Source organism: Nicotiana sylvestris, chromosome 10 (assembly GCF_000393655.2).
Source record: "Nicotiana sylvestris chromosome 10, ASM39365v2, whole genome shotgun sequence".
In the NCBI taxonomy this organism is placed as follows: domain Eukaryota; kingdom Viridiplantae; phylum Streptophyta; class Magnoliopsida; order Solanales; family Solanaceae; genus Nicotiana; species Nicotiana sylvestris.
The window spans coordinates 161519700-161591788 of NC_091066.1; the positions used below are offsets into that span (position 1 = coordinate 161519700).

Here is a 72089-nt window from a genome sequence, read left to right on the forward strand (position 1 = left end):
GTGATATTATTAAAAGGAACATACTTTTATGAAAAACCCCTAGACCTTAAGACTTAAAAGTCTCAAATCTTACCTGATGTGATGATAACTGAATAGTCTTATTTTTTGTATACATCATCTTCTTTCTGCAAAAACATATAAACATGCAAAAACATACGGAAATAAAGAAAGAACAAACAAAATAGGAGGTTATGGACTTGAAAGGTCATAATGCTTTTGAAGAGGTGCAACGGATACTGACATTTCAAAATATGTTACATGGCAAAAAATAAAAAGGAAAAGCCAAAAAAAGAAGAAGAGGAAAAAGATAAATTAGATTCTTACGGAATATGCTATATCACCTGGCAAATATATATATATATAAATCATATATTTAACTGAAGAAAAATAAAAAATAGAAGATTGTCGTAAATTATTAAAATAAAGGTATAAACATTAATCCCTGCATTTAGTTTAAAATATTTTTTTCCACCAAAGAAATGGAATTTTACAGTATAGATACACAAAAAGTAGAATTAACTTGTTAATAAGCATAAACGATTTTTTTTTTTCAAAGTTGAAGTGTTTGACCAAGTTTTTAGAATAAAAAAAAATACTTTTGTGTAGATGCATAAGCAATTTTAGGGAAGCTAGAAAAAAATAGTTTCTCTCCAAAAGTACTTTTCTGGAAAGCACTTTAAAGAAAAATACTCTTAGAATCACTTTTTAAAAACTTGTTCAAACACTAATTACTGATCAGAAGTATTTTTAAAATTAATTAGCCAAGCACAAACTGTTTCTTACAAAAATGATATTTTTGAGAAAAAGCATTTTTCAAAATAAACTAATTTTAAAAACTTGGCCAAACAGACTATTAGACTTGCTAAAAAGCAAAAAAGAAATATGGAGAAAAATTGAAAAAAGAACATAACACATAGTATTTGCTAATCTCGAGTCCATCTCTGAGAGCATCTAGTTGACCAAAAAAACAAAGAAAATCAAAATTGAAAAGAATAACAACATAAAAGCACAAAATAAATAAATTTAAGAAAAATAATCAAAATTACCTGCCAATTAACAAAACAAAAGGAAAATACAAACCCACACTATAAAATCGTCATACTCTCAGTAATGACCAAAACAATAATTTTAAAGCCTGTCAAAAATTATTAGTCTTTTCCAATGAACATCTTTAATATCAACACATGGAAACAATTTATTTTTTTTTAAAATCACAAAAAGGTAATAAGCACAACGTAATAATGAATGAAAATTACCTTCTGATTAACAACAACAAAAAGAAAAATAGGCAGAGTGTAAGAATTATCCTACTCTTAAAGTGACTAAAGCCACAACCATTTTGAAAAAGTAAATAACCTACGATGGAGATTAAAGGCATGACTCTTGGAAGAGGAAAGAGAGGCTAATTAAAAGATTAAAAGACATGACAATTGATTTTTTTTTTCCAAAGCAGATAAATAGGAAAAATGAGGAAAAGGGAAAATTTTCATAAATTTATACAATGATAAAATCTTTCTGATTAGCCAACAAATCACAAGGAAAATCACCTCCTCTTGATCTTTGAAACAAAATTTAAAACAATTTAAATGTTGCTATTGGAGGATATACACCTTGTATCTGGAATGGGCAAAATTGATACTAAAAAAGTAATAAAAAATAAATTAGATATTAGTAAAACTTATGGTATAACCAAGAGAAGTTAGAGCGATAAAATTGAAGTTTACCTATGCAAGCAAATTTTTTATTGCTAGTTTAGCATTAGAGTGTAAGAAGGATAAAGAACTTTTTCTAGCCAATTTCACATACTATACATCTGCTACAAAACAAACCATTAGCATAGATGAAAAATAACATTCTTCTATACTCATTGCAATTTTTCTATTAACTGCTAGAGAAAGTAAGCAACATAAACTCAACATAAGAATGTTATGTCAGTGTAATTTATTGTCGCCAACAATATAGTTCCAGATTCGGTATAACTACCAAAAATAAACGCGATCCTGCTTTGCAAATTCTGCATATTATACATTTGCAACCAAACAAACAATTATCATAGATGAAAAATGACAATATGTTGTACTCGCTGCAATTTTTCTATTAACTGCAAAAAGAAAATAAACAACCTAAACTCAACATAAGAGTGTTATGTAAATGCAAAATTTTTTGTCGCCAAAACATAGTTCCAAAATTCGCTAGAATTACCACCTAAAAAACGTGATTCTGCTTCGCAATTTTTTTTAATCTCACCGTGCAGTCAAGAAACTTACCCTAAGAAAAAATAGGAAAAGCACAAACCCTCTCTTTCATATTACTGCCTTCTGCAGTAACATAGTGGTAGAGAGTTGGCGTTGCTTTACTCTCTCATTCCATACAAATTAAATAGGTGGAAAGAAGAGGAAAAGACGTTACTATTTTTCAATGGAAAAAACGTAACTCATGAAAGAAGAAGAAGAAGAACAACAACAACCCAGTATAATCTCACTTAGTGGGGTCTGGGGAGGGTAGTGTGTACGCAGACCTTACCCCTACCTTAGGGTAGAGAAACTGGGGAGGGTAGACTGATTCATGAAAGAACAAAAGAAGAGGAAATAAAAGAGTATTTATAAGACGTGACTTTTGGTTTTTTAAAATTAGCACATAAAAAAGAATATATGAGGAAAAAGGCAAAAAAAAAGAGAAAAAAGATAAATAGAATCCTTGGCCAAGGAAATGTGTAAACTCATCTTCTATTGCCCCAATTTTATATATATATATATATAGATTTATTACCGCCCAGGCCCATGATAAATATTGTCCCTCTTGGTCAACATACCTCATCTATTATTCTTTGGTATATGCTATCATCGAGCCCAAAAATGCATGTATTATGTGAACTTGTACTCTATCTTATGCAAAACTTTACTTTTCTCAACTTTTTCGTTGTGTGAAACTTAGGGGTGTACAAACCGAACCGGAAAACCGCACCAAACCGAAAAGTCAAACCAAACCGATTAAAAAATCCGACTAGATTTGATTTGATTTGATTTGGTTTGGTATTGAGTTAAAAAATCCGAACCAAACCAACATATAAATATATAATTTTTATATATACTTTTAAAATTTTATATAGAATTTTCTTTAAAAGATATCTAGAAATATTTGGGATTCTCTTCCGGGATATATTATTTAATAGTATATGAAATGCTCCATATTTATTAACCTTAAATAATGGTTGTATGATCACTTTCTCATCAAGTATTATTGAAATGCGTCAATCTCTTTGTTCTTCCATATTCATATCATATGTTAAGATCTATTAAATTGTTATATCTTTTCGGATGTGAAGTGATCATTATTATTTAAGTATCACATTGATTTTTATGTTTAATTACTAAATTCGGTTAACCTTAAAAGTGTGCATGAACGAAACATTATTGTCAGACGACTAAAAAAATAACTATATTACTAAGAAAATTCTCTTATAAAAATATTTTAATAGATAATATATTTGTTAATTTTATATATTTTTACTAAACATATATTTACTTATCAAAAATTTAACAAAGTAAGATTGAAATAATATTTAAGTAACAAAAAACCTGAAAAATCCGACAAAACCGAACCAATCCAAACCGATATAGTTGGTTTGGTTTTGATAAAACCCGAACTAGCCGGTCCATGTACACTCCTAGTGAAACTTATGTAAGGTGCCATGTGCATTTTTTTTTCGAAAGCTTGCCAACATAGAAGTGTGTTAGTTTTTTTTCTTTACCGGCCCGATGTTAGGGCGTCACATTATGACCAGGGGTGGATTTCGAGGGCGGAAAGGGGTTCACCCAAACCTCCTTCGCCGAAAAATACACTGTACATATAAGTCAAAATCCATTTTGTGCCTCTATATTTTATATTTTGAATCCTCTTTACTCAACCCAAACATATAGCTCAATGGTCAAAGGGGTTCAAAACCTTTTTAAGGTCGTCGGTTCAATTCTCACTGGCCATAGTGACATATTCTCAAAAAGATTTAATCTCAAAATTTGTGACATTATTTTTCAAAATAATGTACCCGTTCCTAGTTATTTCTTATTTCTTAACAACTATCAATTATTCCATCCGGTCCACCTTAATTGATTTTTTAGATACTTAGAAATCCATCGACAAAACATTAAGAAAAATGTTTAATATTTTAATTGATAAATCTCTTTATATCATATAAGATAACTTTTTCAACGTTAATTTGAATTTATTTTTTTTGGACAATTTCCAACCTTTGTTCTGCGGAAAAAATTAAACGGATTTTAATTCCGAAATAATATGAAGTACCAACTATTGCTTGCAGAGGTTGAAAAAAGATAAAATTGGTATATAGACAAAGGCAGTTTCTCTAATCTGCTTAATTCAGTAGAAACCCTAATTTCCTATCTTTTCATTGAAAAGTTGGAAAAAGCTTTAACTTTTTAACATTTTTTACCGTAAAATCTATGGACATCACATGATTCAGGGACACTGGTTGATGTTGACTAATGTGGCTAGTTGAACCTCTGCTATAATTAAATGGTAGCACTATTTTATATTTCTAGTAGCTAGTAGTAGTAGGTCCATTGTGTATACCTAAAGATTATTTTTAAAAAAAATAGAAAACAGAAACGGAAAAACCTTGAACTTGTTGGGATATTGTGGAATTATTATCTTTACTTAATCTGGAGTGGAACAACTAATATATGTCATAGTTATATTTGTAATTTCTTTCGGAAGACGTTAGACTTTGATCTAATATTTTTTTTATATAATTTTTAATTAACGCACAAAATATTAGACTCTTGTTCAACGTACACAATAACTTGCAAAATTTTAGGCCATGGTCTAATATTTTCTTATTATATTTTGCGTTTGCTAAAAAAAAAATCTTTAGACTATGGGCTAAAATGTTCATTAGTTGCAATAGAAATAGAACAATGGTCATTTACTAAACAACAGATAGAAAAAGGGAGAACCAACAAAAATTTCTATGGACGATGTTCCCAATTTAAATTCACCTCAAACCATATTTGTAGTATTAAGATTCATTGTGAATTGGCTAGTTTTATGCTGGCTACCAGCGAACGCAACTTTCTCCTTTATCCGGATTCGAGACCAATAATGCGAGTATTAAGATTCATTGTGAATTGACTAGTTTTATGCTGGCTACCAGCGAACGCAACTTTCTCCTTTATCCAGATTCGAGACCAATAATGCGAGCAATTTCACCCTAGCAGAACTATAATTTTTACTAGTCGATTTTTTAGAATATCCTTTTTTAAAATTTTACTGTTTCAAAGAGTGAATTTTTACAGCAGCTCTTGTCAAATCGACTGTACATACATAAAGTAAGGAAAGGTTGAAAATGGAAACAGGAAAATATTAAAGGTATTAATATTTTTCAATTAACGCCGTCTTTTGTTGTTTAACGTCACTAATCATAGTAAAAATAACACGGTCTAGCCAGTTTTCGAACTAGTCATTTAAAAATAGCCAGCGTTTACCAAGTCAATGAAAAATAGTCACTATTTTGCTGCAACAGATACCGGTCCAGCATAATATACTGAAGTTCGGTGCACCTGTGTATGAACTTCCGGCATAATATGCTGGACCGGTATACTTTGTTGGCTCCAGAATAATATACTGGAGACTGGAGCACCGGTGCTTCAAACTCCAGTATATTATGCTGGACCGGTATAATATACTGGAACTCCAGTATATTATACTGGAGTATTATGCGGATTTTAAACAGTGTTTTTGTTCAGATTAATCTTTATATAAAAAGTGGCTAAATTTCGATTTCTTTTAAAACTGACCAATTTTTGAACGACCGCTTGTAAATCTGGCTATTTTTGAATTTCTCCCCTAATCATAGACATAAACATAATCGTGGCGGTAGTAGTGATATATTTAACAATTGAACAAGTCTTTACAATTTTAACGAGGAGATATACTTTTCAACTTTTTAAAAGAATGATGCTATAACGAGGGGTGGATGTAATGTATTACCATCAGGTTCAATTGAATCCATAATTTTGGATGTAGAGTAAAAAAATATAAGTAAAAATTCATTAAAATTGCGAAAAAAGTATATATGAACCCATAACTTTAAAAATTTAATGGGTTCAATGCTAAAAACTTTAAAAGTCAAACACATAAAATTTAAATCCTGGATTCACCTCTAGCTATAATTCATCGCGCTTTTTTCCACAAGCCCTTTGGAAAATTTTTATTGTAAGAAATTCAACACAACCTCTTAATTTTTAGATTTATAGTATTACATGTTGTTTCTTTTGCTTCAACTGTCCTATTATCTTGTTGTTGTTACTGCTTTTTTTCCTCCATACTTTCTTCGAGCCGAGGGTCTATCGGAAATAACATCTCTACCTTCACAAATTAAGGTTAAGGTCTACGTACGCACTATTCTCCTCGGACCCAACTTATAAAATTATACTAGGTTTTGTTGTTGTTATAAATTCAACGCAACACCAAAATGTCACGACCCCAAACTGGACCCGGTCGTGATGACGACTCTCGTGAAGACAAGGTCAGCCGACACAATTCCCAAATCAACCATTTATAAACCAATAATCTCATAATTAACATTTAAAAGAAAAGTGCGGAATAATTACACAAACCCGACATCGGGGTGCCACTAGTCATGAGCATCTACCAAGGTCTTAATACAATAAAAACAGTCAAAAATGTACTAAGTACAGTAATGAAAATGAGAGGAAGGAAGCGGTGCTGCAAACGTTGTGCAGCCACCTTGCTAACTCTGATGACTCCGCGTCTGAGCAATCAACACCCGCTACCGGATTCCAAAATACCTGAATCTGCACACAAGGTGCAGGGAGTAATGTGAGTACTCTAACCCAGTAAGTAATAAGAGTAAATAAAGACTGAACAATAGGAAACAATGAATCCACAACAATAAGCACAACAAGCTTTCAAATCAGAATACGAGTCAATCGTCTCATTTAAAATCTAGCTTTTGGTAAAAATCATTTGAAAATGTTTTCCAATAGTTTCAGTAGGGGTTCAATACCATTTATAATAAAAGAGATGAAAACCATAATAGACCTCTCGGGCAAAACATAGTTCGTATACAGTCACTCGGAAAAAAAAACAGAAATTCACAACCCTTTTCGTAACTTGAAAACTTCACTTTAAATGAAGGATTACCTAAAACATTTGTTCAACATTTCAATAGAGGCTCGGTCTAAAGATGAGTGAAAGCAGTGATTAAATCAACATATTCACTAGAAACTCACTTTAAGGAGGAGTGAAAAACAGTAAGTTCATAAACAGGCCCATCAAGAAAAGCATCACTCATGTACATGTATGTCTATAGGCCCTCGGGCAAGCCTCTTAGTCACTCGAAACGCAACTCTCATCTATCAGCGCTCACACTCAGCACTCACACTCAATAAGTACCATATAGTAACAGCTATGGCCTGCAGTCCGATCCATATATCGCTACGGCGTGCAACCCAGTCCATATATATAGTCGACTGCGCTCACTGGGGGTGTGCAGACTCCGGAGGGGCTCCTACAGCCCAAGCGCTATATCGTTGCGGCGCGCAGCCCGATCCAATATATATATCGTTGCGGCGTGCATCCCGATCCATATAAGTACCGCTGCGGCGTGCATCCCAATCCATATACATATATAATCCTCACAACCAAGTTCTTGGCCTCTCTCAGTCATTAACCTCACAATCAGACCCTCGGTCTATCTCAGTCATCAACCTCACGATCACTCGGACCATTAGTAAAAACAGGGAACTCAGCCCAAATAGTTTTTCACATTTTAAGGAGTAAAGTAATAAAACCAGATTCAAACAATAAACAGGTAAAACATGACTAAGGATATGCTTTCAAACAAAGAGAGCGAGGAAAAATAGTAAAAATGCCCCTAAGAGTCTCAACAGGTCGGCACAAGGCCCCAAACATGACATACAACCCAAAATATAATATCAGTCTCTAAAACATAGAATATCATGAGATTTCAAATTAAATACGCGACTTAATAGTCGTACGGGACGGACCAAGTCTCAATCCCCAACTGTGCACGACTCCATGCTCGTCATCTAGCATGTGTGTCACCTCAAAGTAGCACAACGATGTAAAATCCATGGTTTCAAACCCTCAGGACAGCATTTACAATCATTATTTACCTCGATCCGGTCCAAACTCTAGCTTGCGATGCCTTTGCCCTCATGAATCGACCTCTGTATGCTCCAAATCTAGCCACATTCAGTATATAACTATTAAAATATGCTAAGGGAACAAAGCTCACTTGAAAGTATCCAATTTACATCAACAATTCCAAAATTGCTCAAACCCGACCCCCGGGCCCACATATCAGAATTCGACAAAATTTACAAAACTAGAATCCTTATACTCTCACGAGTCTAACCATATCAAAATTTTCCAATTCCGATACCATTTGGTTCTTCAAATAATCATTTTACATTTTTGAAAGATTTCACAAATTTTCTTCCTAAATTTCATCCCAAATCATGAATCAAATGATGAATTCAATAATAGATTCATGTACTCTAGACAAATCCGAATTAGAATCACTTATCCCGATGAATTTCTTAAAAAACCTTTGAAAAATCGCCTCAAACCGAGCTCTCTAGGTCAAAATATGAAATAAAACCCACAAACCTCGTATTTATAATGTACCTTCTGGATTCCCTCACTGCTGACCGCACAAAACCAGTGCTAACCGCGGTGGAGCACCGCGGACCGCACAAAAACCAATGCTGTTCGTGGTGGATTTAACTGCAGTGACAGGCTTTAGTATTTTGGTCGTAACTTTCAAAGATCTACAACTTTTGTGTTTGAATCATCTCCAAATTCCTTGTAGATCCAAATATATGAGCTTCCGAAGTCGGACCAGCGATCCGACGGAACATTTTGGTGTGCGGCCGTACACCATTTTGTGCGGTCCGCACTGAGGTCCGCACACCATTTAGTGCGGTCCGCACTCCCCTCTGCGGTATGCATATTTTTGGTGCGGTCTGCACTCCCAAAAGTGCCAAACCCATCTCAGAGTTCCGAAATGCCCGGACTTGCTCAAAATTCACCACGAAACACACACGAGGCCCCCAGGACCTCAACCAAATGTACCAACACACTATTAACATCATCAAAATTTAGTCGAGCCTTCGAATTACTCCAAACAAAACCAAAACACCAAATCCACCTCGTGTTCAAGCCTAAGGACTTATGAACTTTCAAATTCCACAAACAATGCCGAAATCTATCAAATCAAGTCCGATTGACTCCAAATTTTGCACACAAGTCGTAAATGACATAATGGAGCTATTCCAACTTCTTGAGTTGGATTTTGATCTCTATATCAAAAAGTCAACCCCTCGGTCAAACTTCCAAACTGCGACTTCCTGTTTTCGCCATTTCAAGCCTAATTAAACTACAAACTTCCAAATAATTTTTCCGGCATGCTCCTAAATCTAAAATCACCATACGGAGCTATTAGAATCATCAAAAATCCATTCCGGATTCGTTTACTTATATTTCACCTTCCGGTCAATTTAATTCAACTTAAGCTCTCTTCTTGGAGACTAAGTGTCTCAATTCCTTTCAAAAACCTTTCCGAACCCGAACCAATTTCCCCGGCAAGTTACATAAGAATCGTGAAGCATGAATTTAGCAGTATATGGGGAGATGAGGTTGTACTTATTCAAAACGACTGGTCGGGTCGTTACATAAAACGTGCAAGCCAATTGGCAGTTTGGTTCATTAAACTTTCTAATTTTTTCGGGGGAAAGTTGGGAAAATTAGTACATGTAATTTTGGAACTATAGAAACGTATCACTATCAACTGTGACTGGAAGTTATGAGGATTCATTGCACATACCCTAGTGCTAGTTTAGTCAATTGATTTGAATTCCACATTTCTAACTTGACCCTTTTAACTGGCAAAATGGACTATTTCATATTCTCATGAGATTTGGTATTGCCTCTTCCTTTAAAGTAATATGAGGAAGTGGTGTGGCTCTTGTTTTAATTATTTTTTTAAGGAGTGAAAAAATACACAATTTTCTCCATACTAGTCGAAATTGGACAATTTGTATCCGTTAAACTATTGATCCATTTGTATCCTTCCCGTTAGGAAAAGGCATAGTATTTGTCTTTGTCATTTACCCAACTTCAACGTGAAATGGACGGCCTTCACGTGTTCAAACTGTGATACCCAGACGAATCTCATATCGATAAAATACGAGAAAGATGTTGGATATATAAGTAAACAAGCCTTAAACCCTAGTTGGCATGTTTTAAATTTGTGGGGGCCTAGGCCCAAAGCAGACAATATCACTAATGGACTGAGTGGTTATATAAAGTATCAGAATCACTCCGCATCCAACCTTGAAGATGGTGGAGCAAACTTCACCTAGGACCTAGGACGTTGAGTTCCAAAGGAGGGGGATGAGGGGGGGATATAAGAGAGATGTTGAATATATAAGTAAACAAGTGTTAGCCTAGTGACTTAACGACGTGCGGGCCTAGGCCCAAATTGGACAGTATCACTAGTGGGCTGGGCTATTACACAAACCCAATGAGTAACATTTTAAATTTAGGGATTTTTACCTACTTATACCATATATCAAACCTTATTACCCTCAATGTTTAAGGTTTGTGTTTATTACATTTAAGCATACCAAATTACCATTTCTATACCATAATTCAAATTAGGGATATAATTAAGGGTTCATTTATATTAGGCATAATTATAGGACTGTATCTTCCCACTTTCTCTTTCCTTTCATCTCAACTGTTCACAACACACACAAAACTCACGATGCTCTTATGCTTAGGGATCTCAAATGCATATTCTTAGTAATGAATTAATATCCAGAGTTATATTTAGGATCTTATGCTTAAATTATATATAACTGTGACTTACAGAGATCAATTTTGCATATCGCGTCCAAAAATAGTTAAAACGGATGTCCTTTTCAAGCCTGAAGGAAAGCAAAAACTGGCTTTGTGTGAGAATATGGTTCAGTATGCAAGCATTAGAATTTGGTGCAATATGCAAGCATTAAGTATATTTAAGAATAAATTAAGTATATTAAGCATTAAGATTTTGTAGAAGCTTTAGTCGTTTTGGATTTGTGAAAACAGAAAATAATGCATCTACAATCAGAATACAAATAATCTACAATTTATCTACAAGATATCTACAAAATAGATACATTGAATTTTAATATCCAAATTCTCATTTCAATTGTAGCATAATTGGCATTTTCGACATAATTGTAGAAGATTTGTAGAAGTTTTAGTCTTCCCAATCTACAATTCATCTACAATTTATCTACAATTTATCTACAATATATCTACAATTCTACAATTTAACTACAATTTATCTACAATTTCTGGAAATACGTCTTCTTCTTCTTCTTCTTCTTCTTCTTCTTCGAGTTTCAATCTAAAATTCAGTCAAAACCAAGTCTAATCTTCACCAAAACCCCTCAAAATTGAGATATAAACTCCTAAACATATTCCGAATTATTTACAACAACACTCAATCCAAACAAATAATGATTTTTGAAAACCCAAATTTGAATTCAAAGCTTTCAAGCTTTTTAATGGCTATCAATGGTGGAAAATATATGGAAGAACAGATGAAGATGAAGATGAAGAACAGAAATCTCCTTTCCGTTTGATTATTGGAGCTTCAGTAGCTTGCGTTTTTTGAGAATTGTGTTGAGTGAGAGAAGAGAGATCTCTTTCCGTTGAGGAAGGAGAGAATTACGCAGCAATTCGAATTTAATGTTGACAGAATCACACGCATATCTGGTGCCTTCATTTTAGCGCGTTTTTTTATGGCAAAATCTATCTATTTTTAGATTGGTATATAATTTGTAGTAAAAGTGTGGACTACACGGGTAAATAACAAATTATGAACATTTTTGGTAATAAGGTTTGATATATGGTATAGATAGATAAAAATCCCTTAAATTTACCACGATTTAGCATAAAAATTAGAAATAGTCATATTTACAACTGATAATAAAAAAATAGCCATAGTGTCAAAAGTAATCGAAATTTAGTCATTTTTTATGTAAAGATAAAATCTGAACAAAAACACTCTTAAAACTCCGAAAATATTCCAGCATAATATGTCGGAGTTCGATTTTTTTACATATGAGCTTCCATCATAATATGCTGAAATATTATAATGTACTGGAGTTCCACCATAATATGTTGTAAGTTTATATGCATGAGTTACATAATTCCACATGTTATACTGGAACTTTTCGTGTGCTGGAGTTCCAACATAATATGCTGGAAGTTTATACGTAGGAGCTCCATAATCCAGCATATTATGCTGAAACTTTTCGTGTTTCAACAAAACAATAGTTATTTTTCAATGACTTTGCAAACATTGGCTATTTTCTAATTACCAGTCTAAAAGTTGTCTAACCCGTTTTTACCTTGATTTATGATTATGGATTAAAATTACCTATAGATTGCAATTCCGCAGGGGATCAAGAAAAAAACAAAACTTTTTCCTGAACGACGGGGATAAAATTACCATGTCTGAAAAGGACGAAGCTGATCAATTTCATATATATAGTATGGGGACAAATTTAATCATTTTTTTCGTTCTTAAATTTGTCCAGACAAGAAGGAACTAGAAGCTCAACATAATTTCCTTCTTATATTCGTTTTAAGGTTGATGCTACCAAAATTATTAAGTTAAGATGAATATAATTAACTCGCTGGATTATATCGAACTAAATAAGATGACCATATATTGTAAGATAGTTTGGGCATTTTATTGTGTATATTTGACTGGTAATATTACCTCTTTAGCCTATTTTGTCTAAAAAAGAACATAAGGGTCGGTTTTGCAAATACAACCTAAAACCTCGTGCTAGTTGTAGTTTGAAAAACTAGAGGGAGTGTAACTGCTGTTTTACTAAAGAAAAGAGGGGATAACTATAATTTAATAAAGAATGTACATCTCAATCTCTCTTTCTCCTTTTATCTTTGTTCGTTGTACCCTCTCTTATTTCAAGAAAATAACTTCTACATCTTAATAAAACTAGTATTAATAACCACGCGATACACAGACACATTTCATATCAAATTGTGTTGTATGTTGCTTGAATTATGTGCAGATAACCTTAAACTAAACCTCTCAGATAAAAATTATACAATCTAATATATTAATTAAAAAGCAGGATATGAAATTATTGTTCAAATATCGTAGTCGACAACATATTTTTCCTATATCTATAGCAACCTAACTCCTTGATTCAAGTATTTGTATTTCGTTTCGCTATCACTATATATTAAAGAATACAAACATGTCATGTTGTGATTTGTTTTGATTGACTACATTAGAACATATTATTTTATCCACTACTAGAAAAAAGCGGATCACCTGGGGATAAAATCCCCAGATTTACTTGCGGATTTTCTTGCCAAAATTTAAAATTCATAAATTATAAAATATTCTACATGCGAATTTAATTTCCCACGATAAATCCGCAGGTAATTTTGGCGCCATTAGGCGCAAACGTATTACCTGGGGAAATAATCGGAAAATCCTCTATCCGTAGGTGAATTCGTAAGTAATTTTTTTTTTTCATTTGTGAGTTGGCAGAAAATTCCCAAGGTAACGGTCATGCGGAGTTTGCTGCGGATTATTTCATGGGATGTACTGTGATGACCCGAAAGGTCACTTGTTTTAAAATGAAATTCCACGTTTTGAGGCCTTAAAAACCTCTTTTTAGCATTACCTCGATTAACGAGCGCAACCCGGACGCGTAGCTGGAAAGCCTAAATGTAAAAAGCTGTGAAAAATGATAAATTTTGACTATAAAATGAATTAATTTGACTTCGGTCAACATTTTTAAACGGATCCGGACCCGTAATTTGACGGTCCCGGAGGGTCAGTAGGAAAATATGGGACTTGAGCGTATGTCCGGAATCGAATTCCGAGGTCCCAAGCCCGAGAAATGAATTTTCAAAGAAAATTATTTTTTTGAAACGGTTTAAAGGTTTTGGAAATGAATTTTGATTAGAACGTGTTGGTATCGGGCCCTTATCTTGGTTCTGACGCTCGGTACAGGTTTTATATATGATTTAAGATAACTCTGTGAAGTTTGGTAAGAAACGAAATCCGTTTGACGTGATTCGGACCTTAAATGCAAATTTGATGTTTAAAGGAGTTTTGAGAAATTTCATTGATCTTGAGGTCTAATTCGATGTTCATGATGTTATTTTGGTGATTTGATTATACAATAAGTCCATAGGATGTTTTTGAGGTTGTGTGTATATTTGGTTTGGAGCCCCGAGGGCTCGGGTGAGTTTTGGATAGGCCACGGGGTGAATTTTTAGACTCAGAAAGTTGCAGAAACTTTGCTGGTATGATGAGGCCTGCAGGCTTCGCAAATGCGAAACCAGCCCAGGCATGTCTTGCTCGCAAATGCGATTAGTCCTGTTTCAGCCTTGAGTAGCAAATGCGACTGCCCTCTCGCAAATTCCAACTCGCAAATGCGAGGGTCCCTTTCGCAAATGCGAAAGTCTAGCTTTCCTAAAGGGTTCGTAAATGCGAATCTTGTTTCACATTTTCAAACTTAGCAGAGGTCGGGGTTCGCAATTGCGAACCCCTATTCACATTTCCCATACCTGCGACCTGCTACTTTATACTAATGCATCAATAGGCATGAGTATACTATCACTAATAGTAAAACTAGATGACACATTGTAATATTAAACATACATCAACACCCAAATAAATTTTTTATCTTGGCAGCATGGATAAAATTTTATCATAACTCTCTGACTAATGGCTTAGCCGTTTGAATTCAAAATCTGCCAAGAAGAAAAAATCCTTTTCTGTTATGAATTAAGAGTAAAATTTGTACAAACTAACTTAAGAAAACAATAGTTAATACCAAACTATAAAAGTAAAAACTCACAAAATCAGCAAATTTCATTGAATATGAAAAGAAATACAAATAAACTCGTCTGTAAATTAAAATCTTGAGTTATTTATGTATTCAATCACATATGAAGATTTCTTACATAACTCATAAAGAAAAATACATTGTCAATGATAAATTTATATTGCCTAACACCCGTTCAAATTGTAACTGAAATCATAATAAATCTCTATCTAGACCCTAACAAAACAGTAATTAATGTGGATTAAATATATGCATAAGTTGAAGAAAATACAAAACAACTTGAATATCCACATTACATGGTAATGGAAAAGTTTAATAGCACTTCAAAATGTATGCACCTTTTCATCCTGAATAAGTAATTCAAGGGGCTGTCTAATTTATCACGATATGGAACGTGCTATATCTAACAACTCCAACCCATTTTGATACTCGATATTTCACTAATATAGTTAATGGTTGCAACCATATTTTGTAATTTCTAATTGATTGTAGGTTTGTTTATTATGAACTGTACGTAAGGTATTTTGTAGTAGGTCATATGATTAATATATTAAAAACTATAAGCAGCAAAACCCTAATTAAAAGAGATTTGTAATTGTATTTCCTTATAAAGATCAGTGCCAACTCTAATATGCAATATATAAAAAACAATTATTAAGTAAATACATAATTTTGAAGATTTTGCATAAGGAAAAAAATATTTAATACTAATTTCTTAGATAAATGAGTGATATCTCTAATAAGCAATTCATTAAAAAAAATCAATTATTAAGTAGATACACAAATCTGGAGAATGTTCAAAAGGAAAAAGTATTAATTTTATTTCCTTATATAATCAGTCATAGTTCTAATATACCATTCATAAAAAAGTATTTAATTATTAATCAGGGGAAAAAATGGAGGACATCATTCAGTGACCCCTTGATCGCCTCTAGAGAATGTTTCTTCAAAAGGAAAAGATATTTAGTAATATTTTCTTATATTAATCGATGACAATACTCTATGCAGTTTATAATTATTAATTAAATTAGATAAACAATTTGGAGAATGTTCAAAAGGAAAAGGTATTTAATATTATTTCCTTATATAACTCGGTAACAGCTCCAACACTTCTTTAACAAAAAAATTAATTAGTAATTAGATACAAAATTCTAGAGAATGTTCCTTCAAAAGGAAAAGATATTTAGTACTATTTAGTTATATAATTCGGTGACACTTTATGCAATTCAAAAAATCCAATTATTAATTTGATACAAAGGAATATCAATTAATAACTTTTATTAATGTTATAAATAGAATCCAACAAATTAAAGAATTATTATTTCACATTAAAATTAATGTGTAAGATACAAAATTAAATTTAATTGATTCTTTCTCAAAAAAGGATACCTACCATAACTGAATTATACACAAAATTTAATTAAAGATACTTATAGTAATGAATATTGTACACAAATAATATCAGATTCAAAGCTTGTACTAAATAAAGAATTATTAATTCAACTTAAAATAAGATACAAAACAAAAATTGAATTGATTTTTTCTCAAAAAAGGATACCAATCATAATTGAATTTTACACAAAAATTTAATTAAACATACCTACAGTAATGTATATTGTACCCAAATAAGATCAGATACAAAGTTTATTTGGTTATACACAAAACATTCTCTAGATACAAAATTATAGAAAATGTTTCTTCAAAAGAAAAAGATATTTAGTTAATTAAACATACTTACAGTAATGTATATTGTACCCAAATAAGATCAGATACAAAGTTTATTTGGTTATACACAAAACATTCTCTAGATACAAAATTATAAAGAATCAAAAAACAAAAAAGGAAAAGATATTTAATACTATTTATTTATACAATTCGGTGACACTTTATGCAATTCAAAAAATCCAATTATTAATTAGATACAAAAGAATATCAATTAATAACTTTTATTAATGTTATACAAATAGAATCCAACAAATTAAAGCTCAGATTAGCGGTGGATTTCCATTAATTATAAAACTTGATCAAATTAGCGATGGATTTCCATTAGTTACAAATATATAGATATAAATATAGATATTAAATATAAATATAAATATAGATATATAGATTAGATTTGTCTAATATCTATTTAGATTATGTATAAATTTATTAAAATACTTCCATTAATTATGTTTCCATTTATAATTTTTAATTATTAATGTTGCCTAAAAAAATTTCCAAATGGCTTCTTTTTAGCTTGCCACTTGGCTTAACCACATGCTTCACTATTCTCCTTTTAATATAATACAAGCTCGTTGTGGCCGTTCGCCGCCTGGGGAATGGATGTTATCGAATCAATCGAACCCGCCACATCAAACGGGCACAGGTTTATCCTAGTAGCAATTGATTATTTCACCAAATGGGTTGAAGCAGCATCTTACAGGGCAGTGACTAAGAAAGTCATGGCGGATTTCGTCCGCGACCGTATCATGTGTTGGTTCGAAATTCCAGAGTCAATCATTACTGATAATGGCTCTAACCTCAACAGTGATTTGATGAAATCTACGTGCGAAACCTTCAAAATCAAACACAAGAATTCTACAACCTACACCTCAGATGAACGGAGCCATACAGGCCACTAATAAGAATATCAAGAAGATACTAAGGAAAATGATAGAGAAGTATAAGCAGTGGCATGAGATGTTATCATTTGCTTTATTGGGGTATCACACCACAGTCCGCACATCAACTGGGGCGACTCCCTATATGCTGGTTTATGGTACAGAGGCGGTCATTCCTGCCGAGGTAGAAATTCCTTCCTTGAAGATCATACATGAAGCAGAACTTGACAATGCAGAATGGGTGAAGAGTCGTTATGAGCAACTAGCTCTTATAGATGGAAAAAGAATGAACACAGTTTGCCATGGTCAGCTTTATCAGAACAGAATGTCCAGAGCCTTCAACAAAAGAGTCAAGCCGAGACAGTTCACAACGGGGCAGCTAGTGTTAAAAAAGATTTTCTCGCATCAGGACGAGGCCAAAGGGAAGTTCTCTCCCAACTGGCAGGGTCCGTACATGGTCCACCGGGTTCTAACAGGAGGATGCCTCATACTTGCAGAAATGGACGGAGAAGTTTGGCCGAAGCCGATCAATTCAGATGCAGTGAAGCGATACTATATGTAACCTTTACGCTTTCCTTTATGATGTAACTTGAACTACGCCTAACCTAATTCCCGTTTAAGAGGGGATACGTAGGCAACCCTATGGGTTCGGTCACAATGCAATAAAATTTCCATTTCCCCGCTATTGAAAACTGGGTAGAATTTTGAGGAGGACCCTCAAAATTCCAAAGCCGATTCCAGCCATTTATCATTAACAACCGTCAGAAGCAGCAGCCCAGTAAATTGGGGCAGAATTTTGAGGGTGGAGCAAGAGAAGTTGTGATGTCTTGAACCACGTCGTAGTCGTAGGTTTATCTAAGGAAAACTATTCTCGATTATGTATTTATGTTATATTTTTTTTACTAAATCATGCATGTCTATTACCAAAGTTGCTTTGTTTAGCAATTCTACCCCAATTATACGCACAGTATCACCAGAACAGAGCCGAGAAAGTCAAGGAGAGCCAGTGGGAATACGAACTAACCTCTCCCCCTTTACAAAATTCACGATTTTCTTTGGATGCAGACACTTGAGTTGCAAAATCATCAAATATACTATACACTTATAAGACTCACATTACTCGAAAATACTACTCTCAGAACCGTCGCACTTACTAACAGCTGCTATTCGCACGCAATATCCCCAGCAGACACAGTATCCTCAGCAGTCGCAATATCGCAATCTACTATCAGCTAAGAAAACTCTATTGTCATTTGCCATTTTACTTCCTGCATAAGGCTACCATTCTTCCTTCCGAGGTTAAGCTCTACCTCCATCTGCATTCTCTGTATTGCATAAGACTAGTATTCTACCTTCCAAGACTAAGCTCTGTCTCCATCTGCATTCTCTACATTGCATAAGGCTACCATTCTGCCTTCCGAGGTTAAGCTCTACCTCCATCTGCATTCTCTGCATTGCATAAGGCTACCATTTTGCCTTCCGTGACTAAGCTCTGTCTCCATCTGCATTCTTTGCATTGCATAAGGCTACCATTCTGCCTTCCGAGTCTAAGCCCTGTCTCCATCTGCATTCCCTGCATTGCATAAGGCTACCATTCTGCCTTCCGAGGTTAAGCTCTACCTCCATCTGCATGGCTGAAAGATCGCCACTTTATTTATATCTTGCATGGCTGAAAGATCACCACTTCATTTACATCTTACATGGCTAAAATATCGCCACTTTATTTACATCCTGCATCGGCTAAAAGATTGCCGCTTTATTTACATCTGAATGGCTGAAATATCGCTGCTTCATTTATACCTTGCATCGGCTAAAAGATCGCCACTTATTGCATTTCATTGGCTGAAAGATCGCCACCTATTGCATCTCATGGGCTAAAAGATCGCCAAATTGTCCAAAGACGTCATTATTCAGAGGCACCATTTTCATAGCCCAAGAACGCCATTTCATGGCCTGATGACCCCTTTTATCTTTTGCATATCATTATTCAAAGGCATCATAGTTCGGAGGCATCATTATCATAGCCCGAGAACATCATTTCATGGCCTGCAAATCCTTATCATACGCTTCATGGCCCAGGACGTCATGGTCTGAGGACGTCATCATAACCGTCCAAAGACAACATTCATGGTCCGACGGGAACTTGCATCATATTTAATTTTTCGCACAACATACACTTGTGTTGCTTATTTGCAGGTAACCCGGCTAGCAACAGTCGTCTCATTAGGAGCGATCTCGCTCCAGTTCCCGCAGCCCTGTTAGACTTTAACCATCCATCCCAACCTAAATATCGCGTCCGTCTTTGAAGAAATCTCCATCGGCATATTCCGCCGATGGATCCTGAACTACGTATGGCCTATTTCCTGTAAGACCAGGAATATGTAGGCAGCTCAGGAACCAGAGCCCGGTCAAGTTCTTCAAACCATTTCGTTCGGTCAAATTGGTCATCATATCTTTACCCGACAATCCTTTCATCCTTCCTGGGTAAAGAGGGGCAGCTGTTGATACCCAATTTTTTCCTATGTATTTTTACATACAAATACTATATATATATATATATATATATATATATATATATATATATATATATATATATATATATATATATATATGCATATATAAGTTTGTCCAAGTGTTTCAATAATTTTCCTAATTTTTAAAAGAATTTTAAATTGATTTATTGCCCATTTTAGCAGTACAAAAACCAATAATTATTCCCAAAATTATCATTTTTGGTGAATAATTTACTTTATTCTCATATTTATACTAACATATAGCTAGGATAATTTTTATACATTTTTTACAAATTTATTTGGTATTTTAAAAGCTAAATTGCATATAATTATAATGTTAGCCTATTTTAAGATTAATAGCATTTTATAATTATGAAATTGGTTCCAATATTTTTAAATTAATATTTATATATTATTAATTGACTTAGTACCTTTAATTTATTTTCAGAAGTTGTTTTACTATTTTCGTAAAATAAAAAGGAAAATATTGGTTATTTAAAATCTGGCCCCATTTTATTTAAATATGTATTTTTAAATGTGTATTTTTTTTATTTTTCATAAATAAGATTTCAATTTCGTGGTATTCTCCATAGTTTGAGTATTCTCAACATAGTTTTAAGAACTTTCTAATCTCAAATTCAAATAGTCTTTCCCTTTCTTTCTAATAGTAATTTTTTAATAATTTAATATAATTTTGCTTTTTTAAAATCTAATATATAATTTTATTACGTTTTATGTGGCTTTTCATTAATTTGTAACTTTATCTAACATCATTATCACTACTATTCTTTATATAATATAAATAAATATATATAATTTTTTGTAATCATAAAATAAATATTTATATTGTTTTAAAAATATTTCTAGAAAATTTTAATTTTTTTAAGGTTTAATAATATTTTTAAGTATTGTATATTTACATTTATTTTATTTTTTTAACTTATGATTTACAAATTTCCTCACATTATCTCTAATTTATTTTATTATTCAATATTTTAGTTTTTGAATTTATCTATTAGACTTGAGTTATGTGGACTTATCCATATTATGACTTTTCTCATCATAATATAAAATATTTTCTCATCTCTAATTTAAATAAATTTTACCCTTTTCTCTATGATAAAAAATCTGAATTTTTATTTTTTATCTATTTATTAATATATATATAATTTTTTGTAATCATAAAATAAATATTATTTTGTTTTTAAAATATTTCTCAAAAATTTAAATTTTTAAAGTATTGTATATTTACATTTATTTTATTTTCTAAACTTATGGTTTATAAATTTCCTCACATTATCTCTAATTTATTTTTATTATTCAATATTTTAGTTTTTGATTTTATTTATTAGACTTGTGTTATGACTTATCCATATTATGACTTTTCTTATCATAATATAAAAAAATTTCTTATCTCATATTTAAATAATTTTTACCCTTTTCTGTATGATAAAAAATCTGAATTTTAATTTTTTTCTCTATTTATTCTTTATTTTTAATATTATATTATTCAATAAGTAATTTTATTACATTGTCATGTGAATTTATATTACCTTGTTTGAATTTAATATCTATTTCTACCACACTCATTCTAATATAATATTGATAAAAATTTAAAAACTTTCTCATCTCAAATTCAAATAATTTTTATCATTCTATTTTCTAATTTGGACCGCATTTTAAAAAAGTATGTTATGCTTTCAAATTTAAACTAACTGCACTCAATTCAAATATTAATCATAGAAAAATATTTTCTTAATTATTTGAACACATTATATCTAAATGTTGCAGTAATATTTACGTATAAAATATTCGTTTGCATGATTTATCAATATTAATATGACTTTGTTATTCTTGTTATTAAACTATTTTTTCTTGATTATTTAATTTTTTTACCTTATAAATAATTTGTTTACTTTATGTAAGATCGTAATTTGCTGCTTGAATTTATTTAATTTTTAAACTCAATAAATTTTTAATATCGTAAGTAAAATTTTAGTTTTATTTATAGCTCCAAAGTACAAATAGTCATAGCTTATCTCAATTTATGTCTTTCTATATTTTTTTATTTTTTTTATTCTAGTTTTTTAATTATTTTTATACCTCCATATTTCTAGCTAATATAGAAGAAAATCTCTCTCTCTCTCTCTCTCTATATATATATATATATATATAAAGATTTGAATTTGTCTAAGATCTATTTGGATTATGTATAAGATTCATTAAACTACTTTCATTAATTATGTTTTTATTTATAATTTTTAATTATTAATGTTGTCCTAAAATTGTCAAGTGACTTCATTTTAGCTTGCCACTTGGCTTAACCACAATGCATACTACTCTCCTTTTAATATAATATAATATAATATAGATAGTTAATACTTTACAAATATATATAAGTTTTTTCTTATCTTTTAAATAACTTTATACTTTATCTAAGATCTTATTTTACTGCTTGAATTTTTTTAATTTTTGAAGTCAATAAATATTTAATATCTTAAGTAAGTTTTATTTTATATTTTAACTTACTTCAAAGTATAAATAGTCATAGGTTATCTCAATTTACGTCTTTCTATATTTTTTATTTTTTTCTATTTTAGTTTTTTAATTAATTTTTACCTTCATATTTCTAGCTAATTTAGAAGAAAATCTATGAGTGAATCAATATATATAAAGAGAGAGAGAGAGATTAGATTTGTCTACGATATATTTAGATTATGTATAAGATTCATTAACTACTTCCTTTAATTATGTTTCCATTTATAATTTCTAATAATCAATGTTGTCCTACAATTGCCAAGTGACTTCATTTTAGCTTGCCACTTGGCTTAACCACAATGCATACTACTCTCCTTTTAATATAATATAGATAGATTATTATCGGTATATATTTTGCGCGTGATCGATAGTGTAATTTTTTTATACTAATAGTACATATAACATAATCTAATACGAGACTGGTCCCAGGTGGAGTTCTTGGACTCAGGGGCGTATGTAGTATTAAAGTAACAAGTTTAAGTGGACCCATAACTTTCGATGCAGAACATAAATTTTATGTGTAAAAATCTACTAAAATTACATCAAATAGTAGATATGAGCCCAAAGCTTTAAAAAATTAATAAGCTCAAAACTAAAAATTTAAAAAATTAAACCCATAAAATTTGTATTCTTATCCGCCTTTGCTTAGCCTATTTTTAGTAGGGGTGCTTATTGGGCGGATCGGGCGGATAATTACATTTAACGGTTCGGCTTGTTGGTTATCGGATTATAAATATAATAATCCGCTAGCCATCCAATAAGACAATGGGCGGATTGGTATCGAGTTAATGATTATCATGCGATTATCGGGCGGTTTATCGGCTAAACCAAATAGAATTTTTTTGAACAATCATATCAAACGGGTGAAAATAAAAATAAAAAGTCTACCTTGACTCTACTCTCTGGTGATAAAGTCTACCCGTTTCGTGGAAAGATGCTGCCTTGAATCCATCGAGAGATTGCGATACGGTTTTTGTTCTTATATTATTCGATCCATCAAAGTCAGAGTCACAGTATGCAGACAATGGATTTGCATTTTGTGCTGGCATAAAGAGTCCTAGCCCAGGAGCCCATTTTATGTACCTCACAACCCTCAAGGCTGCTTCTATGTGAGACACCTTAGGACTATGCATATACTGACTCAAGACTTGAACCACAAAGGCTATGTCTGGTCTGGTCATAGTCAAGTAAAGTAGCCTCCCTACAAGCCTTTGATAGCTGCATGGATCCTTGAGTGTTGCATCTGTTGCTTCTGAGTTTCATATGCATGCTACAACCTTGTCATACTCATAAGAGGTTATTTTCTGATTCAGCTCAAGGGGTGTGCTTGCTGGCTTAGCTCCCCCTAGCCCTGACTCAGAGATGAGTTCCAGGGCATATTTTCTTTGAGACATAACTATACCTTCTTTTGATCTAGCAACTTCAATGCCCAGAAAGAACTTCAGAACCTAGATCTTTCATCTTAAAGTTTCTCTGCAAATCTGCTTTTGTCCGGTTCAATAGCACCACATTGTTGCCTGTGATTAGTAGATCATCCACATAAACCAACACCACAACTAAATCAGTGCTGAGGTGTATAAGTGTACTTTGATGAATAATACCCATGGATGACAATAAACTGTGAACTTCATGATTAAAGAATTCACTACCATTATCAGTTCTAAGAGTCTTAACTGATGTAGAGAACACATTCTTCACCTTTGTTAGAAAATCTTTCGGAATAACCAATGTATCAGACTTAGAGACAAGTAAGAAAATCCAGGTAAACCTAGAATAGTCATCGACAATAGTAACAAAGAACTTTTTACTGTCATATGTAGGTACCCTATAGGGCCCCATACATCACAATTAACCAGTTCAAAAACAACATTAGAGGTAGCAGTACTTAGTTTGTAAGGTAACTTTGTTTGCTTGGCTAAAGGACATACAAGTTCAGTGTGTATGACTGTCCTTCAGATTACTTAGAGTTGTGTACTTCTTGATTACATCTATAGGTGTATGACCCAACCTTCTATGCTAAAGTACACTAGATTTAGAATGTTCATTATCCATACAAGCAAATTTATTCCCAGATATAGCAGATTTATGTACAGATTTCACCTCAGACACTTGTTGAGGAGTTGTTTTATTCGTTAGTTGAGCTGGATCATGATTGAATATATCACCTAGTAAGCAGTAGATACAACCCCTTATCCTTCTTACCAATCTCTTTCACCTGACCACTGTAAAGATCCTAGAAGATACAGAAGTTAGGGGAAAATGCCACAAAACACTGTAACTCCTTGGCCAATTTAGACCTAGACAACAGACTGTATTTAAACTCTGGTATGTACATTACATTATTGATATCCTCTCGTTAAACACACTTGTTTTTCCTATATGTGAAATAGAGGCAACATTTCTTGCAGGAAAGTGAAGCTTACTTCCCTTTTGAGGTGAAACTAACTGATAGGAACTTAACATCTCTAATGTGGATGTCATATAATTTGAAGCTCCGGAGTCTTTTATCCAATTGTGGTTAACATGATTGGATAATAGAGCTATCAGTTTACTTGCAGTTGAAGCTCTGGTAGAAGGACCTTCATCTGCCCCTTGTAACTGAACTATCTGTTGATATTGCTCATGAGTAAAGTAAGGAGTTAGTGCTTATTGCCGAGTCTGAAATCAAGTTGGTAAGCCATGATCTGCATTTGTTGAGGCATATGCTGAAATCCAGGTGAAGAAGACACTTGCATTTGTTGCTGTCCACCTATTATTCCTTCTCCTCTGCCTTGTATATCTCCAAATTGTATTTGCATCTGAGTATTTTGCATAGTAGGACTGTAGTTGGGAGCAGTGCTAACATAATTAGCATATACTCCTAAGTTGCCCCCTTCTTCTTTGTCTTAAAATTGGACTTGAAGTCTTGAGGATATCTATTAGCTTGAAATAGTTCTCCTTGGTGTGGCCTTTGTAGTTGCAGTACTCGCAAATCACTATCTTCTTATGAGCTCTGAACTGTCCAGTACCAGGATTTGGATTTTTGTTGCCATACATAGCAGTACTGACACCAATTTCTGTCACTTGCACCATTTGAGTGAAGTTTGCCAGATTTCTTTGGCTTTCCACATCTATAAGTAGAGAATATGCCTTGTTAATACTAGGCACTGGTGTCATTATCATGATTTAGCTTTGAGCTTGAGTATAAGAGTCATTCAGTCCCATGAGAAACCGAAGTAACCTATGATACTCAAAATGCTTAGCATATTTTTTTTGATTCTGGGCAGGGACAACCAGGACAGGGCATGAGTGCATCAAACTCATCTCATAGATCCCTTAATTTAGAGAAATAGTCAGCCATATTCATTGTTCCTTGTGTTAATGTGTGAATCTCTCTATGCAGGTATAGAACCGTAGATCCTTTCACTTTATCAAACCTCTTCAGATCTTCCCACACATTATGAGCATTAGAAGCATATACTACCGTACTCAATAGTCTTGGGCGCACAACATTCATAATCCAAGAGAGTACTACAACATTTACCTTTTCCCATTGCTCATGAAATTCAAGCTCAAACTTAGATTTTGGGTATCGACCATCCATAAAACCTAGTTTACTTTTACCTAACAGACCTATTCTCATCGATCGACTCCACAAAGTATCATTATCTGAGCCTGTTAGCTGAAGAGAAATGAGTGAGCTACCTGGAGTATATTGGTCGGTTGAAGGAATAGAGGATGATTATGATCAATTGTAGGGAAAATAGCAAGTGCCACTGGTACATTCACATGTCTCAATGTACTCTTGCTGGTTTTGTCTCCTGTCTCCATTGATGAAGCTTTTCAGTTGATCAAATTGAAAACCCTAGCTCAGACGTATTGTTACATTCAGACACTTTAGTTGAATTATAGTAACACACATACACACAATTGAGCGAGGAAATAGACTGAGATCGTCACCACGAGATCTAATACCATGTTAGCTTCCATAGCTATGGAAGCTCTTAGCTGGAGGCTTGACTTGGAGAGGAAGCAAAGAGGAAAACTCAGAGAAACATAGTTATTGTTTTAAGAAGAGAAGAAATGAAATTGTGTTTACAAAGAAGTAACTATAGTGTATTAATACAACTAATTAGTTACTAACTTCTTAACTACCTTTCTAACTAATCATACTAATAAGTTTAGCTGACTATAGTTGTAAAGACCCGACCGGTCGTTTTGGGCTTTTGCACTTTGCTCTCCAGTTCTCGGGCATGACTTGCCCGATGTGGTGTATTAGGACTTATGTAAATTGTTGGCGTTGGGTTTCAGGTTAATCAGAATGAATCTGGAAGAACAGTCTCAATTGAAAGCATAGAATTTGAAAGGTTTGATCAAGATTTGACTTGTTTGTATTTGATCTCGGATTAAAATTATTTTTTTTATGATTTGGTTAGCTCCGTTAGGTGATTTGGGACTTAGAAGCATGATCAGAATGCATGTTGGAAGTCCGTGGCAGGCTTAGGCTTGAATTGGCGAAATTGAGATTTCGGCATTTTTTGGTTGATAGGTGAGATTTTGATATGAAGGTCGGAATGAAATTCCGAGAGTTGCAGTAGCTTTGTTGTGTCATTTGGGATGTGTGTGAAAAATTTCAGGCCATTCGGACGAGATTTGATAGACTTTTTGATCGAAAGCATAATTTAAGAGTTCTTGGAGTTCTTAGGCTTGAATCCTATGTTAAATTAGTGATTTGATGTTGTTGTGAGCGTTCCGAAGTTTTGAACGATGTCATGGGATGTGTTGGTACAATTGGTTTGAAGTTCCGGGTAGGTTCCGGGATGTTTTAGGCCGAAAATCATAGCTGTAGCAGGTTCAGAAGGGTTGCAGGCCTCAGAACTCACCCGTGAGGTCCGCACAAAATGAAGTGTGTCCACCGTGAGTGCTGTGCGGACCGCACAAAATGGTGTGCAGCCGTGGTAGGTGTTGTGCGGACCGCACAAAATGGTGTGCGGCCGCGGTGAAGAACATTTCATTGGTTCTACTTCGGAAGCTCATATCTTTTGACCCACAAGGAATTTTGAGATAATTCAAAAATGGAAGTTGTAGCACTTCGTGTCTAGTTTCCATAAAGGTAAAGATATCACAATTTGAACATCTGTAGAGAAAGTTATATCCACAATACTAAAGCCTGTCACTGCAGAGGAAAACCTGTGCAGCCGCGGTCGTGTTTGTGCGGACCGCAGTGGTTTTATGCAGACCACGGTTGTTTTTGTGTGGTACGCGGAGGTGGAAATCAGTGGAGTACTCTATAAATACGAGGTTTTTGGTTTTATTTGATATTTTGACCTAGAGAGCTCGGATTTTGGCGATTTTTCGAAGGTTTTTCAAGAAATTCATCGGGGTAAGTGATTCTAACTCAGATTTGGCTAGAGTACATGAATCTATCATTGAATTCATCATTTAATTCGTGATTTGGTATGGAATTTGAGAAGAAAATTGTGAAATCTTTCAAAAATGTAAAATGATGATTTGAAGGACCAAATGGTATCGGAATTGGATAATTTTCGTATGGTTAGACTCTTGAGAGTATAAGGATTATAGTTTTGTGATTTTTTGTCAAATTCCGAGATGTGGGCCCGGGGGTCGGGTTTGACCAATTTCGGAAATTTTGTGGTAATTTGATTAATTTCGAGTGGGCTTTGTTCCCTTAGCACATTTTGATGGTTTTGTACTGATTTCGGCTAGATTTGGAGCATCTGGAGGCCGATTCGAGAGGCAAAGGCATCGCGGGCTAGAGTTCGGACCGGATAGAGGTGAGTAATGATTGTAAATGATGTTCTGAGGGTTTGAAACCCCGAATTGCACATCGTAGTGCTATATTAAGGTGAGGCATACGCGCGATGACGAGCGTGTAGTCATGCACTATTGGGGATTGTGACTTGGTCCGTCCGGATTGATGATTTTACCGCATATCTGATTGAAAACTATCTGCTATCATTATTATTTGGGCTGATTGCCATATTTGGGCTTTGTGCCAACTATTTGTATCTTTCGGGGATTTTTATTACTATTTCCTCACTGCTTTGACTTATTAATCGAACTCAGTCATGCTATTTTCTACTATTTTACCACTCAACCATTTTTATTCCTTTTTGAGACTTAAATGATATTTTAAATGATGTTTTGGGCTGAGAAATACTGTTTTACTAATGCCAGAGGGGCTTGTGAGTATTTTTTACTGAGTAAGGCCGAGGGCCTAGTTGTGAGGAAACACTGATACTGATTGAGGCCGAGGGCCTGAGATATGTACGCTACAAAGTGGCTTGTTGATATTGTTTATGAGGCATAGGGCCTAAGATACATATATACACCACGAGGTGACTTGATTGATATGAGGCCGAGGGCCTAGATTTTATGCCACGAGATGACTTGATATTGCGCTTGGGCCGTAAGGATATAGCCCGAGGGGCTGATATTGTTCTATGTGATAGCCCGAGGAGCTGATACTATTCTATGTGATAGCCCGAGGGGTTGGTATTGTTCTATGTGATTGTCCGTGGGGCTGTTATTGTTCTGAGATATTGCCCGAGGGGAGGAGTTGTTGACATTGTGCCCGAGGGGCGAACCTTTATATGTTTATCTTTCATATTTACTGGTCATTTTACCTGTTAAACTATGGTATTTGTGCCCGAGAGGCGGATTTCTGTGCTTATCTGCACTAACTGTTTTTGGCATTCATTTGCGTAATTGTTGGAAAAGTCATTTTCAAAGAAGTTTAAACTGAGACAAAATATTCTAAAGAGATTTTATAGCTTCACTGCTTTCTTACTGGTTTTGGACTGCTTCTATATAACATCTTGATATGTTTTACGTGATTTCTTGCCTTCAGTCTCTATTTACATTTGTTACTCACTGAGTTGGAGTACTCACTTTACTCCCTGCACCTTGTATGCAGATTCAGGTATTTATGTAACCGGTAGCGGGTTTTGGCTGATCGGAGGCAAAGTCATCGGAGTTTAGCAAGGTAGTTGTCGGCGTTCGCAGCACTACTTCTCTCTCTCTCTCTCTCTCTCTCTCTCTCTCTCTCCATTTGATTAGTCTGTATTTCTATACTTCAGACTTTCAGTTGTATTTATACCCTAGTAGATGCTCGTGACTTGTGACACCCCGGTTAGGGATGTGTTGGGTTGTATATCCGCTACTTATTATCATTAAGTCATGTTTAGACTGCTCTTATATTGCTTAACTGTTTTAAAAAGTGAATTGGGTCTAATTGGTTGACCTTGTCTTCACGAGAGGCGCCGTCACGACCGGATTTGGGGTTAGGGTTGTGACAATAGTTTAGTAGTTCCACTTTTCTCATCAAGGTTTTACTGAGGCAAGATTGTTCTATTGTTTTTGCTTGCTATAAAGTATAGGTAAATGCAACTTCTTGAATCATGTGAATTCGTGATCTAACTCTTTTAATTTCTTTTGTTGCGTTTCTTTTTACGTGTATACAGTTGAAACTAAATTATCAAGTTGCAAAATGCCAGTACATTAACTCAATATAATCTTTTCAAGTAGAATCTTTGAAACTTTCAAAAAGAGTTGTTTCGGACTCATATCTTCAGAGTTAACGTTATATTATATCAACTCCGTCTTTTTCCTTTTTCTTATACTTTTTTTTGGATGATCTTAATTATATGATATGCTTCATACGGAGTTAATTATTGCAAATTGTTAATCAACAATAGCGTCCTTTTTGTACTTGGTCTATCAGATTAATATTTGGACACATGCAAACGTAAAAAATTGAAAGTCCTGGTAAATACTATACTTTACAACGAGTTAAAAAGAATTCGATCATTGGAATGGATGGAAAATATGAAAACCATAATTTTCATGCTCTCTGACAGAGACGGAGCTATCATGTATATTAGAATGGATTCACCTGAATTCAATTATTTATTTATTTATTTATTTATACCATGTATATGTATTAAGAAATTCATTAAATATCCATAAATACTTGATTGTGAATGTTATTGTATAATAATTTGGGTATCTATATGAACCCATAAACATCAAATCTTATTTATGCCTATGCTTTTTTGGGTGAACGAAATTATTACAAGCAGAATAATGGAACGTCGTAAATGCTAGCTGAATATTTTAAAATTTTATTTTATTTTCTGAGATTTTGTTATTAATTAAGCGACATTGGTGAAGAACTTATCCTATTAATTAGCTGAAAGAGACTCTCCCAAGATAACCGAATTTTCGTCATTTTTGAACTCTCGATACAGTTGTTAAATCATATTATTCCTGTAAATATTCTTATTACGCATTCTATCATACATAAATTTTCACGTAATTTAAAAAATAATATTCTATGAGAAATTAAAATAACAACTGAACAAGGTATAAAATAATGTTCTTTATATAATAATTAATTGTCCCAACTAGCCAATTTTATATTATGACTAATTCTTCCTTCAAGCCAACCAAACGGGCCCTAAGTGTGTTTGTGCATGGACATCCACCAACATATAGGAACGCCATTAAGTGTTGTGATGAAATGATAAATGTGTTTTTATTTTTAATCAGAGGTTTCGTCTTCAAATTTAAAAATATTGCAATCGTCTTGTGAATCAAATCCCATAGTGAAATTTTATGGCACGATATTGAATTAATCGAGTCAATAAATACTAACCATCGAATGGTTAAAAAAGAATATCGTACTGGAATTCTGTGACACCCATGATGACTGGCAGACAGATGATGGTGGGTTGATGATAGACTATAATTACGTATTTTAGTCGCTTATTACACTCTAATTTACTGCACTTTAATTGAGTTTGAGCTTTAATCGCTAGTGTCTTGCGCTAACTGTGTGTTTTATGCCTTATAGGAGTGATTCTGAGCTATATAGATATTATGGAATGAATTCAAGTGATTTGGAGCTTTGAAGTCTGAGTAAAAGTCCAAGGAATTAAGCCGGGATCATGTCAGGGGTCAACTTTGATAGTTAAGAACAAACGAAGTCTCGAGTAGGCATATTGTGTACTATCTAGTTAAATGCACATAACCTTTTGTTCAGAACTCCATTTGGGCTCCAAAATATATGGTTGGAAAGCTAACTTAAAGAGCTACAAATTTCGTGTTTTACGTTTCTCCAAATTACAAACGGAACAGAGTGAAAAGTGTGCGTCAATAGCGCGGCCGCGCTCAGGCCGTGCTTGTCAGGGAGAATACTAGGAAATATGCGCGGCCACTAGCGCGGCCACGAGCACGGCTGCACTAGTCAAACCCGGAAAAAAGTGTCATTTTTCACATTGGAGAAGGTATAATTGTTTGGGCCCAACCCTACTTGGTATATATATATGAAAAAACGGTATTTTGAAAGGTTGGACAGATTTGAGACACAGATTTGACCTAAAGAGGCACAGACACAATAAGAGCAAGGCGGGGAATTCTTCTATGAGTTTTTCCTTCCTCGTCCTATTTTTCATTGATGGTTATGACTTTTAGTATTGTAGATTTACATACTATTATGAATAGCTAATTTGTTATCTAGAGTTTTGATGGAACCTTTTGTAGGATAAATTCTTGTTATGTTTTTATATAATTGAGTCGTAGCTTTTCTCTATTTGCTCAACTACGTTTATATTGTGGTTGGTTGAAGAGCTCTCAATTAGCTGTGCCTATTTAGTATGTATTACTCGGGAGAGAGTGCATATTTAGGTAGTTGTTGAACAACATCACTCCCTACGTATGTGAGGAATCAATAACCAAGGGTTTAAAGGTGAGATTAGGGATAACGAAACCTTGGGTGCGATCTAAGTGAGCTGTAATTAAAGCCAGCTAGCGTAACTCGGGAGAGTATGTCTAATAAATTGTAGTAATTACTCGGGAGAGAATTACAACACGCAGAGCACTCATGATCGGTAGAGAATACTTAGACGAAATTATGGAAGCCATAGTGGGAAGGATTCTGACAATTGGGGAATTCATAACTCTAGACCTCCTTAATCTTGTCTCTAACCCTTATCTGTAGTTGTTAATTTACTATTTTAATTTGTTAGTTAGTTAGTTAAACACAAGAATCTTAATATCTATAAATTAGGAATTTTTCAAGCTTGAATTCTTGGTAATAATGAACAACTATAGCTAAGCCTTAGTTCTCTGTGGGATTCGACTCCAGACTTGTAAACCGGATTATATTTGCAACGACCGCTTAGTCCTTTTTATAAGGCATAGTTGGGCGTGATCAAATTTTGGCGCCATTGCCGGGGATCTAACGGTGTCGTTGTAGGTGTACATATTGCTAGGTTTCAAGTTTGAACTTTTATTTTATTATTTAATTTTTTTATTTTAGTTTTATTTGTTTATTTGAGAAACATGGCATCATGGAATTATGAGAATTTTGATGTTGGAAATTCTACTTTTAATCCTCTTTATGCATATTGTGAAGGAAACCACCCAGGGCAAAATTATCAAAATATTTCCGAGAGCGAGTTTTGTGCATCAACTCAATCTTATGTGTGGAATGTTTGTGATATGTGTGGTGGTCAAGATGGTCACTTTCATGGTTGTGCTTATAGTTCTTATCTTCCCCCAACCCCTTACTTTGATGGTTCTTCTTTTTCTTGTGAAGTTAATAGGAACAAAAAACCCAGGTATGAGGACCTGAAAGAGATCGAGGATATGCTAAAACGCCTTACGGAACAATATGATGAGATACAACTGCGGGTACAAAAGCAAGGGGCAACTATTCACAACTTGGAGGCTCAAGTGAATAAATTAATTGAACCTTGTAAAGCGCAACAGGTTGACATTGTGGATAGTAGCCAATATGAGCATGAATTGACTGTAGAAATTACCATTCTACTGGAGGATTTAAAAGAATACGAGGATGAGCTAGAGGAGGAGGCTAGAGTAGAACACCAACAATCAATCGCACTAGATTTTGAGGATGTCGATGTTGTAGAAGAGATACTAGAGTCAACCAAGGATATTGAGGATACATATTTAGTTGACTCTATTTTCATTAGTGTTGAGAATGTAGACAATCCCAATGTTTATGTAGTTGAGCGCATTGATCCTCACTCCAAGCATTTTTCCATATTGTGTTTAGATGATAGTATGGAAATAGAGTCGTCCGAGCCATTTGAGGAGTCAAGGAATGAGGAATAAAGTGCTTACATTCTGGAATTCTTCTTGCCAGAAAGTCGGGATTACACATCTCATCTAAAAGCCAAGAAGTGCAGAATACTATATTATTTTATTGGGCCAGTCAGATTCGTTCTACCACCCCAGGAGCATGATCATAGAGCAGAATCAAAACTTGGGCTCCGATTCATAAGTTCAAAGTGGAGGCAGAAAGTGATTCACGTCGTGCCGCGACGTTAAATCAAGCGCTTGTTGGGAGGAAACCTAGCTTTATTACTTTCTTTTATTTTTTATTTTTTTTCTTAATTGTATTATTTTTGTAGTTTCAATTTTTTATTTTCTAGGAGCATGGAAAGCAAAGGTATTGGAAGGATGCAATAGCAAACCAAATGGTTGGAACTAAGTGTGAGGTACCCACACGAAGGACCAAACTTGGGAGAAGTCTGAGTACCCCATGAGCTGCTAGTGCTTCGGCCTTTAGCCTACCAGGGAGTTTCTTTTACCCTCTTATTAGTATGGTGTGCATTGGGGACAATGCACAATTTTAAGTGTGGGGTGAGGAGATTATCTGAGTGACTTTCTATGCTATTTTAGTTGTGTTAGTTTAATTGAATTTTTATTTTTTATGTTTTTAGAAAAAACGAAGAAAAAAAATTGGACTTTTCCCGACGATGGATATCCTAGACAATTTTCTTGAGGGATTTAAGTTGAAAAAAAATAAAAAGATTTTCTTTTGTTAGGTAGTATAACAATTACCCCTTAGTTTTTCTTTAAACCACGGTTCTTTTCCAAGGGTTTTATTTGAATCGGGTGTAGTTAGTTTTTTTTTGGGAGTAGGAGCCATTGTGTTGTGCTTTGAATTGAAGCAATATCTCTTGACTTGGTTATACCTTGAGAATAGTGAGTGCTTTGGTTGTGACGCTTAGACCCAGTTTTTGACTCTTGTAGAAGTACCTTAGATTGTATTATATTAACTTTGCTTAACTGCTTTGACTAGAGTGTCTATGAATCCAATCCTGATTGAGTTATGTGCCATGTGTGTGTAAGGTTTTGCGTTATTCAGTGCATTGCATTTGATGCCTAGAACTTGCCCTGTGTGTTTGCAAAGCGAAATAGTAGTGTTGTTCAGTCTTGGAAGTGATATAGGCGTTTCCTTGTTGAGCCAGATATGTATATTTTACCCACCTAATTGTTATGTATCTTAGTTAACCCTTTTGAGCCTGTAATCTTGTTTCTTTGCCAACCACATTACAAGCCTTACCCATTTGTTTGAACTAACCATCTATTTGAACCTTCTAACCTCTCATGAGCACTTGAATTGTGATGATTTATGTAAAAGTTAAAGTGTGGGGTGGTTGGTTTGGCTTTTGAGTGGAACTAATGAAATCAGGAGAAAGATGCATTGTTTTGAACAAGTAAGAGCCACTTGAATTGAAAAAAAAAATATAGTTGTATTGCTGTGAAAAAAAAAGTATTTCTTTAATAAGTGGTGACTCTTACTGTAATTGTGCTTAAAGAAGTATGGGGTAATATACATTGATGTGAAGTGGAGTTTGGTTTGACATATATAAGTATGAGGTTTGAATGTTAAAGTATATGTATTAAAGTGCTTAGGGATGTGTCGTCACTCTTATATCTAAATGTATCCTACTCGCCCCATAACCTACATTACAACCAAATAAAGTCCTAATTGATCCTAGATTGAATGAGTTCGATTAGTGGAGTAGTACACTACATGCAAGCTTATGGTGCATCTTTTATGGCATATGAATGTTATTTCTGAGAGTGAGTGAATTCTTTCTATGTTGAGTTCCTAAGTGCTCTTAAGTTTTGTTGTGTGGAAATACTCTCTTTAGTTGTGTGAGGGCACTTGATTCATGAAGGAAAGGTAATGTCAGTGACCTCTATGTTAGAGTAAGTGAGTGAGTTGTGAATAATGCGTGGTACTTGTGATTCAAATCTTGAGGTGAAGATGTTACGCTTTTGTGCTTAGTTTATTTTAAATACTCTTGGTGTGATGAGTTAGGAGAATTGTTTAAAAAGGTCGTGTCTATAAAAAGTGTAGTTTGATTGCTCGAGGACGAGCAATGATTTAAGTGTGGGGCGTTGATGATCGACTATAATTACGTATTTTAGTCGCTTATTATACTCTAATTTAATGCACTTTAATTGAGTTTGAGCTTTAATCGCTAGTGTCTTGCACTAACTGTGTGTTTTATACCTTGTAGGAGTGATTTCGAGCTATATAGATGTTATGGAATAAATTAAAGTGATTTGGAGCTTTGAAGTATGAGTAAAAGTCTAAGAAATTAAGCCGGGTTCATGTCAGGGATCAACTTTGATAGTTAAGAATAAACGAAGACTCGAGTAGGCATATTGCGTACTGTCTAGTAAAATATATATAACATTTTACTCAAAACTCCATTTGGGATCCACAATATATGGTTGAAAATCTAACTCAAAGGGCTACAACTTTCATGTTTTACAGTTTTTCTAATTCCAAACAGAACATGGTGAAAAGTATGCATTAATAGCGTGGACGCGCTCAGGCCGTGCTTGTCAGGCAGAATACTAGGCAATATGCGCGGCCACTAGCGCGGTCATGAGCGCGGCTGCGCTAGTCAAACCCGGGAAAAGTGTCCTTTTTCACATTGGAGAATGTATAATTGTCTGGGCCTAACCCTACTTGGTATATATACATGAAAAAACGGTATTTTGAGGGAGGTTGAACAGATTTGAGACAAAGATTTGACCTAAGGAGGCAGAGACATAATAGGAGCTAGGCGGGGAATTCTTCTACGAGTTTTTCCTTCCTCTTCCTATTTTTCATTGTTGGTTATGACTTTTAGTATTGTATTTTTACATACTATTATGAATAGCTAATTTGTTATCTAGAGTTTTGATAGAACCTTTTGTAGGATAAATTCTTGTTATGTTTTTATATAATTGAGCCGTAGCTTTTCTCTATTTGTTCAACTACGTTTATATTGTGGTTGGTTGAAGAGCTCTCAATTAGCTGTGCCTATTTAGTATGTATTACTCTGGAGAGAGTGCATATTTAGGTAGTTGTTGAACAACATCACTCCCGACGTATGTGAGGAAATCAATAACCAAGAGTTTAAAGGTGAGATTAAGGATAAGGAAACCTTGGGTGCGATCTAAGTGAGTTGTAATTAACCAGCTAGCGTAGCTCGGGAGAGTATGTCTAGTAAATTGTAATAATTACTCGGGAGAGAATTACAACATACAGAGCGCTCATGATCGGTAGAGAATACTTAGGCGAAATTATAGAAGACATAGCGGGAAGGATTCCGACAATTGGGGAAATCATAACTCTAGACCTTCTTAATCTTATCTCTAACCCTTAGTATCTGTAGTTGTTAATTTACTATTTTAATTTGTTAGTTAGTTAGTTAAACACAAGAATCTTAATATCTATAAAGTAGGAATTTTTCAAGCTTGAATTCTTGGTGATAGTGAACTACTGTAGCTAAGCCTTAGTTCTCTGTGGGATTCGACTCTAGACTTATAAACCAGATTATATTTGCAACGACCGCTTAATCCTTTTTATAAGGCATAGTTGGACGTCATCATGAGTCAATTATAGGACTGACAGATTTCTAGGCTGACAAACTTCTAACGAAGAGGTGCACATGTCACTTAGATGAATCTCCATTAGAATAACAGAAAAAAAATAAATTTTTTTATAAAACACAATATAAATTACCTAATACGTATGCTTTTGGAGTTGGACGTGGCATAGCCTAAAAGACAAATTTGTACATGCCATTAGTTGGGTCGTGACAAATTCTGTCTCAGTCTTCCAATTGATCCATTTGAAACAGTTGAATATAGTGTCGTGGCACTCCGCACTCCATATATTCCTTTTTCCTTCGGGTAAAAGTCACTCCCATCCATAGCAGATAAAAAGATGCTATGGCCCACAGAAACAGCATTGGGTCTATGCTATGACCCATTCAAAAATAACAAATTCGCCAATCGGTCAAAAATAAATTATATTCATTAGTTAGTCGAATATATATATAAAAAATACATTAATTATGTATCAAAAATATATATTTTATATATATATTATATATTTTATTGGTTATTATTTTTAGGAGCTGCTATATTAAATAGTTTCCCCGCCCAAAATGCTATGGCCCGGAGATACAACATGCATGGAGTTTGACTTGTCTTCGTCAGACTACTATTCTGTCTCCAATTTCCTTCTCGTCTATTATTCCCTGCTTCCTTCTTATTTCTTTTTCCTTTTACATTAAAGTTTATATACACTAGTTTTATAAAACATTTTTAACGCTATACTAAGGTTTAAATCGATTACTTGCCACTTTTTCTAAGTTATCAATCAATAATTATTATATACAGTTACTTTTAATTGTGTTGAGTTGGTTGAATAAATATCTTTTTATACTAACAATTCATCGAATTTAAACTTGTTCGATTTCTATAGTTTTTTTCTCCTTTTTCTGAAATGGTTATACTGCCCATCTTGTAAATGAAGATCAAATCTACTTAAGGCTTTCATAAAATAAAAAATTACTATAATAGTCAAATTATTTTTTATTGTACTTTGCAGGCTAGATACTTCTTTCATCTCCATTTCCAAAAACTATAAAATAAGATATATAAGATTAATACGTTCCTTCTTTGTAACATTTTACTTTATGTATTTGGTCAGAAATTATAAACAAGAAAATTATGAAGCAAATATTTAATAAAAGCCAGTGTAGTACAAGGTTGAAACTATTTATTCTTGACAACAAAGACGGCGCAACACATGCATTTTCCTAAGTGTAAGTCAAAATCAGTTGCCCTATATTCAAACTTTGTGTACAACATGTATAATGCAAATAATTACATAATATTATTTTAATATCAGTTCAGTTATCTAGGAACTGCCTTTAGATAACTATATAAACCTAAGTGTGCATATTATTCCCCTACAGCAAAATCCCAAACCCCAACTTAATTATCTCTCAAGATTTCAACAATCACTTAAAACAAAAGAAAGGAAAATGAGTCCATCTTCATTAGCCATCTCCATCTTCTTTCTATGTATTATCTTTAGCTACATCTTTAAAAAAGCATTTCAAATGTTTCCTCAATCAAAATTACTAAAATATATAGATTTTATTGTTATAAATTTGAAATGGGCTTGGAATGTCGTCCTATTTCAATCTTTCTCTCATTCTTGTAATTACAACTTCACTGCCATTTCAGAAGATGCAGCTACAACACCTCATGATCACAATAATGAGCTTAGAATAAGGCGTTTCGAGCACGATTCAGGGTCTAATTTGGATTCAGTGGAATGTGCTATATGTTTGTGCAAGATTGAAGAAGGAGAAGAAGTTAGAGAGTTGAGATGTGATCATGTTTTTCATAGGGTTTGTTTGGATAGATGGATTAATTGTGGACGCAATATGACTTGCCCATTATGTAGAAATCATCTAAAGCCAAATGCAGTACTCTCCTTTGAGCTTAATCATCATCAAGAAGTTATCCATTTAGATTTCTTGTCAGGAAGATCAAGAGATCGCTGTCAATGGTGGATAAGATAAATTTACAGAAGCGCCGTATTGGGAAGGGTGTCACGCATCTCGTTTTCACGCATGATCCGGAGAAGGGTTGCACCCCAAGGGAGTAATGAAGACAACCTATCATAATGCAAATATTAATGACTATTTCCATGGCTTGAACTCACGAAAGAAAAAATGTAAATAATAAAAGTATTGTTGTGGACATGGAAGCTGGCCGGCCATGTTCATTTGTACGAGTCCATGGCCATAATTGACTGGGATTTTGGCTTAGTTTGATTTATTCAATTTATTTTGGTGATAACATCTTTTCAAATTAAGGAATCATGATTTGATCAATTTCATTTTTAACGAATAAATTCATATTGAAGGTTGGAATTGCTAGTACTCACTTGTTAGAAGCTTCTTTTAATTTCTCACCCCATGATAAAAATAAAGAGTACGGTATTTGTAAGCACAAACTTAATTTATATCGGGATCTTGAACATGGTAATTTTACACAAAATCGTTAGAGAAAACATACCTGAAGCGGAATCTATTATCTTGAAGCGGAAGCGTTAATCGGTAATCGGTTTCTCGCCCGTTGCCCTAACTGTACGTTACCACCGACTTTAGTGATGGAAGAGAGAATAAAAAAAATATGGTAACCCTAATGGGTGGGGAGATGACCAATTTATAGATGTTCTTATTTAATTCGGTACGTCCATCAAGTAACCGATCAGACGGATGAGATTTGCTCATTAATTAAATATTAATTATGGGCCTAATCTTATTGGGCCATATATACACATAAGAAATAACTTACATTCTCCCATTTGGCCCAGTAATCACATAATATTAATATTTAATATAGGGACATTAGTTGCGCATAAAAAAATCTCTTCTATAATGTCCATCATAAATACCATAATACGATAAACTACTAAATGTGAGTTATGGCGGTTATATATAATATGTCTACATACTCCCTTCCACATACTACAACATTAGCAATTCATCGTATCAGGTCCATAAGCTATAAAATATTATAGTCCACAATAATGTCTCATTGAGACTTATCCTGTAATATCTCAAAATAATAAAGTGTACACCATTATGAGAAACAGGAAATTACTAATGTATATCAGAAACACATAAATGAACTCAGAGTGTCAAAACATCATAAATACATCAATCATAAATGCAGCCAAGACCCATTCTATGTATATGTTCTTTAAATATCTTTGGTGGTAAACCTTTCGTTAACGGATCTTCAATCATGAGATCAGTTCTAATATGCTCAAGTGACACTCTTTGTTTCTGAACTTCCTCCTTGACGGTAAAGTACTTTAATTCCATATGTTTGGCACCTTTGGAGTACTTATCGTTCTTGGAGAAGAATACTGCTGCAGAATTATCACAGTAAATTTTCAGCGGCTTGGTAATGGTGTCGACAACCCCAAGTCTTGAAATAAAGTTTCGCAGCCATAATGCATGAATTGTGGCTTCAAAACATGCCACAAATTTTGCTTCCATCGTGGATGCAGCAATGACAGACTGTTTGGTACTCTTCCACGATATTGCTCCTTCAGCTAATTGGAACAAATAACCAAACGTGGATTTTCTAGTGTCAATACATCCAGCGAAATCTGAATCCGAGTATCCAACAACTTCCAAATGCTTGGATTTCTTATACATGAGCATGTAATCCTTCGTTCCTTTCAGGTACCTCAAAACTCTCTTTGCAGCTTTCCAGTAATCAATTCCTGGGTTACTCTGATATCTTCCTATCATTCCGATCGCTAAACTAATATCCAGTCTTGTGCAAATCTGAGCATACATCAGACTACCAACAAGTGAAGAGTAAGGAATTGATTCCATTTCTTTTCGTTCTACATCATTCTTAGGGCATTGCATGAGACTAAATTTGTCCCCTTTTTGAATTGGAACAATTCCTACTGAACAATTGTTCATATTAAATCTCTCTAGAACTCTTTCGATATAGCCTTTCTGAGACAATCCCAATAATCCTTGTGATCTATCACGGAATATTTCTATTCCTATCACATATGATGCCTCACCCATATCTTTCATTTCAAAATTCTTAGAGAGACAATCTTTAGTCTCACGCAATATGCCTAAATCATTAGCAGCAAGTAGGATATCATCAACATATAGGACTAAAAACATAAACTTGCTCCCACTAATATTTTGGTATATACACTAATCAACAATATTTTTCACAAATTCAAAAGACGTTATGGTATCATTAAACTTTATATACCATTGTGGTGAGGCTTGTTTAAGTCCATATATTGACTTCTTCAGTTTACACACCATTTGACCTTTTCCTTTAATTTCGAAACCTTTTGGTTGGTCCATATAAACTTCCTCCTCGAGGTCTCCATTAAGAAAGGCAGTTTTCACATCAATTTGGTGTAACTCTAAATCACAATGAGCCACCAAAGCCATAATAATTCTTAACGAGTCTTTCTTTGAGACCAGCGAAAAAGTCTCTTTATAATCAATGCCTCCTTTATGAGTATAACCCTTGGCAACAGGTATGGCTTTGTATCTCTCTATATTGCCATTTGAATGGCGTTTGGTCTTAAAGACCCATCTACACCTGATTCTTTTAGAACTTTCTGGCAATTCAACAAGATCCCACACTTTATTGTATTCCATGGATTTTAACTCTTCCTTCATGACATCAATCAATTTGTTAGATTCATTACTTTCTATGTCTTGTGAAAATAAAATCGGATCCTTATTAAAACCAATGTCAAAATCTGACTCTTGCAAATAAACCACGTAATCATCTGAAGTAGTCGTTTTCTAACTATTTGAGATTTTCTTAATGGCATTTCTTGTGGTTCATTTGTGTCAGATGTTTGTGAGTTAGTTTCTTCATGAAGTATTTCATCCAAATGTTGCTTGGTATTGTCAAAGTATTCTTCAACAACTGGAACAATATTTGGTATTTGTGTGGAAATAGGCATATTTCTGGGTAATAGAATATTGACCCTCACATCTTTAATTTCCACACTTTGCTTTTCAACACTCCCACTAACTTCACCATTCTCAATGAATCTTACATTACCGATTTCAACAATTCTCGAACTATGGTTTGGACAGTAAAACACATACCCTTTAGATTTCTCTGGGTAACCAATAAAGTAACCACTTACTGTTCGAGAATCTAATTTCTTTTCTTGTGGATTATAAACTCTAGCTTCCGCTGGGCAACCCCAAACATGCAGGTGCCTTAAACTAGGTTTCCTTCATGTCCATAGTTCAAAAGTGGTCTTTGGAACTGCCTTACTAGGAACCCTGTTTAATAAATATACATCGATTTTAAGAGCATACATCCACAATGATTTGGGTAATGAGGGATTACTTATCATGCTCATAACCATATCCATAAGTGTTCGATTACGCCTTTCTGCAACACCATTTTGTTGAGGTGTTCCTGGCATAGTATATTGTGCACATATGCCACGTTCCTCGATGAACTTTGCAAATGGACCTGGACATTGTCCTGATTCATTATACTTTTCATAATATTCACCACCTCTATCTGACCTAATGATTTTCACCTTTCTATCTAATTGCCTTTCAACCTCATTAACAAATACCTTAAGAGCATCTGTTGCTTGAGATTTTTCTTTCAGCAAATAGATGTATCCATAAAGTGAAAAATCATTGGAAAAAGTGATAAAATATTTCTCTCCGCCAAAATATGGAACATCAAAAGGTCCACAAATATCGGTGTGTATAATTTCAAGAAGCTGGGTGCTTTTTGTGGCACCTTTCTTACTATGCTTGGTTTGCTTTTCCTTAATGCAATCCAAACATATAGTAAGATCAGTAAAATTTAGATTCGGAAGAATCTCATTCTTTACTAATCTTTCTAACCTTTCTTTGGATATATGACCCAAACGTCTATGCCACAAGTAGGCAGACCGTTCAACTAGTGAACTACGTTTAATTCCAACATTATCTTGAATAGTAAGAAGGGATTCAGAAAAACCAATATCGATTTTCATTTTTTATAAACCATCACTAAGAAAACCAAAACCATAAAAAATAGCATTCTTATATAAATTGAAACATCTATTTCCAAACTTTAAATCAAATCCAGAAACATCAAGTCTTGAAAGAGAAATCAAATTCCTAGAAACTGAAGGTACTTAAAGAGTCAGTAATAGATCAAGGTGACGTTCAGTCTCCATGATCAAACGATAAGTCCCTATGCCTTCAATTGGAGCTTTCATACGATTTTCCATGAACAAGAAACCCTTACTTGGATTTGTAGTTTGCATCGTAAAGAATCCCTACAACGTAGTAGATACATGAGCAGTTACACCAGAATCAAGCCACCAAGTATTATTAGGAACTTCTACTAAATTTGATTCGAAACATACAAAAGCACTAATTGTACCTTTCTTTTCGAACCAAGCTTTACGTTTCAGGCAATCTTTCTGATAGTGTCCTTCCTTGTTACAGAAACGACACGTATCTGCCTTATGTTCCTTGTTAGCATCCTGTTGAGCTTTAGCAGGTGCTTTCTTCTTCTTGAACTTGTTGGCCTTCACTTTAAGTCCTTTACCAGCTCCTTGACCCATGCGGTTAATTGAGTGACACCCTTGTTTCTTCAGTCTTGATTTCTCTTGAGTAAGCATACTGTACAATTCACTAACATTTCACTTATCCTTAATAGTGTTATAGTTAATTTGAAAAGGTCCATACTCAGGAGGTACCAAGTTCAGACTAAACTGAACCAAGAAGGAGTCATCCACTTTCATCCCCAAGGTCTGAAGTCTTGTTGCAATGTTAGTCATCTAGACGATATGGTTTTGCATACTACGCGGCCCATCAAACTTCATGGTCGTGAGTTCAGCCATTAGTGTACCAGTGAGAGACTTATCTGTAGAACGAAAACATTCTTCCAGAAACTTCAGGTATTCCCTAGCACTTTCTGTTTGTGGAATAGTACTCTTAATGTTGTTGGCAATATTCATTCGCATAAATATAAGGCTTATCTTGTTAGAGAGTTCCCATGCTTTATAGAAAGACTTCTCATCTGCACTGCTCGAATCAGTAATGGCAGCGGGCTTATCATTGAGCAGAGCCAAGTCAAGATCCATCATACCTAAGTGGAACTGGACTTGTTCACGCCATTCAGAGAAGTTTAATCTATTGAACACAGTAACAGACGAAGCAAGCAAATGAAAAGGAATAGTTGAAAAATAGATAATACACGCTCACAAATCAATATAGATTCAACAAAACAGTTAAATGATATCGCAGTTCTCCTTTTGGTAAATAATACGATACACTATCATAATTTAAATTCCATTTAGTCTTAATAGATAATTAAATATTTTTAACCAAATATATATGCCATCTTTGGACAGACAATATATATTTGACTAAGAATATTAATTTACCTCATCATATTCACTATTCATAGAATAATTGATACACCTTTGGGTAAATCCTTAAGTTCTAGCAATAGTGAAAATTAATTTATCCACCATTTTAAAATTATAGGCATTATATTAATTTCATGGATAAACTATAATTTTATGTATGCATATTTCTAAAACATACTAGTTTGGTCACTTTGGCGACTAACAAACTATATAAACATAAATGCACACATAAAATAAATATCAGAATATTTTATGCATGTGAATATTTTAAACAATCTATTTTGATCATTTTGGTGTCTAACAAACTATATAAACATTAATCACATACATAAAATAAATAATAAATGGCTTTACCAACTTAATAGCCCAAAACAAATTATTCATGGCCCAAGAAAATTAATTATGTCATACTGGAAGGACCTAAAATCAGTCTCACCAATTATTAATTGGCTCCTTACTAGGATTGGCGAAACTAAATTTATTGGGCAAAAGTTAGTGGGTTTAAACAGAATCGCAACAATAGGGCATCATTAACAATATTCATGTTTCATCAAATTCTTGCACATTAACGCAACTTCTGACACCAAAGTTGTTCTATACTGGAAAAATATTTTCAAGCCACTTTTGAAGAATAATAATAAACATCAAGTTTTAACCAATTAAAACAGTGAACAGCAATGGATAATATTGGTTTAGACTTTTGTTATTCGGAAAGAGACAATTACAGTTAAGACTTAGAAGAACTTTCAGTTGTTTGCCTTTTGATTTATTTATTATTTTATCATCTATCAACCAAGATTTAGAATCCCAGCAATCATGATTGAAAGTTTAAAATAAAGAAGAAAAAATTTCTAATTGCCGAAGGTAGCACATGATTTCTGAAGCGGTTCACAAATATGTAAAATTTGTTTACGAATATTATTCATTCAAAATCTAGGTTACCGATACCACATGTAAGCACAAACTTAATTTACACCAGGATTTTGAACATGATAATCTTACACAAAATCGTTACAGAAAAAATACCTGAAGCGGAATTCATTATCTTGAAGCGGAAGCGTTAATTGATAATCGGTTTCTCGCCCCTTGCCCTAACTTTATGTTACCGCCGACTTTAGTGATGGAAGAGAGAATAAAAAAATACGGTAACCCTAATGGGTGTGGAGATGACCAATTTATAAAGGTTCTTATTTAACCCGGTACGTTCATCAAGTAACCGATCGGACAAATGAGATTTACTCATTAATTAAATATTAATTATGGACCTAATCTTATTGGGCCATATATACACGTAAGAAATAACTTACAGTATTAACTCGTGTAATTTCCACAACCATATGTTAATCATTTTTTAAGCGATTCAGCATTTTACATTTAATCCAAGATCACATTTTTTCGTAACGGCCGGAGTTTATCCTAATTTTAGTTTTCCTATCTCTCCCCCCTCCCCCCCCGCCCCCCACAATTTTTTCTATTTATCCATTCAGTATTGAAAGTCCACTTGCTCGACCAATTTGGACCGATACCAGGTAGGACCATTATGAGAGGTAAACTGCTTAGGACTCAAATTCGAGAGGATCTCATTTAGTAACTTTCCACTTTTAAACTTGCACATTTTGTTTATTGGTTAGTCCAATATTATGTTTTTTTTTTTGTGGAGCTAGTAGTTCTAGGAGATTTTTGGTTTTGTATCGCTCTCCATTGCAATATTTGTCTCATCAATATACAGGGTAGGGGTCAAGCAAAACACCCTATCACCACAGGAGGTTGTAATTGCAGGGCAGCTACAACACCTCATGATCATAATAATGAGCTTAGAATAATAAGGCGTTTCGAGCACGATTTGGGGACTAATTTGGATTCAGTGGAATGTGCTATATGTTTGTGCAAGATTGAAGAAGGAGAAGAAGTTAGAGAGTTGAGATGTGATCATGTTTTTCATAGGGTTTGCTTGGATAGGTGGATGAATTGTGGACGCAATATGACTTGCCCATTATGTAGAAATCATCTAATGCCAAATGCAGTACTCTTTTCTGAGCTTAATCATCATCAAGAAGTTATCCGTTTAGATTTCTTGTCGGGGAGATCAAGAGATCTCTGTCAATGGTGGCTAAGATAAATTTACAGAAGAAGCGCAGCAAGCACTAGAAAGGTAGCGTGATAGTACAAAGTATTTCGTGTTTACGCATGATCCGAAGAATTAGTGACTGCTTAAACGGCTTGAACCCGTAAAAGAAAAAATGTAAATAATAAAAGTATTCTTGTGGACATGGAAGCTGGCCGGCCATGGTCATTTGTATGAGTACATGGTTTTCTTCAGCATCGGCTCCGCCATAATTGACTTAGTTTGATTTATTCAATTTATTTGGTGATTCTTTTCAAATTAAGGAAACAATATGACATGATTAGATCTATTTCATTTTAATGAGAAAATTCATATCTGAATGTTGTATTTACTTGGAGAGGAGACTAGAAATCTCAATATAACTTCTAGTACTTCTCTTGTTAGAAGCTTTTTTTCTTTAAAAAAATTTATCACACCCATGAAAAATATGTGCAGTATTAACTCGCTTAATTCCCAAAACTATAAGTTAATCCTTTCTTGTGCGAACTCAACATTTTACATAAAATAGGGCATCATGTTGCTTTACAATTTTAAAATTAAAAAAAGATATGATCATAACACTAAAACTAAGTTTGTAAAAACTCACACCCAAGATCCCCCAAGTACGGTCATACCCAGTCGCCTTACCCCTAAACTTTTCTATTTATCAGTTCAGTATTCTGTAATACCCTATATTTCTACTAAGGGTGTATATGGTCATAATAATAATAATAATAATAATAATAATAATAATAATAATAATAATAATAACATAAGAAACAATCTACAAATAAAAAAAGGGGGGAGGGGGAATTCATGAAAAAAGGGCCGAAGCTCATTAGAAAGGAATGAACAGAGGTAAAACAATAAAGCTTTCAAAAACCCTTCTGAAGCAAAAAGCCACAGAAACAAATCGGCAGCAACGAACAAAATAAGAAACGAATAGAAGAAGAAGAAGAAGAAGAAGAAGAAGAAGAAGAAGAAAGCTTTGGGCAAAGGCCTTAAGAAGAATTGAGAGTTGAAATTGAAAGTATTAAAGCTCTCCTTCGACTCAAGAGGTTAACCTTCTTCCCCTCATCTGTTGAATTATTTCACCGCATCTATGCAATTTTATGTAGTACAAAAGAATATATATATATATATATATATATATATATATATATATATATATATATATATATATATATATATACATATACATACACACACACACAATTACTATGGATATAACAAGGCTGTAAGGGTTTGGTTTAAGCACTGATAGGTCTAATTTTAGAGGAGTAAATCATACTAATTAGTTTGAAATTGATAGAATTATGGACTAGTTCTATGATTAAATGTAAATTCACAAATTAGACTCAAACCGGAACCCCGATGATTGGCCATTCTAAGTTAGCCATGAATTAGCCTAAACAAGAGAATTAACATGAGATCGATATTATGTAATTATAGATTGATTGGAGGAATTTGTACGAATTGCTCGAGGCGAAGCATTTGGTATTTCGGCACGAGTACTGTGAATAACAATCTTACCGCAATTTGTGTTTTCATAAATTGCATGATTTATACATGATTTTTAATATGAATATATTACTGATTATTGTGAGTTGCATGTGGGACAAGTCTTTTACTCGATATGAGACCGAATAGTTATTTGACATAATTACCGTTGTTTTAAATATTCTTGATATCACTTGGTATGTTTTACCGTTACTTGAATTTACTGTTATCGAAAGGAAATTATATGATTTGATAAGAACCGAAATGCCCTATATTGTTTTAAAATAGTTTCTACGAGTATATACGAATTACATAGACAAGTATAAATGGGAGTAGACATTGAAGGATCCCGTAGCTAACGGCGAGTTCGTTGACCTGGTGCACCTTGTAATTACCGATTACCGTTATAGTCCTCGCTAGTGGGAAGGTAGAACTAGCATACCGCTACCGACTTCCCTAGAGTAGGGACTACCGTTATATTTGACTTCTTGCGAAGAAGTCCACAGTTATACCGATTACATGATTCGTTCATTGAAACCTCCCAAAATATGAATACTGATAGTATACAGTGGTTACCGAGCTTATTACTGAATTTGTTAATTATATTTTACTACAAGAAAAGCGTGATGAGACTGAATTTCTTTTATTGTTTCTAAAACGGCATTTTTATATATTTTCTCTTTGAGATACTAGCAAGTTTCTGACTTGTCCCCAAATAAAAACGATTGTGGTTAAGTGTTATTACTCATTGATCTAGAGACTCATTCCTCGCTAATTTTCTTTTACAGTGATATCAGTTGACACAGGCGAGGATTTCGTTAATTAGAGCGCACAAGTTGATATTTCTCGGTGAGCCTCGCACTTGTTCGCGTGGGTAGAGATTTTATTTATTGTTATGGTCTTTTCATTGAACTCTTAGAGTCGCTCCATAGTCATTATTTTAGTGTCATGAGTATTATTTTATTATTATAGTCTTATGTTGAGTATCGTTCTCATTTATCAAAATTGGAGATAAATTAGTATTTCTAGTGGTTAGTTGGTGGTTTAGTTATGGTGGAGACTTGTATTGGTTAATTGATAAGTTATCAATTGTTTGGTATGATATTAGGATGTTTGCTTGTTGATTAGAGACAGGAAAATTTTTGGGATGGTCCAAAAATAGGGGAAACTCTGTCCGATTTTCTGTAAAATTACCGATGAGGCTTACTTGGGAGCACTTGCTCCTAAGCGCCGGTCACAATCCTAAATTGGGTTGTGACAAAGTTGGTATCAGATCTTAGTCTTTAAGTCCTGAGGCATGGATCAATGTTTAGTAGAGTCTTGTTCATGGGTATGTAGGCACCTATACTTACGATCTTGAGGATACTGAACATCTAGGAATGTTTTCACTTCTTTCATTCTTTGATCGTGCGTTGAGATAACTTGAGATTGACTTTGGAATAATTCTTTTGCAGATGGATAGGACACACACACTCTCATCTGCTGGACGTGGTGCTACGGGGGGTGGCAGTCAAGTTGGGGTTCATCAAACAAGAAGACAGACTGCTCCTCAACCTCAAGTTGGGAACATGTGTCAAACCCAAGCTGTTATGCCAGATCAAGTGCAAGAGCAGGGAGTTCAGAACGCTCCACCACCTGTGTCAACTATTGTACCTACTGTTGTTTTACCTGCAGATGCATTGGCAAGGTTATTGAATGTGTTAGAGGCATTGGTGCCTACTGAGGGAGGAAGTTCAGCTTCTCAGGCTACTTTACAGACACAAAAACCTGTACAGACTCGGACTTTCAGGAATAAGGAAGTATCCCTACAAGAGTTTCTGAAATTGAAGTCACCAAAATTCACAAGTTCCGATAATTCAGCAGATCCTCAAAGTTTCTTGGATGGGACACTTAAGGTATTACATGCTCTTGGATGTTCTAGTGAGAGAGCCATGGAGCTTGCAACATACAAACTAGAGGATATGGCCAACACATGGTATGAAACGGTATTGCTAGGAAGGCCAGCAGGAGCGCCACCACTGACATGAGACGAGTTCACTAAGTTGTTCAAGAATCATTTTCTTCCAGACAATCTAATGCAACAATATGCTAGAGACTTTGAGAGAATGGTTCAGACTCCAGATATGGATGTGTCAACTTATAACAATAAGTTCTATAAGCTGGCTATATATGCTCCTCACTTAGTGCCTACCGAAGAAGCTCGAGTTCAGAGGTTTGTTGATGGATTGGTTGGCCGTCTATACACTGCAGTAGCCCTACAAATGAAGACTTTATCCTACTCTAATGTAGTCGACCTTGCTAAAAAGATTGAAAACAAGGGACGTGAGGAGCCAGCTAGTAATTTACGTAAGAAGGCCAAGACAGGAGGGGCTTTCAGTGGTGGTTTTAGTGAAAATAGAAGAGTAGGAAATCAGGGACAACAACAACAATAGGGTTCTCAGACAGGGACACACATGTCTTCACAGTCCACATGCAGACCACATTATAGACAAGGTAATAAGGGACCATCATCTGCTGGACATCGTAATTTTGGGCAGATATATGCCACTACTCTAGTCTGCTAGACGTGTGGTAGATCACATTTGGGCCAATGTCGTGTTCTAACTAGAGAGTGCTTTCGGTGTGGCCAGTTGGGACATCACTTGAGGGATTGCCCTCAGCCTCCGAGAAATTTCAACAAGGCTTCTATTCAGTCAGCTTCACTGACTCAAACTACTCGTAATACTTCAGGTGCTACAGGTACAAGAAATATAGGTCGAGGTGCTGGAGACCGTGCTACTGTGAATCAAGGACAATGAAATGCTGGTAAGGCGAGAGTTTTTGCATTTACTAGACAGGATTCTCAGGCCTCGAATGCAGTGGTTACAGGTATTCTTTCTATCTGTTCATTTGATGCATTTGCGTTGATTGATCCGTGATCTACTCACTCCTATGTGTCCTTGTACTTTGCTTTGAGATTTAGTAGACAACCCGATCTATTGAATGATCCTTTTCTAGTTGCTACTCCTGTTGGAGAGTCTCTATTAGCTGAATACGTGTATCGTGCTTGCCAGATTCGGGTTAAGGGTAGAGATACTCTAGCTGACCTTATTGTACTTGATATGATTGACTTTGACATGCTGATGGGAATGGATTGGTTATCTTCTTGCTATGTATAGTCGATTGTCATGCAAAGATAGTTAAGTTTGAGATACCAAATGAATCCAGTTTTGTTCTAAGAGGGAGTCAGGTTCCAGAGACTTGCAAAATTGTATCTTTTTTGAAGGCTCAACGACTTCTGAAGAAAGGTTGCTTGGGTCTCTTAGCTATTGTAAATGATACAAGCAAGGAAACAGTTAGTATAGAAAATGTACCAGTAATGAGAGAATTTTGTGGTGTATTTCCTGAGGATTTACTAGGATTGCTTCCAATACGAGAAATAAACTTTGGTATTGATTTGCTACCTGAGACACAGCCCATATCGATACCCCCATATCGAATGGCACCAACAGAGTTAAGGGAGTTAAAGTAACAGTTACAAGATTTGTTAGATAAGGGTTTTATTAGACCTGGCGTATTACCATGGGGTGCACCAGTACTGTTCGTAAAGAAGAAAGAAGGATCCCTGAGATTGTGCATTGACTACAAGCAGTTGAACAAGATAACAATATGCAATAAATATCCTTTGCCTCGTATAGATGACATGTTTGATCAGTTACAAGGAGCTGCCCACTTTTCAAAGATTGACCTCCGTTCTGGTTATCATCAACTTAGAATCAAAGATGAAGATATTTCTAAGACTACCTTCAGAACTCGATACGGGCACTATGGGTTCCTTGTGATGCCTTTCGAATAGACAAATGCTCCAGCTGCATTCATGGATTTAATGAATAGGGCGTTCAAGCTGTTTCTGGATAGATTTGTAATAGTATTTATTGATGATATCCTGATATATTCTCGTAGCCAAGGAGAACACGAGAATCATCTCAGGACTATGTCACAGACATTGCGAGAACATCGGCTTTGTGATAAGTTCTCGAAGTGTGAATTCTGGCTAGACTCGGTAGTACTTTTGGGGCATGTTGTATCCAAAGATGGAATTATGGTAGATCCTAAGAAGACTGAAGCTGTGCATTAATGGCCCAGACCTACTTCTCCTACAGAGATCCGCAGCTTTTTAGGCTTAGCAGGCTATTACAGGCGTTTTGTGCAGGATTTATCCAGAATAGCAGCGCCACTGACCAAGCTAACACAGAAAAATGCAAAGTTTCAATGGACAGAGGAATGTGAGCTGAGCTTTCAGAAACGCAAAACGTGTTTGACAACTGCACCGATATTAGCCTTACCATCAGGTTCCGGAGGATTTACAGTATTTTGTGATGCTTTGAGGGTGGGATTAGGATATGTTCTCATGCAAAATGGTCATGTTATTACTTATGCTTCGAGACAATTGAAAAGGTACGAGCAAAACTACCCTACACATGATTTGGAGATGGCTGCAGTGGTATTTGCTCTAAAATTTTAGAGACATTATCTATATGGCGAAACTTGTGAGATTTATACTAACCATAAAAGTCTTAAGTATATCTTTCAGCAGAGAGATCTAAATCTTTGGCAGCGTCATTGGATGGAACTACTCAAAAACTATGATTGTTCTATTTTGTATCATCCTGGAAAAGCCAATGTGGTGGCTGATGCATTGAGCAGAAAATCTATGGGGAGTTTGGCAGATATAGCTCCTGCAAAGAGATTTTTGGCCAAAGAAATTTAGAGACTATAAGATGTAGGTATCAGATTTATAGTCAGAAATTCAGAGGAATTGTTGGCTTGTGCTCAGGCTAAGTCTTCATTAGTTGAGCTCATTAAGTCCACCCAATATGAGGATGAACGATTATGTAAATACAGAGATGAGGCCTTAGTTGGTAAAAGCAAGGATATGATTGTTGAAAGTGATGGTGTTCTTCGAATGGGTGACAAGCTATGTGTAGCAGACGTAGATGGGTTGAGACATGCTATTCTTGAAGAAGCCCACAACTCTAAATACACTATACATCCTGGATCCACAAAAATGTACCATGACCTGAAACAATTTTATTGGTGGGAAGGTATGAAGAAAGATATTACTAACTTTGTTTCTAGTTGTTTGACTTGTCAGCAAGTCAAGGCTGAGCATCAGTGACCCAACAGGACTACTACAACAAATTGAGATTCTAGAGTGGAAATGGGAAAGAATTACTATGGATTTTGTCACTGGGCTACCACGAACTCTTAGAGGTTATGATTTGGTGTGGGTAATATTAGATCGACTAATAAAATCAGCACACTTTTTGTCGGCGAAGACTACATATGGTGGTGTCAGGTATGCATAGATATTTATGAACGAAATTGTCCGACTTCACAGAGTTCTAATATCCATCATCTCTGATAGAGGATCACAATTTACCTTATGCTTTTGGAAATCTTTTCAAGAAGCATTGAGTACATGAGTAGATCTTAGTACTGCATTTCACCCACAGATAGACGGGCAGTCTGAACGTACTATACAGATCTTGGAGGATATGTTGATAGCTTGCATTCTTGAGTTTGGAGGTAGTTGAGATGCTTATCTACCTTTTGCTGAATTTGCTTACAACAATAGCTTCCAGTCCAGTATTCAAATGGCACCGTACAAAGCATTGTATGGTAGAAGATGTCGTTCTCCTATCAGATGGTTTGAAGCTGGTGAGACTAATTTATTGGGACCCGACCTAGTACAAGAAGCTATGGACAAGGTCCAGTTGATCAGACAGAGATTGCTTATAGCTCAAAGTAGACAAAAGTCTTATGATAATAAGAGAAGAAGAGATTTAGTGTTCACAATTGGGGACAAAGTGTTCCTACGAGTCTCCCCTATGAAAGGTGTGATGCGGTTTGGGAAAAGAGGCAAGTTGGGCCCCAAGTTTATAGGACCGTATGAGATACTAGACCGAGTGGGAGTTGTGGCTTATCGTTTGGCACTTCCTCTTGAGTTGTCCTTTATTCATCCAGTGTTTCATGTCTCAATGCTAAGAAAATGTATATCAGACTCATCTCAGGTGATTGAAGCACTGATTATACCACTCAATGAGAAGTTGTCTTACGAGGAGGAGCCAATGGCTGTTGTTGATAGGCAAATAAGAAAACTACGGTCAAAAGAAATTGTGTTCGTTAAAGTTCTATGGAGAAATCATACCATTGAAGAAACTACTTGGGAAGTAGAAAAAGATATGCAAGCGAATTATCCCATTTGTTTCAGTCTATAGGTACATACTTGAGTTAAATTCGGGGACCGAATTTCATAAAGTGGGGAGAATATAATGCCCTATATTTCTAATAAGGGTGTATATGGTCATAATAATAATAATAATAATAATAATAATAATAATAATAATAATAATAATAATAATAATAATAATATAAGAAACAATCTACAAATATAGAAAAAGGGGGAATTCATGAAAAAAAGGGACGAAACCCATTTGAAAGGAATGAAAAGAGGTAAAACAACAAAGCTTTCAACAAAAGCTTTCAAAAACCCTTCTGAAGCAAAACGCCACAGAAACAAACCGGCAACAACAAACAAAATAAGAAACGAACAGAGAAAAGAAATAGGGGGGAAAAGAGAAGAAGAAGAAAGCTTTGGACAAAGGCCTTAAGAAGAATTGAGAGTTGAAATTGAATGTATTAAAGCTCTCGTTCGACCCAAGAGGTTAACCTTCTTCCCCAATCTGTTGAATTATTTCACAGTATTTATACAATTTTAGGTAGTACAAAAGAATTCAATATCTTTTTCTTATATATATATATATATATATATATATATATATACACACACACACACACACACACACACAATTACTATGGATATAACAAGGCTATAAGGGTTTGGTTTAAGCACTGATAGGTCTAATTTTAGAGGAGTAAATCATACTAATTAGTTTGAAATTGATAGAATTATGGATTAGTTTTATGATTAATTATAAAGTCACAAATTAGACTCAAACAGGAACCCCGATTGGGCATTCTAAGTTAACCATGAATTAACCTAAACAAGAGAATTAATATGAGATCGATATTATGTAATTATAGATTGATTGGAGGAATTTGTACGAATTGCTCGAGGTGAAGCATTTGGTATTTCAACACGAGTACTGTGAGTAGTATTCTTACCGCAATTTGTGTTTTCATAACTTGCATGATTTACACATGATTTTTATTATGAATATGTTACTTGTTATTTTGAGTTGTATGTGGGACAAGTCTTTTACTCGATATGAGACCGAATAGTTATTTGACATGATTACCATTGTTTTAAATATTTTTGATGTCACTAGATATGTTTTACCGTTACTTGAATTTACTATTATCGAAAGGAAATTATATGATGATAAGAACCGAAATGCCCTATATTGTTTTAAAATAGTTTTTACGAGTATATACGGATTACAGAGACAAGTATAAATGGGAGTAGACATTGAAGGATCCCGTAGCTAACGGCAGGTTCATTAGACCTGGTGCACCTTGTAGTTACCAATTACTGTTATAGTCCTCGCTAGTGGAAAGGTAGAACTAGCATACCGTTACCGACTTCCCTCGAGTTGGGACTACTGTTATATTTGACTTCTTGCGAAGAAGTCCACAGTTATACCGATTACATGATTCATTGAAACCTTTCAAAATGTGAATACTGATAGTATACAGTGGTTACTGAGCTTATTACTGAATTGTTAATTATATTTTACTACAAGAAAACCGTGATGAGTCTGAAAATTATTTATTGTTTCTGAAAGAGCATTTTTATATATTTTCTCTTTGAGATACTAGCATGTTTATGACTTGTCCCCAAATAAAAATGGTTGTGGTTAAGTGTTATTACTCACTGAGCTAGCAACTCATTCCCTGCTAATATTTTTTTTATAGAGACAGCAGTTGACGCAGGCGAGGATTTCGTTAATTAGAGTGCACAGGTTGATATTTCTCGGTGAGTGTCGCACTTATTCGCGTGGGTAGAGATTTTATTTATTGTTATGGTCTTTTCATTGGACTTTTAGAGTTGCTCCATAGTCATTATTTTAGTGTCATGAGTATTTTTTTGTTATTATAGTCTTATGTTGAGTATCGTTCTCATTTATCATAGTTGGAGATAAATTAGTATTTCTAGTGGTTAGTTGGTGGTTTAGTTATGGTGGAGACTTGTATTGGTTAATTGATAAATTGTCAATTGTTTGGTATGATATTAGGATGTTTGCTTGTTGATTAGAGACATGAAAATTTTTGGGATGGTCCAAAAATAGGGGAAACTCTGTCCGATTTTCTGTAAAATTACCGATAAAGCTTACTTGGGAGCACTTGCTCCTAAACGCCGGTCGCAATCCTAAATTGGGTCGTGACATATTCGAAATCCACTTGCTCGACCAAGTTGGATCGACACCAAGTAGGAGCACTAACTGTGTGAACATCTTCGTATATATATAAAAAAAATTAGTCTCAGGATTCAAATTCAAAACCTGTGACTAAAGATAGAAAGATCCTAATCATTCCACCGAGTCATTTGATGATGCATTATCTTGGATCGCATGACCTTAATGGATGCACAAGATAAGACTGTAGAGCGTGATCGTGCATCCTGAGTCCGCGACCACACCTCTCCGCAACAATAACATGAATTTAAGGACAATTCCTTCATCCAAATATCATTTCACTTGGGATATAAGTTGATGAGTCTAATATATTATTTTATGGATAATGGAGATTTACAAAGATATTACACATTGGAGATCATTAAGGACTTTTTCAAGCAATATACGTTGAGATTTAGCCATATATTTCATTGCGTGGGATTAGTTTTATCATGGTTTGTGTCGTAAGTGAATGGTGATGTATGAACTAGGGATGGTATTTGTTAAATTATAGTGGGGACTTGCGAATCAAATCAATGAGTATATTTGGATTATGGAATCTAATGGGGAGTGTGAACAAATTTTTGTATCTTGAGGCCCTAGTTTTATGAAGGGATTGCTACAGTTACTTGATCAGGATCAAGCTCAATCAAGGTTGAAACTAAGGGGTCGATTGGTATTGATGGATAAACAAAAATAATTCTGAAATAAAAATTTAGTACCGTATTATCCCTTGTTTGGTTACTAATATAATCCTGGGATAAGTTATCCAGAATTAAAAATAATACGAGATAACTTATGCATGTCAGAGAGTGGAATAATAATCTTAGGATAAGTTATCTTAGGATAAGTTATCTTAGGATAAAGTAGTGATATTGACAATCCCAATATTAATACAACATATCACACAATGAATAAAAAATAAATATCAGGATATTTAATCCTAGCATAACTTGTCTTCAAACCAAATAGCCCCGCAGGTAAGTGATTGATAACCCTATCCATATATAACTGATCTTTAAGAAATTTCATTATTTTGAAATATAAATGACTTAACACTCGTGTATATATAGATCATTAGATCTTGCTTTTTGCGATAATCTATTTAAAAAGCTAACCAATTTTCAGTAACCATTATGCATATGTATGGCCGACTATCCAATCGTAAATGAGTTCACTCACTCATTATTTATAGTCATTTAATGGTCGGAACGTATTGATCCGACTAATTATTGTCGCGCTGCATAGGGGTCATTTAAGGGAGAAGCATTCTAGTGGTTAGGTCGATCCCTAGTGGGTGTTTCTTTATTTTTAGAGCTCGAATTCGAGATCTTGATTAAGGGTAAGAGAAATTTTTTATGTGTCCCACTCCACCATTAGGTGGTACTCTCATTCTTGATCAAACTTGCTCCACTTATTTTTTTCTCTTTTTTGCACCCAAATGTTGGGACACTTTTGTTGACCTATTTCAGACAGTTGAATTGTGGCATTCAATGTACACCACATATCATACAACAAAATAGCACTCACAAATAATATACATAATATTTTATTAATTAAAAGAGAAATTTCTAAGCGCCCGCCTCATCACAAGTAGAAATAAAAGATGGTATGGAATAACAGAGATACAAATGGTGAAATATTCCACATGTTTAATTGCTAGAAATATATATATATATATATATATATATATATATATATATATAATTTCTCAACATCAACTCACTCCTCCCTTTAGTAAACTATATAAAGCTATAGCTAAGTGTGCATTCTCTTACAGCCGAAAATCCCAAACAAAGTAATATCTCAAGAAGTTCAATAATCACTTAAAAAAATGAGTCCAGCTTCATTAGCCATCTCCTTCTTCTTTCTCAGTATTATCTTCAGCTCCATCTTTAAAAGAACATTTCAAATGTTTCGTCAATCAAAATTACTAAACTACATAGACTTTATTGTTACTCATTTGAAATGGGCTTGGAATGTTGTCCTCTTTCAATCATTCTCTCATTCCTGTAATTATAACTTCACTACCATTTCTGAAGATTTAGCTACAACACCTCATGATCATAATAATGAGCTTAGGGTAAGGCGTTATGAGCACGATTCGGGGTCTAAATTGGATTCAGTAGAATGTGCTATATGTTTGTGCAAGATTGAAGAAGGAGAAGAAGTTAGAGAAATAAGATGTGATCATCTTTTTCATAGGGTTTGTTTGGATAGGTGGATGAATTGTGGATGCAATATGACTTGCCCATTATGTAGAAATCTTCTAAAGCCAAATGCAGTCTTATCAGAGTTTAATCATCATCAAGAAGTGATCCATTTAGAGTTCTTGTCAGGGAGATCAAGAGATTGCTGTCAATGGTGGCTAAGATAAATTTACAGAAACAGTGCGATGAGAGGGTAAAATTGTAAATAGTAAAAGAATATTGTTGTGGACAAGTAAGCTGGTCTGCCATAGTAAACTTCCATGGTTTTCTGTAGTCGGCTCCGCCATAATTGACTGGTCTTTAGACATATATAGTTTGATTTATTCAATTACCTCTTTGCAAATGAAGGAAACAATATTATGACTATTGATTTGACCATTTCATGATTTTGACGAGAAATTCATAGTTTTATGTCTTGGAGGGGAGAGCTAAATCTCAATTTAATTTGTAGCTAATGCTTCTATTATTACCAGTTTTTTTAGTTTAGTTATAATAAGTTAAACAGGGCTAAGGATGATCAGTCATATGATGTTCTCTTTTGATATATATATATATATATATATATATATATATATATATATAAATACCTAAATAAGGTCACATTTATGGAGCGGGTCAAATAACCAGGCCAACCTTGGGTGATATGGACATGTCATTTGGGCTTGGGCCAAACTTTACCTGGGAAGAGAAGTGGAGAATAAGAAGCCATAACTAAATCTATCTATATTATATTAAAAGGAGAGTAGTGAAGCATGAGGTTAAGCTAAGTGTCATGACCCGGATTTTCCACCCTCGGGAGTCGTGATGGCACCTACTCGTAGAAGCTAGGCAAGCCGCGAAACATAGAAATTACTAACTCTTTCATTTTTAACCCTTTTTAACAATCTGAATTAACATGTAATCAACATTTAAATATTAACAATAAATGAAATCAAGCGGAAGACTTAGTCTAATATAATAACCATGACCAGTGTTACAATGTCAACATACGTTTCTACCCGGAGTTCGGTGTCACAATATTACGGACTCTCTATGAATACTACATACAAGAGTCTGAAAAGGAAATACAATCTGTCTCGAATACAAGTGAAAACAGAACACATAATGAAATAGAAGAGAACATCGGGCCTGTGGACGCCTGTAGGACTACCTCGGGATCTCTAGCTGGGCTGAAGGCAACCACTCGTATGCTATGGTCCAAGAACTGCTTTGGGATCTGCACATAGTGCAAAGTGTAGTATCAGCACAATCCGACCTCATGTGCTGGTAAGTGCCTAACCTAACCTCGACGAAGTAGTGACGAGGCTAGGACCAGACTACCAAACAACCTGTGCAGTTATTTAATATACATCGAAAAATAAAATAGAAATAAACAAGTAAATATGAGAGGGGGTACATGCTGCGGGGTATACCAATATCAACAGTAAATCAAGAGTAACAACATAAGAACAACTTAGATTCCACAGCAAAATAATAAGAAATTTGTATCCAATTTATAAACACTTTGTATCAGCAATTGTTGTGGCGCGTAACCCGATCCCAATATATATCAACACTATTGCGGTACGCAACCCGATCTATATCATTTATCACTATTGCGGCGTGCAACCCGATCCACATATAATATTGTTGCGACATGCAACCCGATCCAAATATATCATTGTTGCAGCGTGCAACCCGATCCAAATATCTCATTGTTGTGGCGTGCAACCAGATCCATAACAACAATCATAGCAAGAGTCCCGGCAAGGGATCAATAAAGGACTACACTATCCCGGCAAATGAATCGACAGTATAAGTAACAACATCCCAGCAAGGGAGAAACAACAATAACCAAACTTGTTCCAACATCTAACTACCTCAGCTAACACCAATACGCAGTCGTAAGTAATTTCCACGAGAATAATCACGATCCTTGCTCAATATAGAGAGTCATCAAATTAAGCATCTGTAGTATTATTTAAGAACACAATAAATTACAATTCAAGACTCACGATCATGCTCGACACCAACGTATAGATACTCGTCACCATGCCTATACGTCGTACTCAACAAGAAACAAGTAGCAAATAGGACACAACTCCTAATCCCTCAAGCTAAGGTTAGACCAAACACTTACCTCAAACTTCCACGACCAACTCAAACCTCAAACACCACTTTTCCTTTTGAATTTGGCTCCAAATCAATTGTATCTAGACATAATTGACTTAATAACATCAATAAATGCTAAACAATCCAATTTCAATGCTTAATTATAGCTTTCTAATCTTTCTTCCCAAAAAGTCAAAAATTGATCCCGGGGCCGCTTGGTCAAAACACGAGGTTCGGATCAAAACCCGATCACCCATTCACCCACGAGCCCGAATATATAATTTGTTTTGAAATCCGACCCCAAAACGAGGTCAAATTCCCAAATAATCAAAAAGCCCTAACTCTACCCAAATTCCTAATTTTCTACCATTAATCTCATATTTTAGGTCTAGAAATCTAGTGGGTGTTGATAAAAATGGAAGAAAACGAGCTTAGGATTACATACCTATAAAGCTATGGTGAAGTTCCTATTCAAAAATCGCCCAAGAGGTGTGGAGAAGATGAATTTTATGAAAAATGGTGAAATTCCCGTAATGCATTCTGTTTTTGAACTCAAAAATAACTGGGCGAATTTGGTCTATGCGTTCGCGACAGGCTCATCGCGTTCGCGATGAGCTAGGCCTGAGAGACCTTCGCATTTGCGGAAATGGGCTCGCATTCGCGGAGCAGTAACTCCTCGAGCCTTCGCGTTCACGTAGGTATAATACCCCTCCCTCTGTCCAGGCTCATAAGCCTTCGTGTTCGCGATACCAGGTCCGCTTTCGCGAAGAGAAGACCCTCCCTCCCCAAAGCTTCGCGTTCATGACCTGGGTCTCGCATTCACGTAGAAGGAAATTTCCTTCAGCATGAATAACTCATCGCGTTCGCGATGGTCCTCCCGCGAACGCGAAGAAGAAAATACCAGAACACCAAAACTGAAAAACCTACAACTTTCTATGAGTTCAAAACCTTCCGATACACATCCGAAACTCACCCGAGCCCTCGGGGCTCCAAACAAAATATACATACTAACTTAATAACACCATATGAACTTATCCGGGCGATCAAATCGCCAAAATAACATCATGAACATCGAATTAGACCTCAAAATCAATGGAATTTGTCAAAACGTCTTTGGACATCAAATTTTGCATTTAAGGTCCGAATCACGTCAAATGGATCCCCTTTATTACCAACCTTTACCGACAACACACATAAATCATATAGAACATGTACCGGGCTCGGAACCATAATACGGGCCCGATACCACAGATTTTACATAGCATTTCACTTTCAAAAACCTTTATATTTTTCAGAAAATAATTTCTTTTAAAAAAATCATTTCTCGGACTTGGGACCTCGGAATTCGATTCCGGACATACGCCCAAGTCCCACATTTTTCCATGGACCCTCCAGGACCGTCAAATCACAGGTCCGGGTCTGTTTATCGAAAATGTTGACCGAATTCAACTTAAATGCATTTTAAGTCAAAATTTCAATATTTATCACAGATTTTTCACATAATAGCTTTCCGGCTACTTGCTCGGACTATGCACGCAAATCGAGGTGATGTAAAAGAGATCTTTAAGGCCTCGGAATGCAAAATTCATTTTAAAAACAAGTAATGACCTTTTGGGTCATCACATTCTCCACCTCTAAAACAACTGTTCGTCCTCGAACGGACATAAGAAGGAAGTACTTGAGTCGGGGAAAAGATGGGGATAACAGCTCCTCACATCGGACTCGGACTCCCATGGCGATGCCTCAGCAGGCTGACCTCTCCATTGAACACGAACAGAAGGAAACTCTTCGATCTCAACTGATGAACCTGTCGGTCTAGAATAGCTACCGGCTCCTCCTCGTAAGACAAGTCCTTTTCCAATTGGATAGTGCTGAAATCTAACACGTGGGACGGATTGCCGTGATATTTCCGAACCATGGACACATGTGTTTAACCAAAAAGTTGAATTTCGGTCAAAACTTCAATTTGGAAGAACTCGGGTTACTGATAATCAGAAATAAATAAAGGAAATTGATTTTGCTAACAATAAGATAGATAGAAGAAAACAAAGTAAACAGTATATTCAGATGATTTTTCGTGTCCTTACAAATGATCCATTCTCCTTTTTTTTATAGCTATCTCAAAGATATACGTTTTGCCTTTGTCATAATAAGGCCATTATAGACAATTAAAAGCATTAAATGCTACATTACATAATCATTGTAATTTAATACAGAATCTCTAACGTATTTAGTATTTAATGCTTATTAAATGCTGTATCTGTACTCTCTTGTGCTGTCAGATTCATTCTCCTTGATTTTTAGGTGTAAATAGGTACGAGCGCTGAATCTTTTGAATAGCTGCTCGTGCTTCTACTTTTTCCTCTGCTCGTATTTATTGCAACTCGTGCCACTTTGCCAATCATCACTCTTTGACGAGCCTCCATGTCATGACACGTCATCTTCCAATCACTTCAGTATATAAACTCAATTTTCCCAATACAGATAGTCCCCCCACTTTTCATTTATTCATCAATTGAATACTTGGGAAGTGGATTTTATTAAAGCGGGAATATTTGCCGCCATTAATGCTACGGTAGAATCGGCGCTTCAATTGTCACTTTCATTTAATGCTTATCACACGTGGCACCCCTTTATTGGCTCTGCAACTTTGTAGTGCTTTTAAGGCTATTTTATAGTTTCACCAATTACGAAGTGACAGTTATCATTATAACCTTTCCATCATTGCACCTTTTTCTTCGACGGTTGCTTCTTAGTATAAATATAGTTTTCGCCTTTGTCTTTATCACATAAAGTTCTACGAATATTCAATTCTTGAATTTTTGTTTTGCTTCTTCCTCGTACTGTCATGTCTTCATCAAACCCTAACCCTAGAAGAGTCCCCATAGTCGATAATTTTCCTCTTGCCTCTAGCAGGAGTAGAAGAGGAGGTAGACTTCGTAATTCAGGGTCTTCTTCCATACGTGGTTCTTTTCTTCCTTCATCTAGTTCCAGTCTTTCTTTTAGAACTGAGGTTCTTTTTCTCAAAGGTCTTCTTCTAGAGGTAAGTAACCCACTGAACCTGTTAGTAACCTACAGTAGAAGAAATAGTTCATGCGGAACTATCTTTCTACAATGATAGGGAGTCCCTTAGAAATCAAGTGTCCTCTTTAGATCGTGCTGATATCTATCCAACTCAGATCACAGAGGGTCTGATTTCTTTAGTTCGTAAAGACTTTCATTGGAGTCATCACTTTCCAATCATAATTCCTAATGTGAATCAAAGAATCACCTCCTATTTAGTTGGATTTCCTTTGTTTATACGTACCCTTATACATTAGGATTTAAACCTGCTATTGATCCCGTTATTCTCAAATTCTATCATTTTTTCGATATTTGCTTAATTCAAATTGGCCCTATAGTGTGGAGGGTTGTTGCCTGTTAGAGCCACTTGACTAATATGGCCGGTGTGCCTTTCACTTTTGCCCATTTAATTCACCTTTACTCTCCCATACTTTTCCGCCAAGGAGTTTTTACTTTAGTAGCAAGGAGCAAAAGAGTTCTGGTCAGTCCAGAAGATGACAAAGACTGTGGCTGGTATGCTAGGTTTGTTGCTGCCCCCACTGTTGGTTTAATGGGTGATGGGAATGTTCCCTTCCCCGAGAAGTGGAATTTTGCACGTGAGATTTTTTTAATAACTTTCTCGTACCTTTTTCTTCAATTTTGATGATCATTATTCTAATTTCCCTTTTCTTTTCCAGCAACCATGAGAAATGTTGACGAAATTCCCAACTTTCGTGGTTGGGTAGGAAAGTTATTGAATACAACCCCAATGGAGGGTAGATCTTGGAAGAATCTTTCCCAACGATTTGGTTGGAAAGTGAAAACTCATGGTAAGAGTTTTTTTTATTAACTCTCAATTGTTTTTCCCAAAACCTATTTTAATCCTTCTTTTTATCAGGATTTGTTGTTCGAGGGATTAGTGCCAAGGCATTCGTGGCTTCCCGTATTTCCTTGGAAAGAGCCCAAGAGATAATCTTGGGCTCTTCATCGAAAAGGAAAGTTGCTAGTGACCAAGACTCTGAAGAAGAGGAAGATGGGGGTTCCTTGGTAAAAAGGTCACGAGCTCGTAGGCGAATCATTTCTGATGATGAAGCATCCCCCCTCGTTTTGTTCCTCTTACCAAGTCTATTGAAGCCCAAGTGATGATCCCTGATAATGAAGTTCCCGTTGCAACTCATGATTCAGTTGAGAAACTTTTTATCCGCGGGTTTGGTGGTGAAAATTTAGGTCTGATTTCTAATAAAGCACCTCTTGCTTCTTTTTCTACTCCCGTTCCTGTGATTCTTTCTTTGCTGGTCGTGGCTATTACCATTCCTCCCCAGAATATTATGACTACTTCCACAGTTCCTCCCTTGGCTACTCCTCCTTCAACTGATCCTTACACAGAAGTTGGTTCTTCAAGTAGGAGTGGTGCGATGAAGAGAGTTACCATCGAAGTCCCCGCTGAAGGTAACCTTTTAAGGAAATTAGGTCAAGCTTACATTTGTCTAAAGCCTTTGATTGGTCCAGTTGAGAGGGCTAAGCTTGATAGCCATAGTTGTGTGACCTTGATGAATGATATAGTGCATGCTTCTTTAAAGGTATTCCTTTTTCAAGCTTTACTTTGTCATTTTTCTATCTTTAGGATTCGCATTTTTTCCCTTTTTTTCTTAGGTCAATCTAATTGGCACGGAGATGATGAAAAGGGTTACCATCTCAGAGAAATTAGTGCGTGACTACCAAGTGGAGGCGGCAATTGGAGGGAATAATGTGAAAGTCTTCAGATCGATGTGGAAACTTTAGAAGAAAGTAAAAGTACCTTAGAGCAGCAAGTACAGGCTTTGACTTCAAAGTTGGCAGTTGAAAAAGCTTCTTTAAATCAAGTACGTAAGGAAAAGGCTCATCTGGAAACCTCTTTTTCCGAGCAACTGTCCAAGGCAAGTGAAGAAATTAGAGAGTTGAGGCTCTCTTGAGTGAAAAAGAAGCATGTGCTGGTGAACTCGTGCAAAATTTGACTCAAACTCAAGAAGACCTCTAGGTATCTTCTGATAAGGTTTGCTCTTTAGAGAATTCCCACGTTTCTGTTAAAAGTTCTTATGAATCTGCCTTGGCTGAAAATGAAAAGTTAAGAAATGAAATTGTTGACTGGGAAAGAGATTACGAGATCCTTGAAGATAAAACTGCCATTGAAGTGAGTTGGGCGTTTTTAAATTCTCGCCATGATACCCTCGTTGAAGTTAGCCAGGAGAATTTAAACTTGGAATCTGAGTTAGCCAAGATCAAAGAGACTATTGAGAAGACTCAGCAGAACCAAGATTTTTCTTCTCCCATGGATGAAGCTTCTGAAAATGTTGAAGATAATACGGGTATCCCCACTCCTTCAAGTCAAGTTGAGCCCGCTGCTACTGATGACCCTGCTTCAGTTCCTTCTACTTCTCAATGAAAAGTATCACGACCCGGAATTCCCACTCTTGGGAGTCGTGATGGCGCCTACTCGTAGAAGCTAGGCAAGCCACGAACTTAGAAATCTTTAACTCTTCTGTTTTAATCATTTTTATGACTTATATAAATAAGTGATAAACGTCTAAATAAAAGCGGAATATGAGATTTAAGCAGAAGTCTTAAATAAATATAAAACCAAAATGTTTCGGAAGTCAACACATGCCTCTACCCAGAAACTGGTTTCACAATATCCACAAATTATCTATGATTACTACAAATAAGTGTTTGAAAGAAAAGTACATAGTCTATCTCGAGTACAATTGATAACAGAACATAAAAACTGGTAGAAGAGACACCGGGCATGCGGACGCCTGTAGGGCTACCTCGGAGTCTCGGTAGACTGAAGGCTGGCTCCCCTAATGCTGCTGACCAAGCGCTGCTCCCGAATCTGCACATAAGTGCAGAGCATAGCATCAGCACAACCGACCCCTTGTGCTGGTAAGTGTGTGGCCTAACCCCGGCGAGGTAGTGATGAGGCTAGGACCAGACTCTAGATAAACCTGTGCAGTTATACATATATATACAGTGGAAAAGTAAATTGGAATTAACAGATAAAGCTGGGAAGGGGGAACATGCTTGGGGAAATAACAGATAAAGCAGAATCTCGAGAGAATTATAAGGAAACCAAAATTTAACTTCTAGTAAGGGTAAGGAAAACAAAGGCAGGTTTCACTTTCGGTTCACATCTTGTTGCAGGCGTGCAACCCGATCCTATTTCTCATATCTTGTGATAGGCGTACCACCCGCTCCCATTTCATTATATCTTGTGGTAGGCATACCACCCGTTCCTATTTCATTAAATCTCGTGGTAGGTGTCACACCTCCTTTTTCCGCCCCCGCGGGGGGTGAAGGAGTTTTTCCAATTAAAGGACAATCGAAACGGGATTTGTTTATTTATTTCAGAGTCGCCACTTGGGAGATTTAGGGTGTCCCAAGTCACCAATTTAATCCCGAATCGAGGAAAAGAATGACTCTGTATTACAGTCCGCGAACCAGAAATCCGGATAAGGAATTCTGTTAACCCGGGAGAAGGTGTTAGGCATTCCCGAATTCCGTGGTTCTAGCACGGTCGCTCAACTGTTATATTTGGCTTGATTTATCTGATTTTTAAATAATTAAGAACTTATATGCAAATTTAACTTTTAAAACCGCTTTTATCATTATTTATTTTATACAAAATTGCAACGTCGCGAAAACGCATCTCGAACCACGCCACAACCAGTGCACACGTGATTTGTTGACGCATTTTGACTTCGTCAAGATCGTGATTTGGGTTACATAAATGTACACCCGTATTTAAGAAAATAACCTTATTAAATATGCGCCAAAATACTACGCATTATGGTACTATTAGGTAGGACTGTGAATTTTACTAAATCGTCCATCTCGGAATCTAGATATTTTCTTATATTAAAAAAATAAATAAATAAGATTGGAGGACTGCAATTTTTTGTATTATTTATATTTATTTATTTTTTAGCGAGATCCTCCCTTATTTTATGAATACCCTTTAATGACTACATCTTTATTATTACTAAGTTTGTCTATAATTATGAAGTCAATCTCTACATACTTAAAAATAACATATTAATTACTAATTTAAAACAAATATTAATGGAAAGTAATATTACTAAAATTATAATTTCAAACAACATGGAATTGTCAAAAATAAAAATAAAAACTAATTATCCCATAGTTGGATTAAAATTCATATTGTTAGTATGACTTAAGCTTATTGAAATTAATTATTTACAAATATTGAAAACTGAAAGAAAAAAAAACTTGATTACTAAACCATATTTCTAAAAATTAAACAATTTAACTTTAACTAACCTTGTTTTAATTCACATCATGTCCTAATACTTGATTCGCAAACTAATTCATGTTTTAACTGAAATTAACTACATGATTCCAATTAACTTAACGTTGACAAAAAACCTTACGTTGACAAAAAACCTTATGAATAAGGAACTCAGTCAATTTTTGCCAAACTGATTCAATAACGCCATTTTTACGTTATTTCTTCTATTTTGATTATTAAACAGTTTTAATTAGTAATCAGGCTTAAATATATTTCCTAATAATCCGGTTAAGGCGTTATTTAATATATCGCTATAACATGCCTGATTATGCCAAATGACAGTGATTTACAGAATAATAATACATGAATAATCTAAATACAATACAAAAAAAATTAAAACTAAATTAAAAATTTAACACTCCATTCTTCATTTTGGCTTACAAAATGCCAAAATTACAGTTGTGTACCTGATATTGGAAAAAGAAGATGAAGATGAGAATCAGCAGCAGTAATAACAATACAGCAACAACAGTCCAGCAGCAGTAACAACCCAGGAACAGAGTTTGCAAACCAGTGGAGCAGTAATCCCAAAAAAAACAAAAGCTTTAAGCTTTGATGAAACAACAATTAATTCTGATTTCAAACAATGAAAGAAAGCAGAAGATTTTTTTTTATTTTTATTTTATTTTTTAAGTTTAAATATTTTTCGGAATTTTCTCTCTCCTAAATGTTCAGCCCTTTTTTCTCTCTCTTATTTTTTTTCTTGAAAGTTTTCAGATTCGTTCCTCTTCTCTGTCTATTTTTCTCTATCTGTCTGTGTTCAAGACTTCTACTTATATCCCATCCCATAAATCTTTTAATCAATTAAAATCAACCCATTTTCTCTACCAAACCCATTATCTTCCCACTCATCCCCATTACATTAAATAAATATATCACACCACCCCATTATATTTTGTCCCCCATGCCTAACATAAACAAATACAAGATTCCTCCCCACTAAATTTTGTCTTGTCCCCCTTTATATTAAACAACTATATCACAACCCACCCCATTACATTTTGTCCCACATACTTCACATAAAAAATTACAAAATGTTCAATTCCTAAACTACCCCTCCGAATTTATTGCAATACCATTTTACCCCTGAACGTACTACAAATTACCAAACTACCCCATCAGCTATAACAATCAATTAATCAAACTTAACAAAAATATAGACAATATGATCAATTTCTAACAATGTTCAAACATCAAATCACATGAACATAATTTCTTCAACATTTCAACAACAAATCACATGAACACAAATTGAACAACAAAGAACAACTAAAATTTGATTGAACAATATTTTAGCATCACACAATCCTATTTTCGGATTCAACAACAACAACAAACAAGTATATTTAGATTTCTAAATTCAATCATATTAAACTTAAAATCAACTCTAACAACATTACAACCAACAATTCTTATATTAAACTTTAAACAATATTATGAGACAAATTCAAGAAATAATCATAAATGATAAACAATAAAACAAGAAATCAAACTATACAAATTTCGGATTCAAGATCAACCAAACAAAGTATGAACATGAATGAATCCATTTTTTTTAAAAAAAAACAACAAACATGACGGATTAAATGACTCAAACAACATTAATAATTTCTGGAAAATACATAACAACATGAAACAAATTGAAGAAATAATTAATTAAATTTCAATTTGAATCTAACAAACATTAAACTAACAAATATTTATCTAAACAACAATACAAACATGAAATAACATGAAAAATAATTAATTAATCTTTCATTTGAAATCTGAAAAATTAATTTAACAAAGCACATGAACAAACTAAAAAAAAATTATTTCAACGACGAATAAACAAAACAAGAATTGAATCATTTATCGATTTTGGATCCGAAAAACATCAAACAAAAATATGGACAAAATTGGAACTTAAACCAACTAACCGGTTCAAAACAACGACGAAGAAACGAAGGAACAACAACGTTGGTGAGTCAGTGGCTGACCATTTTCTCGACGCCGAGGCAGAAGCGTGAAACGTGAGCAGCAGCAAAACGGAGCAGCAGCAGCGGCGACGCAGCGGCAGCAGCAGCGGCGACGCAGCGGCAGTAGCAGCGTCGACACAGCGACGACGAACATGAAGAAGAAGTAGCTGGGTCCGTTTGGACGATGAAACAGTAGCTGCAGCAATGTCGGGGGGGGGGGGGGGGGGGAAGCTGCTCGTCATAAAGTTGTTGATGAAGCTTGGGACGAGGTCGATGAAGGCAGCAACAATGCAACTGAAGCAGGTCGCGATGGAGCTGCCATGGAGTTTTCTTTTGTTTTTTTTTGTTTTGTGTTGTTTGTAAGATAATAGCGGTGTTGGGTTATGGACTGGGTCGACCCAGTTCGAAATGGACTAGGTCGTTTGGGAAGATTGGGCCATTTTTTGGGCCTGTGGCTTGAAATCGAAGAAGAGGCCCAATTCCGACTTTCTTTATAATTTCGCTCTCTTTTCTTCTTTTATTTCTCTAAAACTAAATTATAAAAAATACTTAAATTATTATTAAGAACTAAATTAAGTTATAAAAGCGCAAATTAACTCCCAATAACAATTAACGCACAATTAAGTAATAATTAAGCATAAAATTGTATATTTGGACATTAAATGCTAAAAATGCAAACGATGCCTATTTTTGTAATTTTTATTTTTTGTAAAACAAACTTAATTACTAACAATTGTAGAATTAAATCCTACATGCAAAATGCGACATATTTTTGTATTTTTATTAATTTAACAAATAAACATGCACAGACAAATACAAATAATTATTCAAAAATATCACAAAATATCACAAAATTGCACACCGAAGAAAATTATTTTATTTTTGAATTTTTGGGAGTAATTCTCATATTGGGCAAAAATCACGTGCTTACAGCTGCCCCTCTTTGCCTGAAGACACGAAGGGTTTTCGTGCAAAGATAAAGCGAGCGATTTTTGCCCATCCGAGTACTCCGTGTGAAGCATTCTTTTGAAAAAGATTTGACCGAACCTTTGCTTCAAAGGTTTCCTACATATCCTGGGCTAAACAGGAATCAGGTCAATGTAGTTCGGGAAGTTTTGGTAGCTGGGACTACCGTGGGACTGCAATGTTACTGTTGTTGCATGCTATTACCACTGCTTACCGATCTCCTTGTTACACCGTGCTTAAAAGAAAACAAGAAGCTAGGCTATACTGCAATTTTTCTTGTTGCCTTGCTTTCTTGTCTGCTTGCATTTTTTCCGGTGCTTTTCTTTTTGTTTGACACATGCACGTGAGTTTGTGCTGTGACCTCTTATTGCAACCTTTTGCTTCCCGGTGCTGGGGATTATGCCTCTGTTATCTGGGCGGGCTCCCAACTTCAACGCTTGAAATGTAAAGACTGAAATGTATGCCTCTGTTATCTGGGCGGGCTCCCAACTTCAACGCTTGAAATGTAAAGACTGAAATGTATGCCTCTGTTATCTGGGCGGGCTCCCAACTTCAACGCTTGAAATATAAAGACTGAAATGTATGCCTCTGTTATCTGGGCGGGCTCCCAACTTCAACGCTTGAAATGTAAAGACTGAAATGTATGCCTCTGTTATCTGGGCGGGCTCCCAACTTCAACGCTTGAAATGTAAAGACTGAAATGTATGCCTCTGTTATCTGGGCGGGCTCCCAACTTCAATGCTTGAAATGTAAAGACTGAAATGTATGCCTCTGTTATC

At 35.0% G+C, this 72089-nt stretch overlaps 1 protein-coding gene across 1 annotated transcript; it reads left to right on the forward strand.

Annotated features, from left to right (window-relative positions):
- The first annotated feature begins 38843 nt into the window (after positions 1-38843).
- Positions 38844-39311, forward strand: LOC104245272 (uncharacterized). Its single transcript, XM_009800863.2, has one exon. It carries the CDS (start codon positions 38844-38846, stop codon positions 39309-39311), a length of 468 nt encoding a protein of 155 aa, XP_009799165.2.
- Positions 39312-72089: the final 32778 nt, after the last annotated feature.

What these genes read in the sequence shown, in the direction of transcription:
- LOC104245272 (XM_009800863.2), top strand. Translation starts at nt 38,844, where the DNA reads ATGTTTCCTCAATCAAAATTACTAAAATATATAGATTTTATTGTTATA.